This window comes from Callorhinchus milii, unplaced genomic scaffold (genome assembly GCF_018977255.1).
Source record: "Callorhinchus milii isolate IMCB2004 unplaced genomic scaffold, IMCB_Cmil_1.0 Scaffold17, whole genome shotgun sequence".
NCBI classification, from domain to species: domain Eukaryota; kingdom Metazoa; phylum Chordata; class Chondrichthyes; order Chimaeriformes; family Callorhinchidae; genus Callorhinchus; species Callorhinchus milii.
In genome coordinates, this window is record NW_024704758.1 from 3,726,640 (window position 1) to 3,779,330 (window position 52,691).

The following is a 52,691-nucleotide window of genomic DNA, read 5'->3' on the forward strand; positions in this document are numbered from 1 at the left end:
CCTCAGAAGGCTAGTGCCACAGAGCCAGAGTTGGACCACCCCAGACCTTGGCCGGCGGATCCACACTCACTCCAGGAGTGACTGAGGACACTTCCTCTGGGTCCACAGCAAGCGGTAGCTCAACCAAGAGGCCATTCTTCCCACAGAATTCCATCCCAGAGTCCCTCCGACTCGCTCCCTCCATCCCCTCGTTCAGGGTCTGTCTCCAGACCTACCTGTATTAACCCTGAATTTGCCGAGATTCAGACAGTGTAGTAGTGTTAATTAATCAGTCTGAGCCCTTTATTTCCAGCCGGACACAGGATGGTGAAATCAAATAGGACCCAAATGATTAGATATTTCATCCACAGAATAAAATCCTGGTGTTTTTCTGGACACTGGAGGGGGTTGGGGTATCTGGGTCCATTTTTTGTCAAAATTAAGAGGGAAAAATTGAAAGAAAACCGGTTACTGTATGAAATCTGCCATTAATGTGTATTTTCTGCCCATGTTAAAAGCATGCAGTGATGAGGGCAAAATCTTGCACAACAGAGCCTCTAACAGCTCCACACGTTCATCCAGGCAAACTGAGGTGTTCAGGAGGGGAGGAGATTCACTCTGTTTCACTCACTCACATTTCACAGGGCCCAGACTACTACAACAACAACATTACATTTGTATGGCGCCTTTCATGTTGGGAAGACATCCCAAGACGCTGGACAGTGTACAGATTTCAGACCCGAGCTGGGGTCAGGGAAGGAGAAGGGGGGTGACTGATGGCATTGTCGAAGAGAAGGCTTTGAGGCGGTACTTGATGGAGGCTAAGGAGGAGGTGAGGCGGAGTGATTGGGGGATGAAATTCCAGACGTTGGGGGCAGAGTGGCTGAAGGCTCTCCCGCCAATGGTGGGGCGGGTGGGTTGGGGGACATGGAGCAGGCCGGAGCCGGCTGAGTGGAGGGAGCGGGCGGGTTGGTAGGGGGTTAGACAGTCGCAGAGATATGGTGGGGCGAGGCCATGGATGGCTTTGTAGGTGAGGACCAGTGTCAGCAGTGACCTGCCTGAAACCACCAACGGGTAAGTAGGAACCCGCTTGTTAGTTGATTGGTGAATCGCTTTTCTGCGGGTAATAATCAAAAATAAAGAAATAATAATTTGGTCACTCAATCTGCGACTCTGTGTGACTACACTGCTGTGTGCCATTGCCTGCCGCGTTTCACCCAGAAAACATGCAGTATATATAGTATATTCTATGAAGCGCTTTGAGACATCTCAAAGAAATGATAAGGGGCTATATCAAATGCAAGGATTATTATTATTAATGATCCTTGCAACCTAAACCCACCTGCCAGTTATTATTACTGTTATTATTATACAGTAATTCTTACAGTACCATTTTACATGTATATAGCGCCACTTGCATTGATGGGAGACGATGAGATTCTCTGCGTGGCAGAGGAACTGAGATTGCCCACTGATACCTACTGCCAGCTGCAGGTAATGTGGGAGGGACTGGCTGTCAGAGCACATTACCCAGCACTGGTCTGTCAGCTCTCTGTGAGCTCAACCGCCCTGGGAGCTGCCCACAGTATCTCCTCACACACGAGCGGCCGCAGCCCGATCCCAGCCCACTGAGTCTTAACCTGAGCAATCACCTCCCCGGCCATCCCACAGGGAGCTGTCTCCTCACATAGTCTGTCATGGAGATTGAAGGGCAACATCTGACAGGAACACTGTAGAAAGGTCCAGAACCTCGCTACGATTCCGTCTCGCATGGTCTCAGGACAGTCCGTCCCTGCCGGGCCCTCAGCTCCCAGGGGACGCTCCAGGTCAGCTGGGAGACCACAGAGCCCAACACCACCAGGCACCCAGATGTCAGGCTTGGGAAACGGAGCAACAGCATCACAGGGAAAGAAGAACTCATATAATAATCCTTACATTTGATATAGTGCCTTTCCATGTCATCGAGACAACTCAAAGTGCTTCACAGGATACACTGTAAAGTGCAGTAACTGTGTGTTTTGTGAGTGAACACAGCAGCCGAAATGCACACAGTAAATGTCACACATATAACCACAATGTGAATGACCAATTGGGACATTGTTGGCCAGGACACCGGGAGAGAGAAACTCCCTTCTCTTTTTGAATAGTGTTTTGGGATCTTTAATATACACCTGAACAGGCAGGCGGGACCTGGTTTAGCATTTCATCTGAAGGACAACACTTCCGACAATGGGCTGAGGACACCCCCTCACCTGCCTCACGTGGGGACTTGGAATCATACAGTCTAGGCTGACGCTCCAGTGCATTGCTGGGGATGTGTTGCATTGTCGGAGATGCCATCCTTTGGATGAGACATTAAACCAAGGTCCCATATGTCTGTTCAGGTAGATGTTAAAGATCCCATTGCACTATTCGAAAAGACAAAGGAGTTTCTTTCTCCCAGTGTCCAGGCCAAGAATCCCCGAAATAAAATTGGTCACTCACTCCATCACTGTTTGTAGAACATTGCTGAGCTCAACTGGCTGCCGCATTTCGTCCACAAAATACAGTCAATCCACTTTACAATGTATCCTGAGAAGCGCTTTGAGTCACCATGACGATATGGTAAGGGCACTAAATCAAATACAAAGATTATTATTATGATTACCCTTGCTCAGATTGCCTGCCTCCTCCCTCTCCTTCCTGTACATAGGACAATCCTAGCTTTGCAACTGAATCTCTTTATCCAGCAGCAAGCTTTCCATTTGATTAACCTTTCAGAGGCCACTTTGTTTATCTACATCACAAAGCGCCCGTCCATCAATTCACCTTTAATTAAACATAGAATATTTTCCATTACTTCAGCTGGTACCGAGCTGCCAACCTTTCCTTTGTGTCAGCTTTCGTCAATAGGATACACACAATGTCCTTAACATTGAAGTTTTCTTTTGAGAACACATGATGGGGACACTGTGGATCTAATGGTGCTGAGAACGTCTATTACAGAGAAGTAAGTGAAGTGGTGTTGAAGGAGACAGCAACAAGCTGCGGGTTCAGCAGCTAACCCATAGCACTGAAACCTGCTCTCCCAGTGGCCCAGGTTACTTTGTTTTCTTGGAAGTGCTTTGGGGAGTGCCCTCTGCTGAGCCGAGTTAGAATGTGTTAATAGCATGTGCTGATCTGTATGTTGTTCTGAGGGCATGTTGAGTTGGGTTATGCCAGGACATGTTGTGTTAGTGTGGATTTGCTGGTTCGATGCCCTTTACCCTTTTCTGGAGTGAGCTAATGCTCCAATACCCAGTGCCAATGCAGGAGTCCAGTGCAGTATTGTGTCTGGAATGAAGGCGGTAGAATGACTAATGGAGAAATAGCTGTGGCCAAGGCCAGGGTAACCCCCGATGGGGCTCGCAGCATGTCAGCAACTTTAAACCAAACTTTAGGTAAAGTCTCTGTCCCATACACCTGCTGCCATCAGGTGGTGAGTGAGCACTACAGCACTATTGCAGGAAGGGTGGCTCATAAATCTGATTAATTGGGTCAGCACCGCCACCAATGTCAAAACACCTGCAACAAACCTTGGCAAATGAACTCTGCCGAAGAGAATTACAGAGGCTTTTTGTAACTTGACTGATCAGAAAAAGTAATGTATTGACAGCATGTTGGGGCTTGTGTCTGTACCTTCAGACACTTTAACCTTCTCTTCCTCCAGCTTTCCACATTCCTGCTTTCCTCCTCCCTCCGGTGCCCAATGCCACATCTTTCCTCTCTCTAGATGTCACCACTGTAATACAGTCTCCTGAACGTTACACACTACTCCTAGCGCAGCTGGACAGCACTCTGTACAAACCCACTATCACTCACTGTGAGCTAAGCTCTATTCCTTCTGAGGTCCTGTCTCCTTGTTCAGGTGGATATTGAAGTTCCGATGGCATTATTCAAAAAGAGAAGAGTTTCTCTCTCCCGGTCTCCTTCCCCAGATAAAATTGGTCACTCAATACATAGCTATTTGTGGAACAGTGCTGTCCACAAACTGTGCTGCCACATTTGCTTACAAATACGTAGTGACTCCATTTCATAGTAAATCCTGTGAAGCACTTTGACACATCCTTCTGACATGATAAAGCGCTATAACAAATGCAAGGTTTATTATTATTAAAATGTTACTCATCTTCCTAGTCACTGCCTTACAATGAGCTGCTTTAAATGAGCATCTACAAGCTGCCCAGATCCAGTACCTAAACATAGTCACACTACATAACGTAGTGACTGTGTCCTTCAAGGTGAACACAACAGCCAATTTGCACCCAGCAAGGTCCCACACCCAGCCAATGAGTTAAACATCAAATTTTATCTAGAGGATTGTTGGCCAAGATAATGAGAGAAACTTCCTTTTCTTTCCCACTAATTTCATAGGATCCCTTACGGTTGCCGGTACAGGTAAATGGAACCTCGGTTTAATGACACATCCAAAGGACGACACCTCAGACATTGCAGCGCTTCCCCAGAACTGTGCTGGAACATCAGCCTAGATGTGAGCTCAAGATCCTGACATGGGGCTTAAGTCCACAATCTTCTAACCCCAAAGCAAGTGCTATGGATTAAGTCAGGCTGACAATACTCAACTATCTGAACCACTTTCCAATAGTTGTGATTGGATCTTGTGAAACTTGAGGAGCAAGTGGACTGGCCAGATTGCTGGAGGGGCTGCCGAGGTCCTAACTCGTGTGTGTTTCCTTGGCCACTTTGGGAAGGGAAGCTGAAGAAATGAAAGGAAATGAGATGGAAAGTGTGGGTGAGTCACTGAGGAATCACTGGGCACAGCGAGGCCAAAGGGCACCGCTGCAGAGGCTGACCTGTCACTGCACATCAGCTCATCCATCACCTCACTGAGGCCAACAGGCTTCCTGGCATCTAAATTGCGGAATTAATGACTGTGCTTTCGGTGGTTGACCTCGGACGGCAAGCAGGCTCTATTGTGCTTCCTTCACTGCATCACCGTGTCTCTGAGAACAGGTTCAGTCATTCCACCCACCATTCCTGTATCATATTGGAAACCAAACATTAGTGCTGGTGTTTATAACTGGAATAAACATCAGTGTATTGTGGCATATGTGGTATAGACTCAGAAGCACAGTCCTGTTTCAGATCCGTGAGTTAAGGTTACTTGATGTCTCCATACAAGAGGTAATTGTTTGCTGGGCTGAGTACCAGTGATGTTAACAGTTCTGACAGTTTATTTCTCACTTACCCAGTAACAAATTTGGAGCACAAAGCATCCCATTCCAAAACCCCAATTAGCAACGTAAGGAGATGTCACAGCTTATATCTACTGCCTGGTGCAAATCCTTTCCAGGAATATACACGTTTAAAATTGGAAATTCCCTTCATGTAACTGAGATCCCACTAGAACACCCAAAGTGTACACATTATTACATTCTCTCCCTATACAGAGACTCTGGATGTAACATGCTATTACTCTGGGTGTGCTCCTCCCTCTGGCTGACAGGTCTGAGATATCCCGGGCTTTGATCCGGATGTTCCATTATGAGGGTGGATCTAACGGGAGAACACGTGTGGGAACAGTTGAAGGCACCAGCGGCCGACCAGCAAGGACCAGAAACACCAAGCGCGACAGAGCGTCATTTATTGTACAAACTCAGGAATCAGGGCTATGTACATCAGGGTGGGGACGAGGGCTGAGGGGACGGTTTGCCAGCACAAGCCTCAGCACTGCCCAGTGGCAGGTCCCTGAGAGGCCACAGCTTAACCAGGACAGGGCTCGGCTCCAAGCACCACCAGGCCCTGCGGCTGCTGTCAATCCATCATGTCAGTTCATCTACACGTCGGACGCCAGTAGAAAGCTTCAGTCACAGTCGACAAAGTGAACGAGGCAAGTGTCCGTCTCAGTCTTGTTTTGTGAGGAGTGGGGGTAAGAATGTATACATCACTGTTCAGAAGCCAACCCCGGGGGTTCTGACGTTGTCCACTGAAGGTGTATTAGGCACAGCTTCTCTCTCCCTCCGCCCCGCCTGCTACCAACTCGGCCCCTGCTCTCTCCTCCGTAGCCGTGACTCTACACCTGGCCACTCAGGACTTGAGGCTGGGAAACTCCAGCAGTAATCTCTCCGCACAGTCTGGCTCCACCTCTGTCAGCAACTGGTGAAATCGTTTAACCTGCAGAAAATGGTGAAACATCAGCGGTGAGTACAGGGGGCACAGAGGGCAAAGATTAGGCAGTAGGGGGGCAAACTGGCAATCCAGGTACCCTCTGCCCCTCTCAATGGGGCTAGCAGCGTTGCTCCCATGAGACAGTCTGTAACTGTAACAAACCCGGTAAACACAGAGTAAGTAAACCCAGGTCCAACTCAATGTATAAAGTAACTGTCAGCACACCCCCACCCGCTGGGAGTGGGGGGGGGGGGGGGTGGGCAGTCCGTTGGGTTTCGGGAAAGATTAGTCAAAATTGCCTTAGTCAAATTGCCAAAAGGACCTTCTTTCACCAAAACCTCAATATTAATACCCAGCTCCCATCGGCCTGAGCCGGGGATCAGCCACTGATCCTGTTACTCACCGGCGTGTGGTGGAGGGGGAGAAGGTGCCGGAGGGCCCGGCTACAGCTCTCCAAGCTCAGGTTCCCGTCCTTAAACCCCTGACACACCGTCTCCTGTAAACACACATAACAAGAGGGGTTACACGGGACACACTGGAGTCACTCGGGACAACAGCGACAACTTGTGTTTACATAGTGCCCCTCACCCAGGGTAGTGTCCCCAGACACACACCCCAGTTACACACGACACGCTGCACAGCCACACTGGACACGTCGCAGTCATGCACAAATTACATGTAAATCCAGACCTTGGAAACTTCCATGAAGAGTTCTGAGAGGAAGTCACAGCAGACCTCCTGGAGGATGGTCAGGTGGACGTCTCCCTCTCGTCGCTTGGGCCTCGGTGCCCCAGGCTGGGGCTGGGGCACTGACCACTGGTCCACACTGGCTTTCCTCACTCCCTCCCGAGGCTTCTTCCTACATTCCTCCATGTACAACAAGACTCGCAGCAGGATGGTCAGCAGAATGCGATCTGTCACACAATAACAACAATGCTGACAAGAGCAGAGCACACATGCTACACATATGGGGTCTGACACAGGACACGCTACACACACGGGGGCTCAGACACAGGACACGCTACACACACACGGGAGTCAGTCACAGGACACGCTATACACACGGGGCTCAGACACAGGACACATTCAGCAGATGGAGCACATGCTACACGTTTATTAGGTAGAGAACCCACCACACGTTTGTAATACCTGTGTGCATCACAACACTAGGAAAGAATTTACAAACTGAAACTTATGATGCATTCACACGACAGAGAGCATGTGACCCAGGAAAGGTTTGCCCTCCCCACCCCCCACCACCACCGGTGACCTCGGCTCAACTCACGTTCCTCTGCCTTGATGTAGTCGGCCTCCAGGTGGGAGGCAAACAGCGCAGAGAGGACTGCAAGGGTGGGGGCCAGCAACCCCGCCTGCTCCTCAATGGTGATGGCTGGTTCGTCAGCCTGGCACAGATCAGCACGCACAACCTCATACAGCAAGGCCCATGTCTCCTTGCCCCGGTCTGGGGACTGCACTGCAGGGAGAGAGCATCCTTTACTCAGCAGGCGACAAATACAACAAAAATAACTTTATATAGTGCCCTTCATGCGGGTTAGCGTCCCGGAGCGCTTGACAGTGGTGGAGTCTGACCCCGAACCAGGGGGAGAGGGAGGTGACCGTAAGCACGATCTAAAGGAAGGTCTTTAAGCGGGATTTGAAGGTGGGGAAGGAGGGGGCAAGGCGGAGGGATTGAGGGAGAGAGTTCCAGTTTCGGGGCATACTGGCTGAAGGCACGACCACCGATGGGGTAGCGGAGGGGACGAGGGACGAACAGGAGGCCGGAGACAGCCGAGTGGAGGCAGCGGGTGGTGGAGTGGAGGGTAAGCAGGTCGGAATAGAGCTGAGGCTAAATGGTGACTAGAGGCTGAAAACATGAGGAGTAGGACACAGAGAAGGACCCATCCCCAACCTCTCTTGCATCAGGCTCCGTGAGTCTATCATCCTCGTACTCACTCAGCTCCCCATCCCCCAGAGGATCAACAACAACAAGATTACATTTGTAATGTAAAGTGCCTTCCACGTCGGGAGGATGTCCCAAGGTGCTGGACAGTGTACAGCATTTTAGACCCAACCTGGGGTCAGGGGGGAGAAGGGAGGGAAGGGGAAGGGGGGCGACCAATGGCATGGTCGAAGAGGAGCATTTTGAGGTGGGACTTGAAGGAGGCTAAGGAGGGGGCGAGGTAGAGTGATTGGGGGATGAAATTCCAGAGGTTCGGGCAGTGTGGCTGAAGGCTCTCCCGCCAATGGTGGGGCGGGTGTGTCGGGGGACGTGGAGCAGGCTGGAGCCGGCTGAGCTGAGGGAACGGGTGGGTTGGTAGGGGGTTAGGAGGTCGCAGAGGTAGGGTGGGGTGAGCCCATGGAGGGCTTTGTAGGTGAGGACTAGGATTTTGAAGTGGATCCTGTGAAGGATAGGGAGCCAATCGAGTCGGGCGAGAATGGGGGAGATGGGGTCACGGAGTTTGGTGCAGGAGAGGACATGGGCTGCAGAGTTCTGGATTATCTGCAGCCTGTGGAGGGAGGAGTTGGGAAGGTCAACAAGCATAGTCGAGCCTGGAGTTGATGAACAACAACAACAAAATTACATTTATAGAGTGCCTTTCACGTCGGGAGAACGTCCCAAATCCTCATTTGTACCGTTAAATCCCTCTACGGTCTCGCCACTTCTCTACCTCTGTGACCTCCTCAAACCAACCCTGCTGCTCCCTTTGCTCAGGAGGCTTCATGTCCCCACACTGTCTACCCCATTATCGGGGTGAGGGAGGGGGCAGCTTTCAGCCATTCTGCCCCCGATCTCGGGAACTCCATCCCCGAGTCTCTCCGACTCGTTCACTCCAGTCTTTCAAGACTCGTTTCAATACAATTCAATACAGTGAGAACACAGCAGAACAAGAGGTTACCTATTGCCTGGATCCCTTCATCCACCGTGGTGAGCAACTGCAGGATGTGCATGTAAACCTCCAGCCCCTCAGTGCTGTCCGACCTGAGCAAGAGCACACACAGCAATCACACCACACGCATGGCAATCACGCCGCACACACGGCAATCACGCCGCACACGGCAATCACACCGCACACACGGCAATCATACTGCACACACGGCAATCATACTGCACACACGGCAATCATACTGCACACACGGCAATCATACTGCACACACAGCAATCAGATTGCTTCCTGACAGGAGAGGGGACTGTGCTGCATCTACACACCTGAGTTGCCTGGCAGCTTCCAGTAAGCAGGGGATGAGCTCCAGCTCCGAGCCCTCCTCCTGCTCAAGGCCCGAGGCCTCAGGCTGCGGCTTGCAGCCCGCAACCCAGCTCAGCATCAGCTCCTTGTCCAAGTCGAACAGTTTATCCACCACCTCACCGACCTTCACCAGCAAATCAGCTACACAGGAGCAGAGAGACCACACATGACTGTCTGCCCCAACCTTAATCCAGGCCTCGACCCCGACCACACATGAACTCCCCTCCTCAACCCCTGCTTCCTCAACCCACCTCCCCCGCCCCCCACCTTGCCTCCCCCAGACACTCACAGTTTGTGGAGCTCCTCATTATGAAGCAGACATTCTCCTGAACAGACCGTTCTTTATCAATCTGCTCTGCCCAGGTCCTGGCCATGTCAGGCTGAGAGAGACACGTCAGTATCAACCTGTCACACGCACAACACAGGAGGTTAGCATAGCACCAAGACACCACAGCAGACAGCAGTGGGGCTAAACTGGCCAACCCCACCCTGGGTTAGACAGGGAAACACAAACTATAGTACTCTGACTGCAGGGCTCAACTCCAATTTCCCACACTGTGTCAATGCTTTGGAGTCTCTCTGTTACTCACACAGTGTTAGTCTCACTGTTACTCAACAATGTGGGTACTCTCAGTCTCACTGCAGCTGAGGATAATACAGGTTAGGTTACGTGTAAATCCTTAAATCATGTACCTGCTGGTCTCCAGGAGAGTGGGAGGGTCCGTGTCACCGAGCAGTAAAATCAGCACCTCACTGTGGGGCCAAGAGAGTCCAGTCAGTGTTTGTTACACCACACACACACACACACACACACACACACACACACACACGTCAGTCAGTGACCCTACACCACCCCCACCCACCAGTCAGTGGCCCTACACCTATCTCCACCCCCACCAGTCCGCGCACCGCCCCCACACCGGTAAAGTCCCACTCCGCCCTCTGGTACCTCACCCTAGAAGCCGTCATTCGTGCATCGGCCTTGGGCAGAGTCTATGGCAGCAAAGGCGAGCCCTGCCCTTACCTGATCCACACAGACACACACACAGGCAGGGAGTGGTCTCTGAATAGTGAGAGGACTGGATTCCCTGCTGATTTTCCCTTCCCTAAACCAGAGCACTGAGGCCTGTCCCCGAGAGGAAGCATGGAGATAGCAAAGTTAACCCAAGAGTGCATTAAATTCTTACAAGAACTAGATTCCAGCCTAGGTCAGGACACAAGTGCGGAATCCTAGCTCTCAGCCTGACTCAGTCATTTACACTCTCACCTCCAGGTCAGAAAGTTGTGGGACTGAGTGAACGCACACTCCAGGCTGACACTCCACAGTGCTGGGGGAGCGCTGCATTGTTGGAGGTGCCGTCCTTCAGGTGAGACACTAAACTGTGGTCCCGTCCAATCTGCCGTTCAAGTGGATATTAAGATTCCATGAGATGATTGAAAAAGAGAAGGGGGTTTCTCTCTACCAGTGTCCTGGCCAACAATCCCCCAAATAACCTGGCTCATTCACCTTCTGGCTGTGGGACATTGCTGTATGTGAATCAGAAGAAATTTAAGAGGGAGAAGACAATCAGAGCCACCGTGCAAGGCAGCAACCAATACTCACACCAAGTTCTCGTTGCTGGTAATGGAGCGGCAGGTTTCCTTATAACACGCCATGTTGCCCAGAATGCCCACACAGATCTCCTGTCCACGGGGAAAGAGACTCTTTATTAATAATAATAATAATCATCCTTGCATTTGATATAGCCCCTTATCACATATTTGAGACATCTCAAAGCACTTCACAGAATATATTGTAAAGTGAATTGACTGTATTTTGTGGGCAAAACACAGCAGCCAATTGTGCACAACAGTGTCCCACAAACAGTTGTGGATTGAGCGGTACAACGCTTTGTTTTAATCACACAGGTAAACAGCGAAATGGAAAAGATCAAACCATCAACTCCCTGGCCTCCTCTCCCATATGCCATCACCTGAGGAAAACCTCTGTTTGAACACAGTAAATCTCACACAAGTCTTGTCTTCATAAATCTAATACATAATTGCCTAAATGGTACATTCACCCAAGTTCCATTCAGTTTCCTATCAAAACCACTTAATTTTTCTTGCACTACTTGTGCACCACCTCCAAACTCATAATGTTGCCCCCCACCCCATGTCATCTAGACCCATCTTGACCCATCACTGCATGCATACTTACCGGTTGCAGTGAATTGCACATATGCATTCTCGATTATTGAATAAATCAGATTTTATATGACTTATACAGTTTGCCTGCAATTCGGACTTCGGATAAGTCACATTAAATGTTATGGTCCCGAGTTATACAATTTACACTGTACTCAGTCTCGGCTGCATTACCCACACAGCAGCAACCCCTGCAATAGCAGCCACTATCCTGGACGCACCGTCAGTCGAGGACACTTTGATTTTCCAATGACACCCAGAAGGATGTCTGTAGCGTTGAATTCCTGGAGGAAAACAGCAACATCCTGCAAATACACAAGCACAGTGCAGGTGAGGATCAGGGTAGTGACTCACCTCATACACAGAGACACAGGGCAAGGCAGTCAGTACACACAGAGACACAGGGCAGAGCAGTCAGTACACACAGAGACACAGGGCAGAGCAGTCAGTACACACAGAGACATAGGGCAGAGCAGTCAGTACACACAGAGACACAGGGCAGAGCAGTCAGTACACACAGAGACATAGGGCAGAGCAGTCAGTACACACAGAGACACAGGGCAGAGCAGTCAGTACATAGTCACCAGGTCAAGCAGGCAGACAGCGATGTCCACTTACCTCATCCATTGACATGTCCCAGACCTTACAAATCTCACTCTCCACCTCTTCATCCAGCTCCGTCTCCACCGAGTCTGAATCGTCACCCTTAGGAGTCACGAGCTGAGGAAAGGACGGAGTCTCAGTAACACCACTACAGGAAGGGGTTTGGGGGTCGGGGCAGCAGCTCCGGCCACATCAACACACAACAGACCGAAGCGTGTTCTTCCTGCTCAGGATCAGCAGGAGAGAGCAGGCCCCTGTGAGCAGCAGCCGGCAGCCTGGACACGTGAAGCACCAGAGCCCATGAAAATAATAATAATAATCCTCCCATTTGATAAAATGCCTTATCACGTCTTCCAGGAATTCAGTGAAAGGAGCGTCCAACTCTCCTGCTGCAGCGTCCGGGCCACCAAACCCCCAGATAAACCAGTCATTCAATCCGCGGCTGTTTGCGGGACGACGCAAACCGCCTGCCGCGTTAGCCCCCCCCCCAAAAAAAACACACAGTCACTACATCTCAACAGAGTAATCCCGTGAAGGTGTTCCGGGTTTTCGCCCTCAAAATACACGAGACGTGTTTTTTCTATATATCCCACCGCCCGCGCCCCTGGAACGGAGAAGATAGTCTCGCTCTCGCCCGGGGGGGGGGGGGGGGGGGTCCTGGCCAACACTCCCCCCCCCCCTCCCCCAATAAAATTGGTCACTCACTCGTCATGGCTGTGTGTAACGGGCTGCCATGTTGGCCTACACAACACACAGTCACTACACTTCACACTAATTCCGCTTTGAGACGCCCTCCCGATGTGATAGGGCTCTCTCTCTGTGTGTGTGTGTGTGTGTGTGTGACAGTGATGCCGGCGGAGGGATTGGTTACCTGTATGAGCCTCAGTAATGTGCTGAAGAGCCAGTGTCTGCTGTACACTGTGTCCCCGATGGCGTCGCCTCTCACCACCTCCTCCTCCCACTCAGAGCCGCCCGGCGGCGGCGACGGGTTCCGGTCCATTCCCGCCCGGGAACCCGACCCAACCGCCCCGACTCCCTCCCTCTGTTACTCTCACTCTCTCCCACACACACACACACACTCTGTGTTCACTGTCTCTCTGTTGATGGCTGTAAACTTCTCGCGCTCATAGGCCCCAACCTCAGCACCGGGCCCACAGCGCCGCCCAGCGGCCCAGACCCCGCCACAGCGGCCCACACCCCGCCACAGCGGCCCACACCCCGCCACAGCGCCGCCCAGCGGCCCAGACCCCGCCACAGCGGCCCACACCCCGCCACAGCGCCGCCCAGCGGCCCAGACCCCGCCACAGCGCCGCCCAGCGGCCCAGACCCCGACAAAGCCCCCCAGACCCCGCCACCGCCCCCAGACCCCGCCCACCGCCCCCCAGACCCCGCCCACAGCACCACCTCGCGGCCACGCGTTGCGTTTCGGTATCTTCTCGCACCTCATCGTTCGGCTTCAAGCCGTCTCCAGAGCAGACGGAGGTCCCCGGACACCGCCTCCACATGGCTGTTCCCTGGAATGGGACGCACACGGGCGCTCTCCCACAGGGAAATTCCCCCGACACGGGAGAGCGTTCAACACCTGTTGACCGAGCCTTCAGCTCCCCTCTCGACTCTCTTCCCCCTCCTCGCTCCCTCCCTCCCTCCCCTCACCCTGACCATTTCCCCGCTCCTCGCTCCCTCCCTTCCCTCCCCTCACCCTGACCATTCCCCCCCAATGCTCGGGTCATGACCCAACTGTGCAGCGCCTCGGGACGTCCTCCTGACGTGAAAGGCGCTTTATAAATGGAATCTTGTTGTTGTTGTTGGCCAAGAGCCAACTTCACACCTTGGCAGCCGCCCTTCCTTCCCGACCTGCCCAGTCCCCACTCCACCACCCGCCGCCTTCGCTCAGCGGGCTCCGGCCTCCTGCTGGTCCCTCGTTCCCGCTGCTCCACCATCAGCGGCCGTGCTTCAGCCTTCACTCCCCAAAACTTATGGAACTCTCTGCCTCAAGCCCTCTGCCTCCTCGCCCCCCCCCCCCCCCCCCCCCTTCTCGTCTGCCTCCAGATCATTTCTTCCTCTTTGACAATGCCTGCGGTAACTCCCCCCTCTCCCCCGCTTGGCGTCAGGCGCTGTTCAGTTTTTGTTGTACCAAACGCACCATAGAATCCTTCTTTCATTCTCTGCCCACCACCGTGCTGATGTCGTCCATTTCTGTCTCTCAGCTTCCATCCCTGTAAAAAATCTACAATTTCACTTATTTTTCCCCCGAAATTGTTCCCAGACAACTTGCATTTCATTGCTCCTCGGTCGCAGTCTGGACCCCAGCCCTTTGCCACAACAAACCAAGAATCCAGTGACTCAGACACACTTTGAATAAATACTATATTCCTTTTTTATTTAAGATATACAATGCATTATTATATTTTGTACATAAACACTGTCCACTCTGCGTGGGATTGTCCCTGACAGCGCGGTGCTGAGCAGCCCAGCAGGGAGCTGGCGGGGAGAGGGACCATCTCCCAAGAGATAAGAGTGAACAGAGTGAAAGGGAGAAAGTGGGAGAACAAGAGGTAGAGAGCAGCAGCAGAATATTGCACATTGAGGAAGAGCAGTGCCTATTTCCTCTTGGTGGGGAACAGATGTGTGTGTGTGGTTGGGGGGAGGGGAAGAGCACAGATGTGTTTTTTGTGTAGCGGGCAGCACAGATGTATGTGTGTTTGTGTGGGGGGGGGCGGCACGGATGTATGTCTGTGTGTGTGTGGTGGCGGGGGCTCTGTGTGACTCAACGCTGGTTCTGAGTAGAGGAACATCTTGCTATGCCTGTTGAGACCACAGGAAGCGGTCACATCTCTCCAGCATTGACTGGATCAGAGCTCTGTAACACAGCAGAGACACATTGCAGCATTTCTGGGCTAAATGTTCACCCTGGCTAGTTCCCTTCGCCGCCCCACCACCAGCAGCTAGTTCCTCCCCACTCCCTTCCCCCACCCACCACCACCAGATATTAATAAAGCACTTTCCACTTCAGGGGGACTTACCGCTGCCTTTTCTCTGCGATGCTCAGGATGTCACAGACGGTTGTGAACCTGTGTGAGAGACGCCCGGCCAGGCCGCTATCCTGCAGCACGGCCAGCGCCCGCTCGGGGCCAATGGTTTTGGCGAGGAGCAGGGCCACGCTCTCAGGGTCCAGGCTGCCGCTCGGCTCCACGTCCCCGTTGTGCAGCGCAGGGCGGTGTCCGGCCTCATGCAGGCTCCCAGCCAATTCCAGCACAACCCGCCATTCCTCAACCGTCTCCGGCATCAGCCCTGCAGCAGCACACGCCAGTTACTGATCAAGGCCACCGCCCAGAGACACTCACTCCCCCAGTAATCATAATAATCATTGCATTTGATATAGCGCCTCATCACGTCGTTGAAATGTCTCAAAGAGCTTCACAGAATATACTGAGATATGGACTGACAGTGTATTTTGTGGGCAAAACACAGCAGCTAATTGCGCACAGCGATGTCCCACAAACAATCGTGGATTGAACAACCACATTTTTTTTGAAGAGATTATTACCTTCAGAAAGCGATCCGCCAATCGACTAACAATTGGTTCCTACTTACTGCTAGGCAAACAGAGCCATGTGGAGTAAGAAGTAAAAAAAAAACTTGCCCAGGGGTTCACCCCACCCGGGAATCAAACCCGGGTCATCTCGCTTGCGAGGTGAGCGTGCTAACCATTACACTACGGGAGTCTATTAAGCACCCCTCCCACTTCTCCGCGTGGGTGTGGAAGATTTGGTGACCAGGGGCACACACACCGTTCTCTCCATCCAGTAAGCTGATGTCGTCCAGATGCACGATGATGGTGAAAGCTTCAAGCCGCCACTCCAGCTGTGCACACAGCGCCAGGAAGCCAGGCCAGAACCTGTCCAGCAGCACAGAGTCAGACAATGGGCACAGGACATCTTCCCTCCCCCACACCATCCCAATCCTCCCCCCACCACCGCCCCCCGGGCCTCTCGCTCGCTCGCCCCAGGGTCAGACCTACCCAGAATGTTTACAGATGTCAGCCATTTTCTCCTTGGTGTCCTGGTCTGCCGGCAACTGTATGAAGTGGCCAATCAGCTGAGCGAAGCCCCAGGAGAAGCGATGAGAGTGTGGCCTGCGAGAGGCGAGAGCACAAAGCATCATGCACTATCGCCCACCGGCACACTGACTGACCAACCAACCAACAAACTGACAGACAGACTCATACACACACTGACCTGGGCTCTTACCTGGGGTTCCCGGCCGCGTCCATGATGTCAGCCATGTGAGGGGCATCGTGAGACACAGCAACTTGCAGCCAATGGACCCGCAACGACTGAGGCTGGAGTGTCTCCTCCAGTAGAGACAGCCTGAGCGAGAGCAGAGACTTCAACACACACACTCACGCACTGGCCGCCCCGCACGCACCCCACACACACACACACACGGCCCCCCCATTCGCACGCGTACGCACACATAGCACCCCCCAATCCCAAACACACACGCACAGACCACAGCCCCCCCCCACCATCCACACAAACCACCCGACCCCCAGGGACACACTGAATGAAGCCGATACGAGTATGGCTGTAACACTGACCTCTGCTCCTCGGGCTGGGATTTCACCAGGCTGTCCATGTAGCCCAGGAAGTGGGCCGGGACTTTCCAACACAGCCCCATGATATCACACGGAAGGATACTTGGGTAGAACTGGACAAGAGACCTCAGCCCCACCTCACCAAATGTCTCATACAACCTGCAGACAGGACAGTTGACAATCTGTGGGCTCAGATTAGGCTCAGCTGTGATGTCCAGCCTTGTATGTCTCAACACTCTGCATCTGGGCTCACAGACCGAGAGTACCTAACACCATACTCCTGGTGAAGGTGGGTGGGGATACCTGCTTTCTGGCATGGGCGGGGCATGGGTGGGGGTATCTCAATCCACAACTGTTTAGAGGGACACTGCTGTAGCGCAATTGGCTGCCGTATTTCACCCACAAAATATACAGTTAATTCACTATATTCTGTGAAGGGCTTTGAGACGTCTCAAGGACGTGATAAGGCACCATATCAAATGCAAGGATTAATTATTATTATTACCTGCTAACATGGGCGGGGCTGGTGGCGGGGGTAAATACTGGGGTTGGCGGGGTACCTGCTGGCATGGGCAGGGCTGTATGAGGGGCAGGTATCCGCGGGTGTGGGCGGGGTTGGTACCTGCTAGCGTGGGCGAGCACAAACGGACTCCCCAACAGTTGCTCTCCACTCAGTAACTTGAGGAACGTGTGCAGGTTGTGGGTGTCCAGGGCAGCGGTGATGGGGTCAGACTGCGTCAGCTCTGCAACACACACACAGCCAAAATAATCCCCAGAGCCATCTGCCCCCCCACAGCCCCCACCCCCGAGGCGCGGTGCCCGCCACACTCTCACCCACTTCTCTCACTGCCCCATTCCCAGCAGCAGGAATCTGGGGGAAGCTACCTAGCGTAAGAGATGCTACATAAATGCAAGTTGTTGCTGTTACCTCTGAGTGCCAGGATAAAGGTGTGCCACACCAGGGGAGCGTGTGCGTAGCAGGTGCTGATGTATCGCTTCACTCGGCCCAGGTCTAACAGGAAGAAGTAGTTGCGGATGAAGAGGCAGGCGTGGAGGGTCCGGTCCGGCCCCGTGAATGGCTCCTCTCTCTCGGTGTCGAACACCCCCAGCTCAAAGCACAACGTGCTCAGCTCCACCAACTCCTTAAAGAGCTCCGCAGGGACGCTGGTCTGAGGGTACAGCATAAAGGGGACCGACAACAAGGCCTCTGATTGCAAGGGGGCAGCTCCACCCCACACCTCCCCTTCTCTTCGGGGACCTGGGGCTGGCACCTCGTCCTCCCTTTGGCGATGCCAGGCTGGCCCCCCTTCCTCCTCCTCCCTTTGGTGACCCAGGACTGGCCCCTCCTCCTCCCTTTGGTGACCCTGGGCTGGCCCCTCCTCCCTTTGGTGACCCCAGGCTGGTTCCTCCTCCTCCTCCCTTTGGTGACCCCAGGCTGGCCCCTCCGCCCCCTCTAGGTGACCCCAGGCTGACTCCTTCCCCTCCCCTCGGTGACCCCGGGCTGGCTCCTCCCGCTGCCCCCCAGCTGTCTCCTTGCCTTCCTCCTTCCCCTCCCCCCGGGCTGTCTCTTCCTGCTTCTCCCCAACTGTTTCCTCCCGCTCCTCTTGGTGGCCCTGGGATGTCTTCCCCTCCTCTTGCTCCTTCTGGGTTGGCGCCTCCTCCTCTCGGTGAACCTGGGCTGCCTCCTCCTCCTCTTGGTGACCCCGGGCTGTTTCCTCTTGCTCCCCCACAGCTGTCTCCTCCTGCTTCTCTCGGTGGCCCTGGGATGTCTCCTTCCCCTGGGCTGGCTCCTCCCAGTGACCGAGGACTGTCCCCTCCTCTTCGCGGTGTCCCTGGGCTGGCCCCTCCTCTTCGGGGTGTCCCTGGGCTGGCCCCTCCTCTTCGGGGTGTCCCTGGGCTGGCCCCTCCTCTTCGGGGTGTCCCTGGGCTGGCCCCTCCTCTTCGGGGTGTCCCTGGGCTGGCCCCTCCTCTTCGGGGTGTCCCTGGGCTGGCCCCTCCTCTTCGGGGTGTCCCTGGGCTGGCCCCTCCTCTTCGCGGTGTCCCTGGGCTGGTCCCTCCTCTTCGCGGTGTCCCTGGGCTGGCCCCTCCTCTTCGCGGTGTCCCTGGGCTGGCCCCTCCTCTTCACGGTGTCCCTGGGCTGGCCCCTCCTCTTCGCGGTGTCCCTGGGCTGGCCCCTCCTCTTCGCGGTGTCCCTGGGCTGGCCCCTCCTCTTCGCGGTGTCCCTGGGCTGGCCCCTCCTCTTCGCGGTGTCCCTGGGCTGGCCCCTCCTCTTCGCGGTGTCCCTGGGCTGGCCCCTCCTCTTCGCGGTGTCCCTGGGCTGGCCCCTCCTCTTCGCGGTGTCCCTGGGCTGGCCCCTCCTCTTCGCGGTGTCCCTGGGCTGGCCCCTGCTTTGGCCGATGTGTGAGGTTCTCTGGGTGAGTTTGGATGTTGATACGAAAGTTTTTCTCCAGGTGAGGCAGCCAGGCTCGCAGGGCTGCCTTCAGATGGGGTGTCTCAAACAGCACCAAGGGGTCCTGCAGCTTAGCTCTGCAACACACAGGAGGTCTGACTCAGCACACGGGAACAGAAATACTGTACGCAAGCTCGCTCACACACAGTCACACTCACACAGCCTGTCCTGTGGCCAGTCTGAGCTCCTGCAACTTGTCCGGTTCCTGGGCAATGCTGTTGGCGATGAACCTGCGAACCAGAGAGGAGCACCGTGATCAGTAGCTGTCTCGATGCCAGTGGAGGGTAATCACAGCAAGCTGCAGTGGGATGGCAGGAGCCAGCTAGCAGAAGCTTCAGGGATCAGAGCAGGGACTACGGTAGAATAGCGTGCTATCAACTGAGCCAAGCTGGCACAAAATGTAGTTTAATGTGGAGATTGGGGTAGCAGAATGAACAGTGAGGATTTAAACTAAATATTAGACTATTGACATGACACAAGAGGACAGATCAATGAAGCTAACTGACTCAACAGTAATGAAGAGCACCAGGTTCTTGGGCGTAGGGCAGAACATGCAAAGGGGAGCTGGGATGTGGGATCCTGGGAATGGAGTGGTGTTGAAGAGTATCTTACTCGGGCTCAGGATCCTGTGAGCATGTGGCTACAGCAGTGACGGTTTCACACAACAGGTCACCATCTTTCACATCCGCCCTGAATCGCAGCTCAGAGCTCGCATGGAGGGTCCCGATGGTTTCCTTTGTTTTTCTGACAAAACTGGAGACACTGGAAACAAGATTATACAATGGGGATGTCAACTAAACACTGTCAGTCTACAGGACACAATAGAGGTGACCCCACACAATCCCCCAATCCCATATCTCACTCAGATATGTTACACTGAGAGCAAAAGAGATGCACACATACATCCTGATTTCCACCCTGTTTTCATACCCACAACAGTGCAGACAGAGGACTCTCTAGGGAGCAGAGTGGTGGAGCTGGTGTGAGCTGAGGTGCGTGGCACATGACAGGTCGCATTACCTTTCCTTCACTGCCTGCAATGAGAGGCGCGGAGATGTGGAGCGGAATGACAATGGAAGGTGGAATGGAATCAGGGTCTCGCTCCGATCACTGTTGGTGTTCAGGGAGGAATGGGAGACGGTGTCTGACAAACAGAAACAAAAAGCAGTGAATAACAGTGGGTAGCACCGAACAACACAAGCCAAGCTTCCCCTCTGCTCCACACGCAGTCACACACTCAAGAAACTGGACACTGAGCACATTGAGCCTGATCAACCATTTTATCCCAGACTGTAGAAAAATAGGTTTCCAACTTTATTAATAATCATTGCATTTGGCATAGTGCCTTTACAGCTAGGGGATGTCTCAACAACAACAACAAAATTACAGTTATAGAGTGCCTTTCACGTCGGGAGGACGTCCCAAAGCGTTGAACAGTTAGGTGTCGAGGCCCAAGCATGGGGAAGGGTGGTGTAGAGGTGAGGGAAGGCAGAGAGGTGGGAGGACGACCAAAGGCACGATCGAAGACAAAGCACTTAAAGATTTACAAAGATTGTGCAGTATGGAAACAGGCCACTCTAGTTTCCTCATGAATGCACCTACACAATGTGCTTCAAGGCACAGAGATCCCCAATCTCACTTCCCTCTGCATGAAGTAGTTCCTCCTAAATTGTCTGCGTTTCAGCCTGGCTCAGTGGTAGCACTCTCACCTCTGAGTCAGAGTATGTGTGGGTTCACCTCACATCGTCTAATATATGACTCCAATACAATGCTGGGGGTGGGGGTGTTGCATTGTCAGTGTTGTCCTTCGGATGAGACATGAAACCAAGGTCCCGTCTGCCTGTTCAGATGGGTGTTAAAGATCCCATTGCACTTCCCAGTATCCTGGCCAACAATCTTCCAAATAACATTGGTCATCACTCCATGGCTGTTTGTGGGACAATGCTGTGCACAAACTGATTGCTACATTTTGCACACAAAATACAGTGACTGTATTTTTATGGGTGAACACGTCAGTCAATTAGCGCACAGCAATGTCCCACAAACAGCCATGAAATGAACAACCATTGTTATTTGGGAGATTGTTGGCCAGGACACTGTGAGAAAGTCCCTGCTCTAAGTTAAGACTGAATTAAAGAACTTTCCACAATTCTGCCGCAGCTTGAAGTTTTTTTATTTTCCCAATACAGTGATACAACAGCGTAGGGGTTCTGTGCACTTACAGAAAATAGTTGAAATTCCGTGACTTTAAAACTAAGATTAAGGTGCCAGAAAAGACAAGTCAACAAACAACTGAACTCTTCACAGTGGTGTGCAAGACTGGATCTAATAAAAATGCTGTCACGGTCTTCATCAAATCTTTTCCTGTAGTGGTTGGTGAAGGGAGCAGGAGAGGCAAGACTTTCTGGGCCTGAACAGGATTTTATTCTGTATAATAATAAATAATATGATAATAGGTGGCAGGTATCTCAAACCTCAGTATCTACAGTCACCTCTTTAAGGGGATCTGGGAAGGGAAAGCCCTGAGCCCCGAGGAGGACCACAGCCACTCCTCCAAGCAGTGCCAACCTGTGACATCCGTGAGCCCCCTTTTGCCCTTCTCCAAACTCAGCAGCAGTGTCTGCCCACTTCCAGTGTGCTTATTTGGGTATCCTCGCTTCTTCAAGGAGACCGACCCGTTTACTCAGCCCCCCTTCCCCAAGAATATATCCCCCTGCCACTTACGATAACAATTCTTGCATTTGATAAAGTGCCTTATCAACGTTGGTGAGACATCTCAAAGCACCCCAGGATTCACTGTGAAGTGGATTGACTGTATTTTGTAGAACACAGCAGCCAAATTGCAATGTCCCACAAGCATCCATGGAGTGAGTGACCAATTTTATCCCGGGAATTGTTGGCCTGGAAACCGGGAGAGAAACTCCCTTCGCTTTTTGAACTGTGTCACGGGATCATTAACGTCCACCTGAACAGGCAGCCATGACCTGTGAAGCGCTTTGAGATGTCCCGATGATGTGATAAGGTTCGATATCAAATACAAAGCTCATTAAATCACAGTATTTGAAAATTCCCACTTGGGGAGACCAATTGTCTTGGAAGAACGTGACTGTTCCCACATTCAGGAGTTTATCCCACTAGCCACTTGCTTCAATTTGACCGACCCGCCTTGCTCTCCACCCCTCCTGATCCCAACCCCCAGCTCTATACAAATATAATTTGTGGGTGGAATTGCAGGCTGAGACTGGGTGGAATTTCTGCCCTGTTTTGAGGCTCAGCCCCTCCCCTCCCACTTACCCTGCTCCGCCTGCTCCTCCTCGTGCTGCACAGTCACCTCCCGCAGTGGCTCCTCCTCAGACTGGTGACTGTGCAGAGAGCCAGAGTCCTCGTCTGACTGGCTGCTTCGCCTGCTGATCACCCGGTAAATACCCGAATCCAGCACGTTAAAGCTCTCCTGTGGACAAGGGTCAGCGTCAATATCCTAGAATGCTGGGGGGGTGGGGGGAAGGGGGAAGACAGCTGTGCACCAGGGCGTGGAGTACACATCAGCTAAGTGGGAACGGGGGCAGCCAGGTATGCATGAGGAGGGTAAGCTAGCCATGCACGAGGTGGGAAAGTGGATCGAAGGGGTGGGAGTGTTGGCCGGGTGTACGTGAGGGATGGAGGGAGAGAGAGCTGAGTGAGGGGTGGGGGCCCCAGCCAGGTGTGTGCGATGGGCAGAAAACATTAAGGTTTCCGGGGTCACCTACGTGTGAGGAGATGCTGCTCCTCCGGCTGCTGCAGGCCGAAGCTGGGGGCTCCAGTCTGCTCAGAACCTCCTCCAGCTGAGACATCAGGGGCTGCCCCGAGACATTGCTTAACTGCAACTTCAGATGTTCCAGTCTGTCTATGGGGAGCACTTTGCGAGCCTGAGGAGACAAGACACAGAACACAGCTTCTTAACATAGCGTGGGCAGAGTCATCCCTCTCAACCCCACGTCAACAAGCTGATACAACAACTTTATATAGCGCCCTTCACGCCAGACGGCGTCTCGGAGGGCTAACACAGACAGCACTTACTCGGCTGCCAGTGACGGAGTGCTGGTACAGACAGCACACATGTGCAGCCAGGATCCACAGCTCTCTCCGCAGCAGTCGTTCCACACAGCGCTCCGCCGACAGCAGGTACAGATGAGTGACTCGGCCGTCAGCGTGGAGACAGAGCAGCTCGTTCCTGTAGACGGCTATATCTCGAACATCTGAGAAAGAGAAACAAGGTCACCCCCAGATCACAGCCTTCTGCCCAAGAGCCTTAGGAACAGTAGTCTGGCATTCAGCCCCTCAAGCCTGATCTATGGCCGATCTTTACCTCAACTCCTTTTACCCGCCTTTGTTTCATATCCCTTTATACCCTTAGCCAACAAAAATCTATTGACTTCATTCTTGAAAATTTCAACGGATCCAGCACCCACAGCCTTTTGAGAAGGAAGTTCCAGATTTCCACTACCCTTTTTGTGAAAAAATGCTTCCTGATTTCACTCCTAAATGGTTTAGCTCTAATTTTCAGATTGTGTCCGCTTGTTCTGGATTCCCCCACCAGAGGAAATAGTTTCTCTGCATCTATCCTATTGAATCCCTTTATCATTTTAAACACCTCAATTAGATCACTCGTCAACCTCCTAAATTAAATGGAATACACCCCACATTTATGCAACCTGCATAAACTCATAATTTAACCCTTTAAAGCCCTGGAATCATTCTGATGAATCTGTGATTCATGCCATCACCCTGCTCAACAGCAGCTCAGATGACCCTGACACCCTCCCTCCCTCCCCCAGCATAGATCCTCACCTCTCAGCTCACTCCAGAGCAGCACCTGAACATTCTGGGGAACAAAGACGTAGACGGCTCGGTTTGTCCAGCTCACAACGTAGTGCTCACTGTGACAGGGGAATGACAAAAGCAATCAGGACACACGTCTGCCCAAGTCTGGTAAGATCAGCTGTGTGTGACGCTCTGTGGCAGGCTCTGGCAGCATCAACCTCCATGATTGCACACTTCAACTTGCCAGCCAGTCAGGAACCTCGGTGTCTTGTTTGACCCTCAACTGTCTTTCCTTCCCCACATTCAAGCCATGACCCGCTCTGCCTTCCCTCACCTCCGTAACATCGCCCGACTCTGCCACTACCTCACCCCTCAGGCGCTGAAACTCTTGTTCATGTCTTCATCACCTCCAGGCTTGACTATGCAAACCCCCTGCTTGTCAGCCTTCCCAACTCCTCCCTCCACAGGCTGCAGATAATTCAGAATTCTGCAGCCCGTGTCCTCTCCCGCACCAAACTCCGTGACTCCATCTCCCAGATTCTCACCCGACTCCATTGGCTCCCTATCCTTCAGAGGATCCAGTTCAAGATCCTGGTCCTCACATACAAGGCCCTCCAAGGCCTCGCCCCACCCTACCTCTGCGACCCCCTAACCCCCTACCAACCCACCCGTTCCTCCACTCAGCCGGTTCCGGCCTGCTCCACGTCCCCCGACCCACCTACCCCACCATTGGCGGGAGAGCCTTCAGCCACTCTGGCCCCAACCTCTGGAATTTCATCCCCCAATCACTCCACCTTGCCCCCTCCTTAGCCTCCTTCAAGTCCCGCCTCAAAACCCTCCTTTTCGACCATGCCATCGGCCACCCCCCTTCCCCTCCCCTCTCCCCCTCTGACCCCAGCTCGGGTCTGAAATGCTGTACGCTGTCCAGCACCTTGGGACGTCCTCCCGACATGAAAGGCGCTATACAAGTGTAATCTTGTTGTTATTTTTCTAGGTCTCACCTCAAACACAGGAGCCGGGGGAAGGCGACCGACTGTGGGCAGCAGACAGAGACTTTGTAATGGGGCTCAGACCTGGAAAAATTGAGGTTTGCATCACTGAATGAGCAGCGAGGTGGAGGTGACCTTGGCAAGCACCCAAAACACACACACAGCCAACCAACAAACTCCCCCCACCACCCACTCACTCACCAGGCTGTTTGGAATGAAACAGCCTTTCCCAGAAGCGAGTACCAGAAGGACACATCTCAGAATACCCTGATACCCTCCCTCCCTCAGCACAGCCAAGAGGTCTGGCCTCTACAGTCTGATCCATATGGATTGGAAACTAAAACCCATTCTTGTAGGTAAGTCGGTAACCAGAGGACACAGATTTAAGATAACTGGCAAAAGAACCAGAGGGGAGAAGAAGAGACTTTTTTTTACCCAGAGAGTTGTTACGGTCTGGAATGCTCTGCTGAAAGGGTGGTGGAAGCAGATTCTATAATAGCTTTGAAAAGGAATTAGATAGGTACTTAAAAAGGAAGAATTTGCAGGGTTTTGGTGGGGGGGTAAGAGTGGGATTAGTTGGTAGCTCTTTCAAAGAGCTGGCACAGGCACGATGGGCTAAGTGGCCTCCTTCTGTGCTTTAAATTTCTACGATTCTATAAGAGAGCAACAACTTACATGTGTAGAGCAGAGAGAGAAATACCTGTGAGTGACGATGGGGACGGGAGGAGATGCCAGTAACTGTTTGAACTGGTGTGTGCTGAGCACCTCCCCCTCACAGTTCACCTCCCACAAGCGGGATCCTGGGCGGGCACAGAAGATGAGTGACTGCAGGGCCCCTGCCCCCTTCATTCCTGGTAAGAAACAAGCTCCAAACTCTCCATCTCTTTCCTTGTTCCCAATTTTCCAGAACTTCTCTCTTGTACATAAAGAAAATATGATTCACCTCGGTTTGCCACTCTGTCATTTTGAAGTGCCGCACAGTAATTCCCATCAAGTGTAGTGACTGGTTTTAAAGCCAGCATCAATTTGCCCCCAACAAAATCCCCCAAACCGCCATTAAGTGAACGACCAAATAATCTGGCTGTTGGTAAGAACACGAGGAGAAATCCTCATCTTCTCAAACAACACTTCAAGATCTTTACCATCCACCTGAACAAGCAGACAGGACCTTGATGTCTCATCCAAAGCACAGCACCTCTAACAATGCAGTACAACCCACCACTGTTCTGAAGCATCAGCCTAGACTCTAAACTCAAAGACCCAATGTGGGGCTTGAACCCACAACCTTCTGACTCGGAAGCAAGAGCCAAACATTAAACAGCCCAGGGAGAGAATCACTAGGTTGAATAGTTGCTGAAGAGCTCAGCCATGGCCGGCTTCGGTCAGCCATCAATCAGCTCAATACATTTGGGATTTGGATAAAAGCTGCACAGAACGTTGGCAGACTTTGATTCAGTCTTTATCCGGAAACCAGTTTTCACAATTCTGTGAAGTGAAGGATTTCCCACAGTTCTGAGGCACCTTAGATTTTATGGCAAAGGCTGGATTGAGGTGGTTTTAACCTTTCTGTGTACCTTTCTGTGTCGCACAGATAGCAGCGAGTCAGTGACGAGACTAAGAGTTTCCCCTCCAGGTAATCCAGCTGCACCACCCGGGAGTCCACTGTGGTGATCATCTGCACCGGGAACATCACGAAGGCAGCAGCCTGAGACAGAGAGAGCGGTCACTAACCCTGCTCTGCCAACTGTACCCACCCAGCCACCCTCACCCACTGTCTATTCTAATCTACTATATGAACAGTACTAGCTCTCTAAACCTATTAACCTTAGGACTCATTCCTTTGACCTAGCTTTAGGCATGTTTAACCCTCCCCCCTCCTCAACTGTCTGCATCCCCCCAGATTGGACTCCCAGGATGCAACGCCTTGAGATATCCCGCTGCCGTGATAAACAACACAACTGCAAAATGTTGTTTTCTACCGAATGGGAATAAAGCCATTGCCTTATTGCTGTTTGCAGGACCTCAACGTGTGTGAGCAGTAGCCATTTGCATTCGGCAATGAGGTAAATAATTAATCGGGAGAATGTTGGCCAGGATACCCCAATTAATAAAGTCCACCCGAACAGACAAACAAGACCTCAGCGCCATGGTACACGCTCCCAACGTGAACAGCGCTTTACAAATGTAATTTGTTGTACAACGAGATAGTGAAGGAAACAAATAACAGACCTTTCCTTGTTTGGAAGAGTTGATCTTCAAGGCGGAGACTTTTCCCAGACTGTCCCCCACAAAGACGCGGAGAGTAGCCGTGTCCCAGCGGAGCGCAGTCACCTGTCGGCCTCTGTGCTCTGTCGAGACATAAACTCGCTCTGGCTTCCCACGCCGCTCCAGATGCAGCTCCCACACAATCACATGGCCCTGACTGCACACAGGATACCCTGATCAGGCAGGACTGGGCTAGCATGCCGGAACCCCCTCCCCTGCCACCCAAACTCTCTGTGCAGCTCATGTGCCACCCGACATGCTTCCTCTATGTGCAGGGTACATTATCCATACATGTGCATTGCTCTATATGCTAATCCCTGGACTCACTGTCCTATAGACATCCTCTCCATAGCACCCAAATACCTTAATCACATTCAAGCTGATGGAACCCATTTCTCTCTCTATATAAAGCGTATCACATTTCAGCTGTAAGGACCTGGAAGGAGTTACAGAGAGCAGCAAGAAGTGGAGGTCTCTTACCTGGTTGCCACAGCAACGTAGTCCTCATCGTGCTGACAGAAAGCAACAAGAGCGAGAGCACCTTCCTGAAGGACAGACAGTATTAGATAATCATCACCTTTGCCTGACATGAAAGGTGCTATCCCAAATGTAAGGAATATTAGGACTGATAAGGAGTTCCACAGCACTGCACTGGAGAGTCAGTCTATACTGTATGGTCAACGGTGTAATGTGAGGCTTCTGACCGAGGGAAGAAAGCTCAACTCTTAAGTCACACTGACAAGACAACTTCCCAGTTCCTCACCATTCTCTCGTGTGCCCATCTGCCCTGTACCTCTTTATAGAGAGTGCTCTAGAGATTACATTACCCAACACATATGTTGGTGCAAGGCTAGGTTCCCGCTTTTATCCCCCGCCTGAGTTTTCATTGGGCAGCACTGTGTAGTGGTACTTCAAAGTGCGGTGTCACTGAATGGCAAAGATCAGACTCAGCCAGTGACACCCAGCTCCACCTACAACCCTGTCCGCTCACTCAACCCTCCCTCCCTCCCACTGAGGCAAACTCAAACAGCAAGACTGTGTCAGGGCACGGTGTGAGACACAGGGACAGGTCCCGGTGGGCTGTGCTCCCCCCACCCACCTCACCCTCACCTTGTGAGTTAACATGAGCCGCTGCTTCCAACCTTCTTTCTGAATGAGATGCAGGCCTCCAGCTGAGCTGCCAAGGGCCAGCCACTTCCGGGACATGGATACACATGTGCACTGAGAAGACAGAGAAATCATATCACTGCTTGGCCCACACAGCATCAATGCCAATCCCACTGTCTGTTTACCATCCCCCCAGCCCCCCAATTTTCACACTCCCTCCCACCTTACTCTTGATACACGGTTTACACAAACACACAGCTTACCTGTAATACTGCATGGTATACACACCCACACTACCTGTAGGAGGCCTGAATGAAAAAGTGTAGGGAGTCCAGCTAAGCCAGATCCTAGTGGCCAGACACTGGGAGCATAGGTTTGGGAATAGGGTTCAATGGCAGCAACAGACACCACTCAGGCAGCTCAGCCAGTTCCAATTTCTGAGCCCTCATCCTGTGAGTGAAATATTTTACAGCTCACATTTTTAGAATCTGCAGTAAACCTAAATTTCAGCAAAATAGGAGCCGTGGAATAGACTGGAATCCTGTAGTCCTGTTTTGTATCACTAGTAGGAGATCTATCACTTCATGTTAAAACCCCAAAACAGCATTGGAACAAGGGTTGCCAACTTTCCATACTAGTCAAATCTGTTAAATTAACATCTCTATTCAGCAACCACCTGTCTAACACAACCAGCAGCCACTGTTTATTTGTCCTTTCGGTGTACAACAACCCTTTCAGTGGCCAATGTGCTTTCTATACACTTAGAAATTCTACACACACCACCAAGCTCTTGCTGAGAGGCCACCCTTATATAAAGGCCACTTCGGTCCAGTACCCTTAGTTTCTCAAAACAGGTTTGACTTATTGTCTTTCTGCACATGCCCAGAGCACAGGACACACTGGGAGTTGTAATTCCACCAGTCGGTTTCATCCCCTCTGCCCACAGGCCACTGCGGCAGCCTCACCTCCTGCCCCAGGTTGTATCCCTCCCCGATCCCAGCCCACTCCTCCCTGCGGTGCCTCCCCGCCACTCTTCCGCTATGCCAGCAAGCAGCAGGGCCTGACTCATTTCCAACTAGCTAAAGCAGGACAACAACAACAACATTACATTTGTATAGCACCTTTCACGTCGGGAGAACACCCCAAGGCGCTGGACAGCGTACAGCATTTCAGTCCCATGCTGGGTTGGGGGGAGAAGGGAGGGGAGGGGAAGGGGGGTGGCCGTTGGTGTGGTCGAAGAGGAGGGTCTTGAGGCGGGACTTGAAGGAGGCTAAGAAGTGGGTGAGGCAGAGTGACTGGGGGATGGAATTCCAGAGGTTGGGGGCAGAATGGCTGAAGGCTTTCCCGCCAATGGTGGGGCGGGTGTGTCGGGGGACGTGGAGCAGGCCGGAGCCGGCTGAGTGGAGGGAGCGGGCGGGTTGGTAGGGGGTTAGGAGGTCGCAGAGGTAGGGTGGGGTGAGGCCATGGAGGGCTTTGTATGTGAGGACCAGGATCTTGAACTGGATCCTCTGAAGGATAGGGAACCAATGGAGTCGGGCGAGAGTGGGGGGGATGGGGTCACGGAGTTTGGTGCGGGAGAGGACACGGGCTGCAGAGTTCTGAATTATCTGCAGCTGTGGAGGGAGGAATTGGGAAGGACGACAAGCAGGCAGTTTGCATAGTCGAGCCTGGAGGTGATGAAAACATGAACAAGAATTTCAGTGGCCTGAGGGGTGAGGTAGTGGCAGAGTCGGGCGATGCAGAATGGGTCAAGGCTTGAATGTGGGGGAGAAAAGACAGTTGAGGATCGAACAAGACACCGAGGTTCCTGACTGGTTTGGTGAGTTGAAGTGTGCAAACATGAAGGTTAAAGTTACCAGAGCCTGAGGTGCTGAGGCGCTGGCGTGAGCCAATCAGGAGGGCCTCAGTCTTGTTCACATTCAACTGTAAGAAATTTGCCCTCATCCAGGACTTGATGTCCGATAGGCAGTCTGTCAGGACAGCAGTGATCCTGGAGTTGAGGGTGGAGGCAGAAAAAGAGTTGGGTGTCATCCGCATACATGTGGAAGTTGACCCCATGTCTGCGGATGATGTCACCAAGGGGGAGCACGTAGATATTAAAGAGAAGAGGGCCAAGGACAGAGTCCAAAGGGGACGCCAGATGTGACAGTGCGGGGGCTGGAGGAGAAACCGTTAGAGGCAACGAAGTGGAGAGAGATAGGAATTGAACCAGGTAAGGGCAGATCCATGAAGATTGAGTAAAGCGGAAAGGCAGTGTATGAGGATGGAGTGGTCGACAGTGTCGAAGGCGGCAGAGAGGTCGAGGAGGACAAGGGGGCAGAGGGAGCCCTTATCACAGATGTTCAGAATGTCATTGATGACTTTGACCAGGGCTGTTTCCGTGCTGTGGGCAGCGTGGAAGCCGGATTGGATGGGGTTCAAAGAGGGAATGGCGAGAGAGAAAGGAGCGGAGCCGGGACGCGACGACTTGTTCCAGGACACCTTACCCGTGAACGCGGGAAGGTCTCTGTGCGCACGGGTTCCAGGCTCGCGAGAACGGTTTGAATTGTTCCCACGAGGCTGTCGCTCCGGGCCGCTCCTCTGAGACGAGGGGCGCGACATAAATGCAAGTTGTTGTCGTCGTCGCGCGCACGCGCGCGCACAGGTAAGGTCGTTTTTTTAAAAAAAAATATACCCTGAGCACAATAACCGGGACTTTTCATGTCGGTTCGACGCTCCTGACCAGACATTGTACATTCCCTTAAAATGGGACTTTCCAAAACTAGACGGTTGGCAAGTCAAGTCATAACACAAACACAAACTGAAAGACTTCAATGTAGTGACACACACACACACACACACCTCAGCTGCTGAGAACAGGACACACATCAACTATCGCTCACCTTGAGACGGTTGGAGTCCAACCGGATAGCAGACAGCAGAGGATCCAACCAGTCCAGCTCGGTCAGGACATGGCTGCAGGACTCTGGGAGCACAGGCACTGACATGGTGGGAGTGAGCGGGAATGGGGTGGGATTGGGATGGGATTGGGATGGGGTGGGATTGGGATAGGATTGGGATGGGGTGGGATTGGATTGGGATGGGGTGGGATTGGGATGGGGTGGGATGGGATTGGATTGGGATGGGGTGGGATTGGGGTGGGATTGGGATGGGATTGGGATGGGGTGGGATTGGATGGGATTGGGTGGGAGCCAGTCACAGCCTCACACACATGCTGTGGGATAGGTGACGGTGTGGGGTGGAGGGGGGTTGGGGGTTGTCCACCATTCAACACCAGATCATCTCAGCCCGAACATCAAGTGTCCCAACACCGTGTCCGCCTCTCAGGGCCGGTGTGAACCTCGACTCCAGCCACACCGAGTGCCCCCCCCCCACACCCCCACACCCCCGGCAGCAGCCGCCAGGACCAACCAGCGCCGACTCTCGCTCCTCACAAGCCCTCACGCGGCAGCGGGTCTTGTGACTGCAGTTCGCCCCCCAGTCGGTCGCTGGATGTGAGGTCTCTCATTAAAGCCCCACAGGGGCGCGGTTTGTGACACTCATTTCCTTCCCCATTCGGGACCGGCAGAGCTCCTCCCCCGACCCTTTCCACACGACTGACCGGCAGCGGAGCGGCCGCGCACCGTGTTATCGGGAACGCACTGGTGGGGAGGCACCGACTGACCCCCTCCTCACCGCAACCCACCCCCTCACCCCCTCACACACACACACACACAGCAGCAGCAGCAGCCGCGGGTCGGCCTGAGAAGACAGTTGTACGGCAATGCGGGGAGTGGGTGGGGGGGGGGCGCGCGGTGTACGGCAACGCGAGAGGAGGGGGGCGGTGTACGGCAATGCGCGGTGGGTTGGTGTGGGGGGGGAGGGGGGGGGGAAGAGAGAGAACGGTCTACCGCGATGTGGGGAGGGGGCGGCGTACGGCAATGTGGGGAACGGTGTACGGCAACGCGAGGGGGAGGGGGGGGGACGTGGGGGGGGGGGGTCACACCCGCACCAACCGCCGCGCCAGCCCCGCCCCTCGCGCCAGCCCCGCCCGCCGCAGCGTCAGTAGGACAGGCCCCGCCCTCTTTCCCTCCCCCCCTCCCTCCCTCTGACAATCCTATGCAACTATTTTGACATTTATTCTTTATTTAAAATTAAAATATCCACATCGAGTCTCTTTTCTCCCTCTGTTACAAACAGACTTCAAAGTCAGAAGGCGACACTTGTGAAAAAAAAAGGGTTTACAATTTACATTGTGCCATCGTCTCCCCCCCCCACCCCCCCCTCCTCCCCGTTTAAAAGTGTACACAAAACAGGAGGGAGGAAAAAAAAAAGTGGATGCTAGAAAGACCATTGCTGAAGGTGCTCCGTTATCACTGACAGAGCCTCGGTGCAGAGAGCAGCTGCCCCTTTCGTGGCTGGGTAGCCGGTGACCTGCCCCCATGGCTCTCCTGGTTTGGTTTGGTCAGGTCACCGCAGTCACCCGGAGTGGTCCATCTTTATTGCATTTGTGTCTCCCAATGTGCAGCTCCATAAATTACATCCAGCCTTTCCAATGCCACAGCAACCCCAGCTCGCGATCCGCCAGAGCCGGTGGGTGAGCTTACGGTGGGTTTTGCTGGGGCTTTGCGGGTGACGCCCTCCCTCTCGCTTGCTTGCTCTCTCTCTCTCTCTCTCGCGCGCTCGCAAAACGTCTCCAAAGCAAAGTAGCATCACGTCTTCTTCAGCATTCGCTTTGACTGCCAGGCATGGAACTTATTGTAGGCCACGTTCACCATATCCTCCAAGTGACCAGCCAGCTGAGAACAACAAAGAAAATTATCAAAAATAAATTCTTGTGTCTGATATGGTATAATGTCAAATTGTCTCAAAATACATGAAATTAAGTCTAGTGACTGTGTCAAACACAGCAGCCAATTTGACACAAGACCTAACTTGAGGGTTGAATCCACAGCCTTCTACTTCATTTTAGATTATAAGACAACATAGTCTCCCAGACTGATGAAGAACTGTGGAGGACAAATATTGTGATACTGTAACTCCATGTCCTCTCACACTTCCCACACTCACTGCAGGCATAGCAGCACTGATAGACTCACGTTGGTGTTGATGTATTGCTTTTGCAGCTTCTCTCGAAATGGTCGCAGCTTTGTTATCTGAAACCTCTCCAGGTTGTTCATCATCTTCCCCACCTGTTGACAAGAGACCAAAACGTCAGTCAGAGGCAAGAAGCCAGAGCGATCCCACCCCAGCGGTCAGAGACCCCCCTCCCACCACAGTGCTCAGATTCCCCCCCACCACCCCAGAGGTTAGAGAGTCCACAAGCTCTGCCCCCTTGCCTCCTTCAAGATCCACCTCAAGACCCTCCTCTTCGACTTTGCCTTCGGTCACCTTCCTATCTCTACCCTCCCTGTCCTCCACCTCTCCTGATCCGAACCACCAGCTCGGGTGTGGATCCCCTGATTGTCCAGCACCTTGGGACCTGCTCCTATCATAAAAGGCTCTATACAAATATAATTTGTTGTTGTTGATAGTGACTAGAATAATAATCCTTGCATTTGACATAGTGCCTTATCACGTCTTTGAGATGTCTCAAAGCACCTCACAGAATATACTGTAAAGTGAATTGACTATATTTTGTGGGCGAAACGCAGCAGCTAATTGCGCACAGCAGTGTCCCACAAACAGTTGTGGATCGAAGTGACCAATTATTATTTATTTTTCTTTAAAGAAATTGTTACCCCCCGGAAAATCAAAAAGTGATCCACCAATCGACAACAATTGGGTTCCTACTTACTGCTAGGTAAACAGGAGTGTGGAGTAAGGAAACCTGCCCAACATTTCACCCTGTCAGGAAATGTCAGAACAGCTCAAAGTGCTTTGCAGATTATTTTCTATAAAGTGTAGTGACTGTATATTTGGATGCGACGGCAGTTTCCGGGCTTAACCTACAACTCATCTAAACCAGAAGCAAGGGCGTTATCGACTAAGCCAAGCTGACGGTAAACGATCAAAGTGCATAATCTTATAAAACTCCAAAGAAGGATCACATGCGCAGAAATGGGAAGTTTGAGCTCTGTCTATGATGAGGAGGCTCTGGCAAACAGCCTCTCACCTTATCCTCCAGGAACGGTGTATTGACAGGAAAACAGGACCAGAAGTGTCTCAGCAGCTCAGCTACAGCCACGTACAAGTGCTTCAGCTCCACCTGCACATCCGCCGGCACCATCTCTGAAAGACAAGAAATAGTGTGAGAGGCAGCCAGGCCCTCTGCAGCCTCACACCCATTCAAGAGAGGGGCGTTCGGTACATCAATCACGTTCCTCCACAGAATATTACTAGGACTACATACTTTGCCAGAAAAGCACCTGGTACACAAGAGGTCAGAGATTAAATCTCTCCTGCTACAAGCAGCAGTTGCAAAGTGCTTTCCCCAAAAATTCCTGGAGGCTGTACATTCCTCCCTATTGATGCTCGTTTATCTTCCTATATGCTCGTTAAGACACTCCAAACCAAACTACTGAGGGTTCCACATATGAATGGAAATTTATCTGGAATGGAGTCTCTTCCCTCCAAGGAGAGGTGTACGCTTCGCACATCATCCTGCAGAGTATTAAGTGCAGATTGGCAAGAGCCAGAACGTAGTGGGATAACTGCTGGAGTTTAGCTTCCCACCACTTGTCCAGCTAGGAATATCCTACTCTTTAGGGCTTTGGCTTGCAGGGCTAATAGTAGGAAGAATCCGAGCCTCAGCCTGAGCTCAGGAACTGGAGTAGACACCACCACAGATCAGCCACTCAGCACAGAGCGGGGCTGAGATCAGCACAGACGGGAGAGGGTGTTGGAATGGCTACTCACGGTTGATCGATTGCGATGTCCCTCCCTGCATGAGCACGCCACCAGGTGAAAGGTCCGTGATGGCAGTGCTGGCTGCACTACTGGACAAAACCTAACCAAGAGAACAGGCAATGGAGAAGACATCAGTAAGTGGCTGCAGCTTTCACCTTGCCCTTCCTACATCACGTTAATAGGCAACATCCTTCCCCCATCACCCCAACATCTCTTGCCCTCCCCCACTCGGCACACTTCTGTTCCTCCCCCATTAATCCCTCCAGACACTCGACGTTAATTATCAGTGCTCCTCCTACCTGAGTAAGTTTGGGAGAATAAGCAGCCATCTCCTGCCGGATACAGTGCACTGAGTTAATGATCTCCTGGCTGGAGGCGTATTGCTGGGACTGAACAGGAGTTGGACCGTGAAAGTATCTACAAAGAGACGGTGAAAATCATTTAGGATTCAAACAGTTACAATACTGCACTGCTTCCCAACTCTTGTTAGCTATTGCCAGCCTGTGCTTAAGACTCTCTGCAATTAGGTAAGCAGGATGCTTTATCAACATCAATGCAACAGCTCAAACTGTCTCAGGATTTACTGTAAAGTTTAGTGACTCTGTACTTTGTAGCAGAACGCACCAGCCAGTTTGTTCACAGCAATGTCCCACAAATAACCATGGAGTGAGTGACCAATTTTATTGGAGGCCACAAATTCCTCCTAGTCTTAGTCAGCGAGGCAGTTTTATATTATAATATAAGGCTGCACAGAATTGTGGAAAATTCTTTGATTTGACAATTAAAAAGAGCCAGCTTCCAAAGCTGAGAATCTGTTTTTTTTTTATAAAGAACTGCCTACAACACGCTTCAAAATTAACAATTTAGGATTTAAAATGTAAGTTTCCACAGTCTTAAACAGTCAATAGGGAGAAACTATGTCCTCTGGTCTGTGGGTCAGTGACTAGAAGGCAACTTAAGATACTTAGCAAATCCTATCACAATGGTGCTAATGTCTCAATCGTCAAGACTGAGTGGAATTCCAAACCTCAGGTTCAGATATCTGTGGAGCCCAATGGTGCGGTGGGGGAGGGGAGGCACCCTGTCTCAGGCAGGAACCAAACTTAGGTTTAGCCTCCAGACACCACAAGAGGCACATTATACAGGGTGAATCAGCGGTACTGACCCATAGAATTTTTAATAATTATTTTCTTTCTCTTTAGGACAACATTGATAAGAGATTGTGCAGCTATCACATTGCGTTCGTGAAGTTTTGGCACCGAGTTGATGTATGTAAACGTCTACATAGCAATGCAGTTTGATGAACATTTCATATAAACCTAAGAGTAAGGACTTTTGATTCAGCCTGTATAAGGTGAGACACTATAGGGGTGGACAGCAGTGTATGTGTGCAGCACTTTGGGACACAGTCTCTCCCCAGGATCTCACCTGTCAGCTTTCTTCAGATTTAGTGCATACGTCCTCCTCGTGTTCTTCTCCTCTAGGTCTTCATACTCTATGGCTTCCTGTAACTTTACCTGCACAACAACAAATCACATTCATGTAACTCCTTTCACATCGGAAGGACACCTTGCACAACAAGAGTTCAACAGCAATTGAAGTCTCTTTCCACACCCCCTGCCCACCCAACCTCACTCACTCCCCGACCGGTCACGCCCCTCCCCGATGCGCCTCAAAGTAACACAGCCCCTGCATCAGTCACAGCTCCCTTTTCCATGTATTTTGAAGTGCCTGGAGGTCTCTCTCTGGATAATGCAGCTCAGCCTTTCTGGTCTAAGGCATAGGTTACAATGATGTGAGGGGTGTGGATTACAATGGTGTAAGTGCGTGTGGGTGGGGGAGGGACACCCAGGTGTCTGGCCTGCATGCTGTGTAGGTCACCAGTCCAAAGCTCAGCACCACATCGTCCTCACCTTTTTGACCGGCAGCTGGAAACAGTCAGAATCATGTGAATTCCCGTCTGTGCTGCTGGTCTCACTGTTATGATCATTTTGTGTTTCTCTGAAAGGAAAAGAGAGACAGAGGTTAAACACTGCTTCAAAGGCATTTTATACACGCTCAAAGCGCTTCACAGTACGGTAATTACTCTGCAGAAAGCGTGTGTTTCTATGCAACCAGTTTATGTACAGTAAGGTCCCACAACTAGCCACATGGTGAATGAGTGGTTAATCTCGGGGATTGTCAGCCAAGGCACGGGGAGAAACTCCCTTCTCTTTTCGAAAAGTGCTGTGTGATCTTTAACGTCCAACTGAACAGGTACCTCATGTTAACGTCTGATGAGCACCTCCAGCATTGCAGCGCTCCCCCCCAACACTGCACTGGCCTTCACTGTGAGCTCATTGGTGGTACAGAATTGGGGTGGGAGATGGGTAGGAATGGCAGTGCATGTGTGTGTGCGCGTGTGGGGGGGGCGGGGTTAAGGAGGGGAAGTGGGTGTTGGTGCTTGTGTGTGAGAAGCCGGTGTGTGTGTGGGAGGGAGGGTTGGGCTGCAACACGTACTGTTTGCGGAGGCCGGCAGCCAGCACCATGGCGCTGTGATGGTTGAAACGGCGGATGATGGCGGCGTTGCTGTTCTCTTTGACAGATTTGGAGGAGGACGTGCCGCACGAGGTCCCATATCCCTGTCGGCAAACACAGGCAGTGATCAGTACTATTTTCATCCAGCAACTACACAGCACTTAACTTATCCGCTCCCAACCCTGGCCACAAACATGTACATTAACGCATATCCACAGAAACAAAAGAGGGTTCTATATCACCCCTCCCTATCTCAATACAAACCCCTCAAAATGCAAGCCTGCACCCTCCCCATCCCCGATAAAACGCATGTATTTAATGCTCACACTCACTCCCCAACTAACACATTGCCACATACACACACACAGCTGAAACTCCCGACAGTGCACACACACAGCTCATCACTCCCAAGTTGCACACACACACAGCCCGTCACTGTCCGCCTGCTGTGGAGTGACTCACCTCATCCAGTGACTTGTCCTCGAGTGATGTCAGATCCACGAGCGGGTTCCTCACTCCCTGACTGACTAGAACTTTCAACCCTGCCCAGGTACACAGCAGATTAGTCACAACCTCGCCCTCACACTGCACCCACAGCCAGCAACGCAAAATAATCATCCTGCCATTTGATACTATTGACGTCAAAATGTCCCAAAGCGCTTCACGGGTATCTTAAGCGCTCTGGGATACTACCTTGTGTGAAAGATGCTATACAAATGCAAGTTGTTGTTGTTGGCACGTGTAGTATCTATGCATTTATAATCACAGAAAACAGACATGACAATTTTATCTGGGGGATTGTCAGCAGGACACTGGGAGAAACTCTGAGCCAAGTGCAGTGGAAGAGTATCAAATTCAAGGATAATTATCTAAAACCTTCTGTTGGAAGATAGATTGTCAACAGGCTGAAACAAATTAGTACTTCAAACCATAATATTCAGGACCTTAGTTTAACGTCTTATCCAAAGGATGTCACCTCTGTCAATGCAGCACTCTCCCTCGTACTGCATTGGAGTGTCAGTGTAGACTGTGAATTCAAAGTCCTGATGTCTTTCCTTCCTCCCCGTGCCCCTCGCGTTCCCTGTGCCCCTCACACTCATTCTCCCATGTCTCGCTCACAGCCCAGTACAGAGGACAACTCACCTTTCTCGTCGATCTTGGCGCACTCCGAGAAGAGATCTTTGGATCCAGAGTTGATCCTGTCCCTGTGGAAATAATGCGACTGGAAGAAGCGTGTCCAGAATTCTTTTTCCGTCATGTTGTGCGGGACGTTCTCTGCATACTTCTGTTTCACTGCCAGAGACACGGTATTTAAACACTGTACACTTCAGACAGCTCACTAACAACTCCGCAGTCTGCAACCCAGCCCGCTGTTCAACTCAACCCTGTCTATCAGCTGACCCAGCGATGGCCTCACCTGCGGGATACGTCCTGAAGATGGACTGAATGATGTCTGAGGTCAGATTGTACCGGAGGCCATTACAGCCATCAGTCTGCGGTCGCACGTCAGCCTGTGAGCAAACACAACATACTTTAATCACAACCTGACGGCACAATGTAGTGTTAGCATTGAACAACAATGTTCTCCACTGAAAGGATGCACCTGGTACAGCATTGAGCCCACACAGCGAAGCTGAGCACAGCCCGCACATTCCAATCTCTGCTGTGTTAGCTAACGAGCAGTAAAATATAAATGTATTTTGCTTCTGCCAAGTGTAAATTAAATTACTCAGTTTTTTCACTGTGGACACTAACATGTGAACACACACACATACATACACCACAGGACACAACCCGCTCCCCCACCCCCACAAGGATTATACAAAGCTACATACCATATGTGTACATACGCCAGCCATGCGCACGTATACAGGTATACAAACACATACACACAGACAGAATTGTGTGCAAGAATAAGATGTTTCTCTGAACAAGGAAGTTAATTGTTTTCCACTCAGCAACACACTATAAATATTTGATTGGTTTCCACTACAAATGGAAGAAACTTAAGGACTATTATTCTTTCTTTTCAACGGGACAGATATAAATGGTCAGTAAATCAAACTTTCACAAACTATTAAGAACATAGGAAGAATAGGAGCTTATAGGGCCCATCCAGCGATATTTTGGACAACACGATGATCTTTTAATCACAATTTCTTAGCGTTTATTGTCATTTAGATTGTCAAAAGGTGAAAGTTATCAAGTTACACCATCTTACATTTTGCTCCTCACACAAATTCACCCTAAAACCCAAATGAGAACCAGAGGAACAAGTGAGGAGGTCCTGAACCAGATCAACCCTATCCTCTAAACTCAAGAGTCTTGGAGATGGGCACTCAAATAACGAAGGGAGTGTCTATTACAGACAGACCGTGACTGAGATGTAAGCGGTCAGTGGAATGGTTAGGACCTGAGGTTGCCAGTATTAAATGGAGACAGACGACACCATTGATGATAGTTACAGAGAGAAGGACACAATTGCCAACATTACAATCACACCCCCAGGGACCCAGACCTACCAGGAACGCCGCGGAGATGCCAATATCCTGCTTGTTAGCAGATACAGCGTTATCCACCGAGCTGCCACTCAGCCGATTGGCCCAGAATTCTTCAGCGCTGATCACTTGACTCACAACCAAATCCTTGTAGAGCTGAAAGAGCAGCGGGTCCTCCTGCAGCATTCTAGGAAAAACAGCATCGTCAGGACCGGGGTCCTCCATCTCAGGGGGTGGGGGGTCACATAGCTCGGGGGACGTACTCCTAACGTGGAAGGCATTATATAAATGTATTGAGGATCAGGGACCCAGAGGGAATGGAGTGAGTGGTGGGGGTTTGAACTGGGGCAACCAGGAAGTCAGGAACTCCAGGTCCACATTACCCTAAACCAGTGCCACTCTGTGGTTTTGCTCCTACCCTGAGCCAGTGCAGGTGCAGCCATTTATTTAAAATTATGTTTAATCTACAGTTACAGTGAGGGAACTTCTCTCTCTCTCTGGATCACTGGTTGGAAATGTAAAATGTCCCCATGTTGCACCAGAGGGAGCTCTTCTGAGATTGGGACTGAGGTATGTCAGGGAGCATAGAGGGAGCTTTACTCTGTCTCTAACCTTTGAGTGTGGACTTGGGACTGTGGACGGACAGTATACAGGGAGCTTTACTCTGTGTCTAACCTGTGCTGCGGCTGATTAGGAAGTTCTGTATGGGACAGTGTGAAGGCAGTATTATCTGTATATAACATGTGCTGTAGTTGACCTGCAAGTCTCGCTCTCGATTTAAATAAAACTTTCAAACAAAGCCCTCACTGTCCATAACTTTATCCTGAACGGAAACAGACCTGCTGGCACTCACTGACACTTGGCTCACCCCGGCAACACCTTCCCCCTCACGGAGGGTGCTCTACCTGGCTCCACCTTCCCTCATAACCCCCACGTTCCCACTAGTAACCCTGATCTAGACATTAATTACCCTCTGTGTAAAGAAATACTTTACAGTCCTGTCATTCACAGCGTGTCCTACACATCTTAAACCCATGTCCGCTTATCCAATTCCTTTGCAATATTTGACAGCATAGTCCTGGGTTAACTTACTCAATCTCATTTAGTAATTTACCCCAAAGATATCTCTTTTCAAGGCTGAAGAGCTTTGGCTATCTGGTAACAGCTCATCCCTCCAACAATGAGGATTATTTCTCATTATGCCTGCACCTACCGAGCAGCCAGACCTGCCCAGGTGTCCGTTACCTGTTCTTCTCCTCCAGTTCCTTGTTTGCTTTCTTCTTGAACTTAGGCAGCAGCTGCTGAAGCAGATCCTTGGCAGCATCTCGGTCCCTGGCTGATGCGCCCGCACTGCTTTCATTGGTGAAGTGAAAGTTTGTGGCATCGCCCGTGTGTAACACCAGCTGCAGCTGAACTTTGGCCTTCCCATCAGGGCTGATCTTCTGACCTGCAAGTGAACCAGCGTAGGGCATTGAGAGTGGACTGATTACATCCCGGGCAGGGCATGTCCCACTGCCCAGGGAGTTACAATCATAGGCTAATGAGGAACTTCCACTTGCATGACCAAAGGCCTCTCAAGCACAGTGACACAGTGAGCAGGCAACAAACACTCTGCTCAGTGACACATCCCGAGATTCTTATTGGTATAATAGCAACTCTACCTGCTGGGTGGGTTCACCACATGGCCCGTAGGAGGCCTTGAGAGGACAATGATGTCTCCAGGATTGCGACCAAGGGGCCATACTCTACCTGTTAGCCTAGATAGCCAGAGTCAGCAGAGTATTGGATTGGACGAATTCCAATCCGATCCTGATCTCCCAGACCACAATGAATCAGTGGGTAAAGATTTGGAACAGGCGGGGCCTGCTGATCGGAGAGAGCAGACAGGTTGATAGGGGGTTAGCAGGTCAGAGAGGTAGGAGTGAGCAAGGCTGTGGAGGGCCTTGAAATTGAAGTTGCGGATTTTGAATTCTATCCTCTGAGGGAGGGGAGCCAGTGGAGCCGGACGAGGGTGGAGCTGATAGGGTCACAGAGCCTGGCATGAGAGAGGACAAAAGCAGATTTCTGGAATAATCTGCAGCTTGTGGAGAGATGAGTTGGGGATCCGATAAGGACGGAGTTGTCGCAATTGAGCCTTGAGGTGACGAATGCGTGTATGAGGGTTTCGGCGGCCTGAGGGATAAGGCCGTGCCAGAGTCAGGCAATGTTGCTGAGGTGGAGGAAGGCAGAGCAGGTCATGGCACTGATTCGAGCGAGAAAGTTGAGGGTCGAACAAGACATCCAAGTTCCTGACTGGCTGAGTTAGGTGGATGCTAATGCTGCCAGTGCCTGAGGTGCAGTGGCGCTGGCGCAAGCCAATCGGGAAGACATCGGTCTTGCTGACATTCAGCTGTAGAAAGTTGACTCTCATCCAAGAATTGATGTCTGATTGTCTGTCAGGAAATCAGTTGTCCTGGAATCGAGGGTGGAGGCAGAGATACAGGTGTCATCCGTATACATGTGGAAGTTGACCCCATGTCTGCGGATGATGTCACCAAGGCGGAGCACTTAGAGGTTGAAGACTTCACTTAGAGGTCTCAGCGCTTTGGGATGTCCTTCCAACGTGAAAAGTGCTCTGTAAATGTAATTGTTGAAATTTGTTGTTGTTGAAGAGGAGGGAACCAGGGCAGAGCCCCAAGGAACACCGCACAAGACTGTGCAGAGGCTGGATGAGAAACCATTGGAGAAAACAAATTGGAGATAGTTTTGAGAGATAAGACCTGAACCATTCAAGGGCAGAACCTTAAGAGGTTGAGATGAGAGGAGTGGAGGTGGAGGAGGACGCAGTGGTCCATGATATCCAAGGTAGCAGAGAGGTCGAGGAGGCAGAAGGAGCCCTGGTTAAAGACGGACAGGATGTCGTTTGTGACTTTGACCAGAGCAGTTTCTGTGTTGTGAGCAGTATAGAAACCCGATTGGAGGGGCTTGTGAAGGGATTGGTAGGAGAGGAAGGAGCGAAGCAACGACTCTTTCAAGGACCTTGGAAAGAAAAGTGAGGTTGGAGATGGGCTGGTAGTTAGAAAGCAGGAATCGGTCCAAGGAAGGCTTTTTCAGGATAGGGGTTATTATAGCTGTTTTTAGGGGGGATGATAGGGACAGATTGATGGTGTTGGAGAGTAAAGGGTGAGGAGCTGGAAGTTAAATATAGGGGTCTCAAGGAGCAGGTGGTGTGCTTCATGCTGGATATCGTGGTGATGAGATAGGAGGGGGAGACAGATTCGAAGATGTAGAAGAAGGGATGGGTAAGGGGTCGGAGTGTGAAGGAGAGATAAGAGAGATAGGGAGAGGGCAGCGGTTAGGAGAGCTAAACAGATCTCCTTGATTTTGGACTCGAGGAAATTCAGCATCTCCTCAGAGTCAGAGTTTGAGGAGAGATTGGGCGAGGCATGGGACGGTGGATGGAGAAGCCGGTTGGTGGTGGAGAATGGCAGCCTGGGGTTGTCTGTCGCCTCCAAGATTATCTTGGAGTAGAAGGCCAATTTGGCGGAAGCGACGGTGGAGCAGTATGTTTTGATGTGGTCCAGCCAGATCTGCCAGGGGACCGTAAGATCAGATCTGAGCCAGGTGCGTCCTTGAGGGAGCGAAGGTGGCTGGTGTACCAGTGTGAGGTTCGTGGGTAGGCGGCAGTTCAGGAGGTGAAGGGGGCAAGGGCATCAAGAGTGGTAGAGAGGGAGTTGTGGAGGAGAGTGAGTGAGGAGGATAAATCAGTGTGGGAGGTAGACCAGAGGGGGAGGAGTTCAGATGACTCCAAGGCAGTGGAGACGGATTGTGGGGGGTTTCTTTTTCCAGGGGTTGTAGGAAATGTAGGTGGGTTTGGTGGTGGTGGTGAGAGGGATTGAGGAGCTAAATTAGATGAAATGGTGATCGGATATGGCTTTGGTTCTTCACAACAGAGGCAGAGGGAAGCTAGGAGGGTGGAGATGTCAGAGATGAAGGTGGGGGAGGGTTTGTGGGGGAGTGGTAAATTAGGAGAATTTTGAGGGAAAGATTGGAGGTAATGTGCTTGAATGAGGGAATGAGCCAGAGGAGTAAGGGGATAGAGCAAGTGAGATCCTGGAAATGAGGGCCACACCACCACCACAGCGGGTGGGACGTGGAGTTTGGTAGTAGGTATAGTCGTGCGGTGTGGCCTCAGTGAGGGGTAAGGTGTCGCCTGGGGTGATCCAAGTTTCAGTGAGGGCCATGATGTCGATATTTTCATCAATGATGAGACCATTGACGGTCAGAGCCTTGTTGCAGAGGGAGTGGACATTTTGTAGGCTGGTGCAGAGGGGAAAGTTGTCAGGGGAATGTGTGAGACGGGAGGGAGTGATGGAGGGATTGGCAGGAAGGATGGGAATGAGGATGAGGGAGGAGAGTTTGGCCCCCAGGGTCTGGGTCCAGCTGGGCTTGCGGTGATAGTGGGGAATGGGGCAGACAGTGTGGCTGCTGCTGGACAGCCAATGCCAAGTGCCACGGTGAACCCTGCAGAGGATTCCCAGCTGGAGCAGAGGGAAGCTGTGAGACAGTCAAGTGGGGATAGAAGGCAAAGAGGATGGAGAGAGGAGGGCAGAGCAGGAGTGTGTCAGGGATCCTGGCATTTTTTGAGAAGGACAGCTCGGATCAGGGGCAGCAGCCAATATGCGCACGCCAAGACTTGAGGCAGGCAGTTTGCGGGGCATAGTCAGCCCGCAGACATGGAGACTGCAGGGGCTAGAGGCAGCACAGAGGGAGAAAAGTGGGCAGGGCACTCACTGTGTTGTTGGCCACGTTACCCAAGTATGCGAGCGAGCTAAAACAAGAATGCGAGCGAGATAAAACATGTAAGAATGAGCGAGCAAACGTATCACTGAGTCACAGGACAACAACTCTCTCTCAGGTAACAATCTAGTGTGTCGAAATTAAATGCAAAATAGTCTTTGTGTGGAGTCTCTCTGCAGAGGAAGGGAGTTGAAAGCACTGCTGGCATAGAAAGATAGAACCTCCAACCCCGATCAGCCGAGGAGGGGAAATCTGAGTGTTAGTCGACAGTTCCAACATGTCTGTCGGTTTCGCTGCCATCTTCAAACTGCAGAGTTGTCAATTTGACAGCCTCAACTTGCTGGGAATGGAGCAGTTTCCCCTGCCCTCTCTGGAGAGATTCCCCCTCACAGAAACATCACTTTTTGTTTGAGATTTGCTGCCCTGGGCATTGAGCATACTTGGAATGTTGTTTCAACACACACTCTCTCTGCTTGTCTTGTTACAATATAAGAAATTCACAGGATTAAAAAGGCCCTTCAGCCCATCGCGTCCGTACTGGTTGCCTGAAAGAGCTCTCCGTTTAATAGCAATCTCCTACCTTTTCCTGACATCCTTTTATGTTTCTCCTTTTCAGATATTCATCTAATTGACAGTGGTATTGAAATGTTTAGTGCTTCAAAACTGTCGTTCAAAGTGAAAGGCGCACACTATAAAAGTGTAACAAACTGCTATAGAAACAAGCATATTTTCTCTTTCCAAGGTGAGGTTGGAAAGAGAAAAATATACGGTCGCCCACAAAATACAGTCAATTCACTTTACAGTATATTCTGTGAAGCGCTTTGAGATATCCCGAAGAAGTGATAAGGTGCTATATCAAATGCAAGGATCATTGGGTTCCCACTAATAGGGAAAACAGCTGTGTAAAGAGTCACAGCTCTCTGGACAGCAACTTACACCGGATGTCTGCATACATGTGACTGATGACAAAGCGGTCCTTCCCCTCTGGGGTCCACGCCACGCGCTCCGCCATCAGGTACAGAGCCCCATCCTGCTTCTTATAGCGAACCTTCTTCACAATCAGCAGCACCTCTTCTGACGAGGTAGCCATGGTGGAGTGCCTGAGAGGGGACTCTGCAAAGCAAAACAACCGGTCACCGTGTGGAGCCCCAGTACCACGTGGCAGCATATCGCACACGCACCGAACACACAATGGCTCTTAGTTACACTCACTTATAACAAGTAACACCCACCCTGGATCGTCACACCCACCATCATTGCACAGTTAACACATTAAGATACCAGCACATCGGGTGTGAGCATCCTGCACTCCTCACGATGTGCTCTATACCCGGGGATATGACTGCTGTATCTACAGACGTGCAGTACTGAATTGGCTCCAAGGTGCTGTGCTTGGCAATGGAATGTCAGAATCAAGTCAACCCCTCTGGCGGTCTCTAGTCTGGTTCATGAGCCATGTGGGTCCGCAGTACTCCAAGGCACTGTTGATGGCCAGCCCAGCCCAGCCCAGCCAGCCAAGCTCATCGGCAGGACCTGGAAGGGCAGACTAGTCACTGGGATAAGGAATCACCCCTCTCAGCTCCTGGTAACCCTGCATGGCAAAGCCCTGACCGGTAGAGTGGTACGAGCTGGACAAGTAGTGGGAAAGCTTGCCGGACAGCGATAACAACGCTCTGCGGTTTAGCGGGTTAGCCTCCAGCAGTTACCCCCCCCCCAACACACGCTCTGGGGTCCCCGAGCCTTGGGTCGTGCCTGTGCCTGACACTCTCCGGAATTAGGTCAGCGGGACGCCTCCCTCCGGGGAGAGTGTGCGCATTCGATTCCCGACACAGGGAAGTTTCGGTGTGTCGGTGGCACGCGGGGGGGCTCGGTCAGGCTTGGATACCCTTCAGCACACAGTGATGGCCGTGTGTCAGATGCCTGACTGACCAACACACACGTCTGGACATCCCGTGTGGATCTCAGTGCCCTGTACCCGGGGACACCCCGTCTGTGACTCACAGGTAACCCTGGACATGTATGTGATACCGAGCCGAGCCGCCCCGGGCCCTGCCCTCACTGCTCCGGGTACAGCCTGTGCCGCGGGCCCGGCACCCGCCGCCTCAGCCCCGGGTTCGTTGCCGCTCACCTCCTCTCCCCTTATTCCCCGTCAGTCTCTGACTCCAAACTCGGCTCCAACGTCTCTCACATCCGCCATGGACAGCGGCCTCCCCTCATGTTCGGCCCCCGGCTCGCGGCGCCTGCACTGTGGGGCCGCGGACAATCGTTCCTACTGGTGGAAGCGGGTGCGGGGCACGTGACCGGAGGCGCGTCAGCCCAATCCCCCCCCCCCTCACCCACCCACCCCCGCGCCGCCATCTTACTGAAGGAACGGGCCGCCGCCATCTTACTAAAGGAGCAGGGCGTCGCTGTCTCACCAAAGGATCGTGGCCCCCAGTCACGTTGTCTGGCTCAGGTTCCCGGGCTCGGGATTACAGGACATTCCACCCCTTACGACGAAGTCGAACCCAATCTCCGCGCTTTGCTCTTTCTTGTGGATCTTCGTCCATACCTGGATATTGCCACAAAGGAAACACAGAACAGAAATGAGGGCCATTCAGTCCAGGCTGCACCTCAGCCGTCTGTTATTGTTGGCTCCCACTTTCCAGCTATGCTGTCACCTTCCAGAGATGCTGATGGGGGCCGATCAGGAGAGCCTCGGTCTTGTCGACGTTCAACTGAAGAAAGTTAGCTCTCATCCAGGACTTGGTGTCTGACAGATATTCTGTCAGGACAGCAGTGGTCCTGGAGTCATGGGTGGAGGCAGAGAGGTACAGTTGGATGTCATCCACATACGTGTGGAAATTGACCCCATGTCTGCGGATGATGACACCAAGAGGGAACATATAGGTATTGAAGAGGAGGGGACCGAGGACAGAGCCCTGAGGAACACCGCACGAGACGGTGCAGGGGCTGGAGGAGAATGGACCACAGAAAGAAAAGGCTACAGCCTCAGACACCTGCCTATCTCAAGGATGAGAAACAGGCAGGCTGTCGAAGGTCAGAAGTTGTCTACATCTCTCTGCAAAGCAGCCTGTGAAGGGTGGGGGCTATCTCTGTGACAAGGGAAGGTGGAGTTAAAAGCACATAAAAGAAAGATGTAACTTTAAAATAGTTGGAGCTGTCATAGAGAGTCAGCGCACTTCCCAGTGGAATTGATATTGATTCTACTGTATCTATGGTCTCGGTTTTAAGAATAAGTTAAGCTATTTGTATTACTTAATAAACCTTGGATTATTACATCACCGTATTGGATATCTCCATCCAAATCTCTTACACTAGCCAGACTTTTTATTGAGGAAACAAACCAGTTTATCATATTATAACAACAACTTGGATTTATATAGCGCCATCCACGCCGGACGGCGTCTCGGAGTGCTTCACAGTAACGGATCCCGGGACCGAGCCAAGGGGAGGGGGAGGAAGGTGACCAAAGGTGCAGTCGAAAAGAAAGGTCTTCAGCAGAGACCCGAAAATAGGAAGGGAGCGAGCGAGGTGAAGGGAGTGAGAAAGGGAGTTCCAGAGCCTCGGGGCATAGTGGCTGAAGGCACGGCCATCGAGGGTGGAGCAGAGGACTCGGACGAGGAGGAGGCCAGACCCGGAGGAACGAAGGCAACGGGTACTGTTTTGAGGAGAGAAGAGGTCAGAGAGGTAGGGGGTGCAGAGGAGTGCAGGGACTTGAATAGAAGGGTGAGGATCTTGAAATCGATCCTCTCTGGGATAAACAGCCAGTGCAGTCTGGCCAGGATTGGGGTAATCGGGGAGCGCAGTGTCGTGTGGGTGAGAATGCGGGCAGCAGAGTTTCGAATGATCTGGATTTTATGGATGGTAGTGGATGGGAGACCGGTAAGGAGGGCGTTAGAGTAGTCCAGCCGAGAGGTGACAAAGGCATGGACCCGGGTTTCAGCGGCTTTTGAGGAGAGGTATTGGCGGAGACGAGCGATGGGTCGGAGGTGGAAGAAAGCGGTGTTGGTTAAAGGATCGGAGGAAGGATAATTGGGGGTCGAACCTGATGCCTAGGTTGAGTACAGGTTTGGAGAGTTTTAGGGGGAGGTCGGGTAGGTGGAGGAGGTGAGAGCCTTGAGATTTTAGATGTTGACGAGAGCCAGAGTATGGCTTCCATCTTGTCAACGTTATACATTGAATCCTAACATTGTGACATTCAATTCAGTCTCAAATCTCCTGGAGTCTTACCGTTACCATCAGGTCCCAACACCAAATAAGGGGTCTACAATGTGCAAACCAGCTTGACAACCAAGGTCAGTCAAACCCACTAAGTGACAATGGCACATGGGACCCTGTTACAATGACCTTCCTCACACTGGTACTGGCACCTCACTTTGTTGGCCATTATGACAACTGTTTCTCTATTTCCTACAGCTGTTTCAAGGTTTACACACTCTCCCATAGGTTTGTTCACACAGATGATCTCCTGTTTCTTTTCAACAGTGTTTCGTGTTGTCAGCTGTCACATGCCATAGCTACAGTGTGTGTATTAACTACCTTGCCATTGTCTATTTAACTCCCAATTTTCATCCAAAAAATGGCCTTGAGCTACTATTTCTAGCTACTGTTGTATGTCTCAGCCCAGGCAGTTCAGTTTCTGTCGACCCTTTTGTGTCAAGATATGATGGTAATAGCAAGACTCCAGGAGATTTGAATCATAGAATTATACAGCACAGAACAACATGTGTCGGCTCTTTCAAAAGAGCTATTCAATTGAATCCCACTCCCCCGCTGTCTCCCCACAGCCCTGCAAACTTGTCCTTCCTAAATAATTATCTACTTCTCTATTAAAAGTTCTTATCAAATCGGCTTCCACCACCCTTTCAGAGAATGCATTCCAGATCCGAACAACTCGCTGTGTAAAACAATTTCTCCTCATCTCCCTTCTTGCTTTTAACAACTATTTTAAATCGGTGCCCTCGGATCACCGACCCACCCGCCAGTGGAAATAGTTTCTCCTTCTTCACCCTATTGAATTCCCTCATAATTTTTAAAACTTCTATTAAGCCTTCTCTTAACCTTCTCTGCTCCAAGGAGAATAATCCTAGCTTCTCTTGCCTCTCCTGATACCAGAAGTCCCTCATTCCTGGAACCATCCTGTTAAATCTACTTTGCACCCTCTCCAATGCCTTAACATCCTTCCTAAAGTGCAGTGCCCAAAACTGAATAGTCTCTAGCTGAGGTCTAACCAGTGTTTTATAAAGGTTCATCATAACTTCCTGACTTTTGTATTCTATGCCCCTGTTTATAAAGCCTAGTATCCCGTATGCTTTTTTAACAGCTTTATCCACTTGTCCCGCCACCTTCAAAGATTTACTTATATGAACCCTCAGGTCTGTTCCTTCACCCCCTTTAAGATTGTACCATCAGCTTATATCGCCTCTCCTCATTCTTCCTCCCAAAAAGTATCACTTTGCATTTTTCCACATTAAACTTTATATGCCACGTGTCTGCCCACGTTACCAGTCTGTCTATGTCAGTTTGCAGTCTGCTACTATCCTCCCCACTGTTTACTACTTTTCCAAGCTTAGTATCATCTGCAAACTTGGAAATTGTACTCCCTATCCCCAAGTCCAGGTCATTTATATAGATCAAAAACAGCAGTGGTCCCAATACTGATCCCTGGGGGACAGCACTGTACACTTCCCTCCAGTCAGAAAAACAACCATTTACCACTACTCTCTGCTTTCTGTCTCCCAGCCAGTTCTGTATCCGCTGCCACTGTCCCTGTAATACTGTGGGCTTCTATTTTGCTTACAAGTCTCTTATGTGGCACTTTATTAAACACCTTATGAAAATCCATATAAACTACATCAACTGTACTACCTTCATCCATCCTCTCTGTTACTTCATCAAAAACTATCAGGTTTGTTAGACATGATTTGCCTTTAACAAATTTGTGTTGGCTGCCCTTTATTAACCCAGATTTTTCTAAGTGAAGATTTATTTTGCCAGGATTATAGTCTCTAGAAGTTTTCCCACTACTGACGTTAGGCTGACTGACCTGTCGTTCCCGGGTTTATCCTTCTGCCCCTTTTTGTACAGGGGAGTAACATTTGCAATCCTCCAGTCATCTGGCACCACCCCATGTCCAAGGAGGATTGAAAGATTGTGGACAAAGCCTTCATTATTTCCACACTTACTTCCCTCAGTAACCTAGGAATCATCCCGTCCGGACCGGGTGACTTATCTATCTTGAGCACCATCAATCATTTTAGTACCTCCTCTCGGTTTATTTTTATCTTATCCAATTTCTCTACCCTCTCCTCCGATACTGTGGCATAGACTGCATCCTTTTCTTTTGTGAAGACAGAGGCAAAGTACTGATTCAGTACGTCAGCCCTCTGCCTCCATAAGAAGATTTCCTCTTTGGTCCCTAATTAGACCCACCCTACCTTTGACTAACCTTTTATTCTTTATATGCTTATAAAATATCTTAGGGTTCCCTTTTATGTTACCCGCTAATCTTTTCTCATAAAATCGTTTTGTCCTGCTTATTTCCTTTTTCAATTCTCCTCTGTACTTTCTATATTCTATTTAATTATCTTCTATATTTTGGACCTGACATTTATCAAAAGCCTCCTTTTTCTGTTTTATTTTAATATCAATTTCTTTACTCATCCAGGGAGGTTTGGATGTCCTACCTTTCCCCTTTCTGGGAATGTATTTGTTCTGTCCCTGAACTATCTCCTCCTTGAAGGCTTCCCATTGCTCCTTAGCTGTTTTACCTGCCAGTCTTTCTTTCCAGTCCATCTTGGCTAGGTCCCTTTTTAACTCACTGAAATCAGCCCTCTTCCAGTTGAGTATCTTCACCTTTCATTGCTCCTTGTCCCTGAACCTGAAGCCCTCCTTTCTGCACCATTTCTCCATCCATGCATTCGTGTGTTTGATCCTGCTGTTTTGATACTCACTTGCACGAGGCACTGGGAGTAATCCAGAGATCACCATCTTTGAGGTTCTACTCTTAACTTTTTCCTTTGTTTCTGATACTCTCCCTGTGGGATCTCAGCCCTTTTTTCCCCTACGTCATGGATCCCAACATGGACCACGACTTCTGGATGTTTTGTACCCGTTCCTTGATGTCTTCAATCCTGGCACCAGGGAGGCAACATACCATGCGAGAGTCACGTCTTTGGTTGCAGAAACGCCTGTCTACTCCTTTTACCATTGAGTCTCCAGTGACAATTGTATTGACATTCTTCCCTGTGTGATTTGAATTTGAAAAAATAATTTGAAAAATTATTACATTCGGTCTTAGTTTGGAAGCCAGTTTTTAAAAAGAGCTGTGGAAAACCTGTTTCCAAATTAACAAACAGAATCTATAATAGCTTTTAAAAGGGAATTAAATATTTGAAATAGGTGGGAAAGGCAGGGGAATGCGATTGAATTAATTGCTCTTTTAGGGAACAAACACTGGCCCAATCGACCCACCTACACATGGAAATTCCAGAGATAGATTGGAATGGAATGCGCACTCTTCCCCCTGGAGGGAAGCATCATGCTCTCCTGATTCCGGAAAGTATTAGGCGCAGGTTAGCAAAGGCCAAGGCTTGGGGAGCCCACAGTGTGTGCTGGGGTAACTGCTGGAGTCTAACCAGCTAAAACTGAATTGCCATCGAGAGACAGAGCACTGTCTGGCAAGCTTTCCCGCTCCTT

General features: G+C 51.3%; 3 protein-coding genes across 4 annotated transcripts; all 3 read right to left on the reverse strand.

Annotated features, from left to right (window-relative positions):
* Positions 1-5,585: 5,585 nt before the first annotated feature.
* saal1 (serum amyloid A-like 1) lies at positions 5,586-13,356 on the reverse strand. Its single transcript, XM_007887401.2, has 12 exons — positions 13,033-13,356; positions 12,177-12,278; positions 11,780-11,863; positions 10,975-11,054; positions 10,065-10,124; positions 9,661-9,776; positions 9,335-9,512; positions 9,024-9,106; positions 7,412-7,600; positions 6,817-7,040; positions 6,530-6,622; positions 5,586-6,132 (listed from the first exon to the last, which is right to left on the reverse strand). The coding sequence occupies exons 1-12, from the start codon at positions 13,159-13,161 to the stop codon at positions 6,046-6,048; spliced, it is 1,425 nt and encodes a 474-aa protein (XP_007885592.2). The 5' UTR covers positions 13,162-13,356; the 3' UTR covers positions 5,586-6,045.
* A 1,166-nt stretch (positions 13,357-14,522) lies between these two features.
* On the reverse strand, positions 14,523-31,399 carry hps5 (HPS5 biogenesis of lysosomal organelles complex 2 subunit 2). Of its 2 annotated transcripts, XM_007887400.2 has the most exons (22): positions 31,251-31,399; positions 28,372-28,482; positions 27,742-27,806; positions 27,226-27,418; positions 26,571-26,701; positions 25,697-25,912; positions 25,009-25,080; positions 24,035-24,123; positions 23,264-23,442; positions 22,954-23,112; positions 22,502-22,658; positions 20,228-20,351; positions 19,820-19,969; positions 19,366-19,437; positions 17,687-19,284; positions 17,381-17,501; positions 16,762-16,917; positions 16,412-16,531; positions 16,183-16,296; positions 15,953-16,059; positions 15,185-15,452; positions 14,523-15,021 (listed from the first exon to the last, which is right to left on the reverse strand). In XM_007887400.2, the coding sequence occupies exons 1-22, from the start codon at positions 31,353-31,355 to the stop codon at positions 14,961-14,963; spliced, it is 4,368 nt and encodes a 1,455-aa protein (XP_007885591.2). In that variant the 5' UTR covers positions 31,356-31,399; the 3' UTR covers positions 14,523-14,960. The 2 variants fall into 2 exon arrangements, with proteins under 2 accessions (XP_007885591.2, XP_042197458.1); XM_042341524.1 differs by lacking the exon at positions 16,762-16,917.
* Positions 31,400-32,475: 1,076 nt separating this feature from the next.
* Positions 32,476-47,267, reverse strand: gtf2h1 (general transcription factor IIH, polypeptide 1). The gene is made up of 15 exons (XM_007887402.2): positions 47,119-47,267; positions 45,927-46,103; positions 41,457-41,658; positions 40,236-40,398; positions 39,131-39,224; positions 38,857-39,006; positions 38,176-38,255; positions 37,696-37,817; positions 37,110-37,197; positions 36,625-36,713; positions 35,496-35,613; positions 35,206-35,296; positions 34,463-34,578; positions 33,447-33,539; positions 32,476-33,146 (listed from the first exon to the last, which is right to left on the reverse strand). Exons 2-15 carry the CDS (start codon positions 46,078-46,080, stop codon positions 33,060-33,062), a joined length of 1,647 nt encoding a protein of 548 aa, XP_007885593.1. The 5' UTR covers positions 46,081-46,103; positions 47,119-47,267; the 3' UTR covers positions 32,476-33,059.
* Positions 47,268-52,691: the final 5,424 nt, after the last annotated feature.

Excerpts from the sequence above, each read along its gene's own strand:
- hps5 (XM_007887400.2), bottom strand. The coding sequence starts at position 31,355 with ATGTCAGTGCCTGTGCTCCCAGAGTCCTGCAGCCATGTCCTGACCGAG. Across the intron at positions 25,913-26,570 it reads TATCTGTGCGACACAGAAAG|AGAGAAGTTCTGGAAAATTG; the intron begins GTACACAGAAAG and ends TTTATGTACAAG. Across the intron at positions 25,081-25,696 it reads GTCCCCATCGTCACTCACAG|GTCTGAGCCCCATTACAAAG; the intron begins GTATTTCTCTCT and ends CAATTTTTCCAG.
- saal1 (XM_007887401.2), bottom strand. The coding sequence starts at position 13,161 with ATGGACCGGAACCCGTCGCCGCCGCCGGGCGGCTCTGAGTGGGAGGAG. Across the intron at positions 11,055-11,779 it reads CAAAGTGTCCTCGACTGACG|GAGATCTGTGTGGGCATTCT; the intron begins GTGCGTCCAGGA and ends CCCCGTGGACAG. Across the intron at positions 7,041-7,411 it reads CTACATCAAGGCAGAGGAAC|ATCGCATTCTGCTGACCATC; the intron begins GTGAGTTGAGCC and ends ATTGTGTGACAG.
- gtf2h1 (XM_007887402.2), bottom strand. The coding sequence starts at position 46,080 with ATGGCTACCTCGTCAGAAGAGGTGCTGCTGATTGTGAAGAAGGTTCGC. Across the intron at positions 40,399-41,456 it reads GAACTGGAGGAGAAGAACAG|AATGCTGCAGGAGGACCCGC; the intron begins GTAACGGACACC and ends TGTTTTTCCTAG. Across the intron at positions 39,007-39,130 it reads CTTCAGGACGTATCCCGCAG|TGAAACAGAAGTATGCAGAG; the intron begins GTGAGGCCATCG and ends TGTCTCTGGCAG.